Below are 72,089 nucleotides of genomic sequence, written 5' to 3' on the forward strand. Positions count from 1 at the left end.
GTTATTCCAAATTTTGAATATATATATATATATATATATATATATATATATATATATATATATATATATATATATATATATATATATATATATATATATATATATATATATACTGTGTATATATATATATATTCCCTTTTTACCTGCCAATGGAATTTACAGTTGTAATTGTTACTGCTGTCTATGTGCCTCCTAGTGCAAATGCTAGCCAAGCACTAGCTAAACTGTATGTTTTTATAAATGGGATTCAAACAGCATATCCGGAGGGTGTATTTATTATCGCAGGAGATTCTAATAACACAAATCTTAAGTCAACATTTCCAAAATGTTATCATTTGCAACATGTGAAAGAACACTTTAGATTTGGCTTATTTGAATATTAAAGATGCCTATAAAGCTGTTCCACAACCAAGCTTTGGGTCTTCAGATCATCTATCAATAGAACTAATCCCTGTATATAAGCCATTGCTTAAACGGAAAATACCATCTACGAAAGAAGTTACAGTGTGGCCTACGGGATCTGTGTTGGCATTACAGGACTGCTTTGAGTGCACAGATTGGAACATGTTTAAGGAAGCTGCCAGAGCGGAAACATTTAGAGGAATATACAGCATCTGTAATGGGTTATATTGTGAAGTGTATGGAAGATGTGACTATTACTAGTGTATCACTATCAGAAACCATGGTTTACAGGTGAAGTGAGGGCACCGTTGAGTTCCTGAAATGAAGCCTTTAGAGCTGAAAATGGTGAATTTTTAAAGGCTGCAAGGGCTAAACTACCAAAAGCCATTAAGGTAGCAAAATGAGTACATGCACAAAAAAATCAGAGCTATCTTTAGGATAGTGGTGATATTAGATGAATGTGTCAAGGAGTTAAAACCATAACTAGGGATGCACCGAATCCAGGATTTGATTCGGGATTCGGCCAGGATTCAGCCTTTTTTCAGCAGGATTCGGATTCGGCCGAATCCTTCTGCCTGGCCGAACCGAATCCTTCTGCCGAATCCAAAATAGTGGATTCGGTGCATCCCTAACCATAACATAGTATAAGGCTGCTGCCATAGAATATATTGAGGATAAGTCTCTTCCAGATAAACACTTTATGTAAGATTTGATGTTCAGAATGGAGTTCCTGTCAGGAAGATCCCCCTTTCCCTGGATAGCCAAGTGTTGTGCCTGACTGTTGCTGAGGTGCAGAGAATTTTTTTTAAAATCGATTCACAGAAAGCCATAGGCCCTGATCAGATTCCTGGTAGAGAATTGAAGGAATGTGCGTAAGAACTAGCAGGTGTTTTTACTGATATTTTTAATACATCTCTTGCCCAGTTTATACTCACAGAATGTTTTAAAGTCACTATTATTATTCCAGTGCCAAAAAAACAATCTGTGAATTGTTTAAACAATTACCGTCATATTGCACTTACACCGATTGTTAGTAAGTAATTATGTCACATACAGTATTAAGAACATGCTTCCCATTTTATTAAATCCTTTTCAGTTTGCTTACCGTCAGAATCGCTCTACTGATGATGCTATACAGCTCTCCACCTGTTCTTGTCACATTTAGAGGAAAGAAACACCTATGTAAGAATGCTATTTATTGAATTTAGTTCTGCTTTTAATACCATCATTCCACAGAAGTTGATAGGTAAGCTCTAGGATTTAGGACTAAGTGATCCACTTTGTAATTGGATTTTAGATTTCTTGACAGTATGGCTACAGCTGGTTAGGATTGTAAAAAGAGATTCAACCTCAAGTAAGTTGAGTACTGGTGAACCACAGGGTGCGTATTGTCCCCCCTGCCATTTACCCTATTGGCACATGATTATGTTGCACGGTTTGATTTTAATCATATCATCAAATTTGGTCATGATACAACTGTAATAGGCCTTATTAGAGGAAATAATGAAGTAGATTATAGGGTGTAGGTTGATCAGTTGGTGACCTGGTGTGATGAAATCAACCTCGCTCTTAATGTGGAAAAAAACAAAAAAATAGATTTTAAGGCTTTGTGCATAAATGGTTCTATTGTAGAGAATGTCAGTAACACTAAATTCCTAGGGGTCAATATTTCAGATAATCTTACAGTATGTGGAATCTCAGCTCCTCTGCTTTAGACAGTAAGGCACAGCAATGGCTCTTCTTTCTAAGTAGGCTGAAGAAAGAAAATCTTTCTAAGAAGGTACTGATGCCATTTTACAGAGGAGTTGTTGAAAGCGTACTGACAAACTCCATCATGGAGTGGTATGGAAACTGTAGCATGGCGGATCGCAATAGGTTGCAAAGGATTGTGAAAACAACAGGTGCGATTATTGGTGAGACTTTACCATTGATTCAAGATGTTTTTAAGAAACAGTGTGCTAGTAAAGCAATTAATTAATTAGTAGCAGAACCAACTCATCCTTTTTACAAATTCTTTGATCACCTGCCATCTGGCAGAAGGTATTGCAGTATTCGGGCTCGCACAGCCAGGTTTGGTAGTAGTTTTATACCCTGTGCTGTGAGATTTTTGAATGAACAAGCTTCTTTCCAAATTTTGCAGTGAGATAGCATATGGACTGTTATTTCCTTTTTAAACAGTATTTTGGTGGATACTTAGTGGTTGTACAGTATATGTCTGTAAGAGAGGAGCTTTTTTTTATAAAGTGGCTTATAAAAATTCCCAACCCTACCCTAGTCCCCATGTCAGTAAGGAGAATAAAGGGAAGATATATTAGTAGGGAACTGGTCCATTGCATGTGTTAGTTTAAGGCACAAGGTAAAAAAAAGAAAAAATGTATAAATAAGTACAATGCAGAAGATCCACTTTATTTTATAAATAAGTACAATGCACAAGATGCACATTTCCTTGATGAAAGGTATAAGGTTGGGGTATAATACATAATATAGCACAAAAATATATATTATGTGAATTGTTGTGGATATATAAATATATAAGTATAAATTTGCATAATTGAGTATTGCTGTGGGTATAGTAAAACAAGCACAAAAGCATTTTGTACAAAATGTGGTATGGGGGTTACCATACCTATCTATCTACTTTTCTTCTCAAGGTACAAGGAAAAATACAAGGAATAGACTTTATGAAGCTTAGTATTATTCAAAACGGAAAATACTTGCTCAGGTTACGATAAGCCATTTATTTTAAATTTAATATAAGATACATTGCCAAGGTATTGCTACAACATATTAAATGATTTGACTATGGTAGTCTCATTTTTATAGACTGCAAAACATTAGCATCATCTGTTGGATGTAAAAAGGTGGCATGGTTCTCCTGAGGAACATGTAATTGTCAAATTGAAAGCAACTGATATGATTAACATAAATTCATACATGCTAATATGGAATGTTGTGTATACTGAAATGCAATAATATTGTATGACATAATCAGTTAAAAGGAGTAAAGTGTAAATCCTACCTATATATGGGGTTTATTTCCCCCTTTGAAAACTGTGGATGGGTCCGATAATCTGGGAAAGAACAGTGGGATATTCTGTTCATATACTATGCAGGGAGGTAACCACAGAGGAAACAGACCATGCAGCTGCAGGGGGCCCAGCAGGTATAGGGGCCCCATGAGGCCCCAATCATAGACAATTTCAATAAATATTGGTAAAACAGGTCAACCTCTAGATATTTTGGGGGCCTGAAAAATAATTTGCTGCGGGACCCAGTAACATTTAGTTATGCCCTATGTATAAGCTAACGCAGTGTGGTAAAGCTCCTTTTTAACTGGATTCTAAGTTGAAAGGCATGGCTGTAAATTACTGATAAGGAGCAATCAATTTGTAGTGTCGGATCTTGATTAGCCCATGGCCTACTATGATTCTTTCAGACCTATATAACCTTTGAATACTGGTTCATCCCTATGCTATTTTCTATCTCTAATTAAGCAAGCACAAACATATATCATGTAACTGTAATCATTTATAAGATGCAGCTTTCAGAAAATGTAACAGTATACAAGCAGGACCTAATAGCCAAGGCTTAGCTAGCTGGTTATTATGAAATTGCATGTTAGGAAGTAGTAGTAGGCCTAAGAAGTCAGGTCAAGCTTAAAATATTCTTTCCTTCATTTTACTTTTAGCTTGGATATTTTGATTATGTATGTAGAAAGAATAATGATTGCACAGGAACATAACAAGTCTCAAGGCTAGCTATTAGATAAGGTGGAAGCTGGTTCTATAAATAATATGTTATGTTATGGTACAGTCTTGGGCTTCGAGGTTACTTAGAATAAGAACTAAAATCATTTTGAAAAAAAAATAATCACGCCTTTATGCTGAATGTAACCAATCATGTATGACTAATATTTTCTAGGCTGATGTAATATTATAAAAATATATGTAACAGTCAGTTTGTAGAGAATTCTCCCAAGCTATTGAATGCTTTTGTATTCTGTGCTTGAATACATTTCCTTCTTTGTACGGGAAATGGCTGTCTCTTTGGAAAAGACACTCACACTGAGGTCCAGACCCAACAGTAGTTTACTTGATATTCTGACTTCAGTATGTCAAAGTTTCCTGCCATTTGAAAAATTCTTAAAAAAAGCACCATGACACAGTGAAGATTCACTGTATGTAGTAAATTATATTAATCAGTAATGAAAAATAGAGGATTTTTTGCTGATTTTACATAGGAATGAATGGTAATATATTTTCTATATAATATAAGAAAATGGGTTAAAGTGTAAAGATATTATGAAAAATGATCCCATTTTACAAATTGATTCCAATATTGTACAAAATGTTAGTTTTCATTAAAAAATCAGCTGCTTTAAATTCTCTATACTCGACCCAACATTCTGGCAACCCACCAGTTGCATGGCATGATAATTCTACAGATCACACGCCCTGATCCATAGCAGTAAGGATAAGGGTAAAAGCCAAGTAGCGGCTCACACACACGTTGGCAATATCTTTGACCACGACGGCAGTGATTGCAGCAGAATCCTCTATGATCCCACATAGAGTGAAATTCCAGTCCAACTTCTCTCTAGGATACAAACAACAAGGCAAATGAATGGAAAAGGACTGTGGTTTTGTTCTTAATTTTTAGTGAACAGTTAATCAAGTTCATCATTTCTAAAGGCAAAGGATGACTGTAAGTACGTTTGTGAGAAACTCAGGTTGATGTTTTGAATGATTGCATTCTAGTCCATCTATCTAATTACAGTACATGGCCTCTCAAAATAAAGAAAATCTAATAGGATTGTTATCTCCATTAATACATGTATGGTGATGCTGTACTCTGCAGTGATGCTGTACTTTTGTAATAATCCAGAACAGCGTGGTCATCTATGTATTGTCATACAGCACAGTATCCAACCAAAGTGGCCATATGACAATTAGTCATACCCCTGAAAAACTGCCTGTACAGTATTTACAGTTTTTTATATAGTGTGTATATATCGAAGATGATAGTAATTTATCCAAGGCTAAATTGATCAATATAAGGCTACAGTGATGTCAAGATATGCAGTTTTATCAATAAATACATTTGGGCTACCTACTTTAGAGTTTGTGATGGGATAGTTTTACATTGGGTTTATATTCCCTCTAACACAGTTTATAACCTGGTGAGGATAGAACCCAAGACCCTAGAGCTACTAAGCTGCATTTTCTACTCCTCTGTCATCATCTTGCAAATTTGTACCAAGTTAGTATAGTCTTGCCTGTGGACCATTTAAGTCTCATTTTAGATGTCTTCACTTCTGCAAAATATATTGGAAACACTTGTCACTGTGAATTCAGCTGTGCCTGACCAATATAAGCATTCTAAAGTATAGCGCAGATAAAAATATTATGCATGGTGATATAATTACAAGGGGAACAGCTGTTTTGTCTATTAAATCTACATCAAGCTCAGGGAAACTAAGGTGATTTGAAGTCATAAAACCATTATCAACTGGGAAAGGAAGGTTAATATGAAACTGGTCTTTTTTTTTAAAATGAATGGAATTTTTTCAGGGATTTAGAAATTTAAAAGAAGGAAGAGTTGATATTGTTATAGGTTAAAAGCTAAGAAAAGTACTTTACAGAAAGCATGCAATTACTTGTCAATGGTTGCATTGACTCTCAGTCAATGCAACCAGTGGATATAAAAAGAAAAATGTATGTTAGACATTCTGATAGCTTATCTTTATCTTTTTTTACAGAAAGTAGAGTATGAGAGAGTAGATTCTTGCTTGTACAAAGAACTGTCTCTGCGTTCTAGTGAACTGCTACTGGAAACTCTGTCAGCCTTCTACCACATACACAGGTGTTATTTGCAGGGCAATGGCTACCTTTAATGTTAATCTCTGATGGGGACCACTAAAAGTTTCTATATCAGCCCCTTGAAATGCAAAAATAATTCACTCTGGACACCAGGGTAAACATGTTCCTTGTTGTTTTTATTCATAGAGCTAAAATTCTAATGAGATGGAAGCTTCCTAGGTTTTCTGAAGGAATGCATGGCTACTAATCCCTTTATCCTAATACAGAATAAATTCTCAAGATTGAGTAGACACATGCCTTTATGTACATATTCTTTTCAGATGGCTACTTTAGACTTGCTCTATGATCATTGCACATTTATCCACCTGCTACAAATCTTCCACTATATTTAATCGTTTTTACCACTATCTATGTCTGCTTATATTTTCAGACCCCTGGGCTGTTCTTAAGCATATGTATTTGCCAGAAAGGGCGTTTTATTCTGTGATAGTCCTACTTACAGGAATGATCATATAATAATCTTTGCAGAGCCTTGCGATGACTTTCTAGATAAAACCAATTAGCATCTCTATTACTGGTGCAACCTCCTAACTAGTACGTGTCATTTTCCCTTCTCTTCTATTTATAAATACAGTATTCCTGGAACGTGCCAAATTCAAAGGTTAGGTGTTTGCTACAAATATAGTTGGAAGTAATGTTCTTGAAGCACTCAAAGGTAGGTCCTTTCTTTGGTTACTGTATGGGGCCTGTTTACTAACAATCACATTTTTCCATAAATCTTGAAAATGTGTGTTTTTTTCTATATTTCTGCTCCAATATAGTTATGGCACAGACTCTTATTTACACTTTCTTACACACATTAATGATAGCAATCCTTTATAATATAGGATGACAAATAATAATGGAAATCATGAGCTTTTAAATATATATATTATTAAAGATATAATAACAGATACACTAATAGCTAAAGCAAACAATCAATCCCTAGATTTAGGAACCCAATACAATTTTCTAGCTAAACAACATTACACATCTTTATTATAAACATCATACATGTACTACTTGCATCCCTCCACCTGGTGGTCTAGCTTCTGACGGGGACACCTGCCGCTATCTTACATAGTTACATAGTTAAATTGGGTTGAAAAAAGACAAAGTCCATCAAGTTCAACCCCTCCAAAGGAAAACCCAGCATCCATACACACAACCCTCCCTACTTTTAATTAAATTATAAATACCCATATCTATACTAACTATAGAGCTTAGTATCACAATAGCCTTTGATATTATGTCTGTCCAAAAAATCATCCAAGACATTCTTAAAGGCATTAACTGAATCAGCCATCACAACATCAACCGGCAGTGCATTCCACAACCTCACTATCCTGACTGTGAAGAACCCCCTACATTGCTTCAAATGAAAGTTCTTTTCTTCTAGTCTAAAGGGGTGGCCTCTGGTACGGTGATCCACTTTATGGGTAAAAAGGTCCCCTGCTATTTGTCTATAATGTCCTCTAATGTACTTGTAAAGTATAATCATGTCCCCTCGCAAGAGCCTTTTTTCCAGAGAAAACAACCCCAACCCTCATAATTGAAGTCTTCCATCCCTCTAACCAATTTAGTTGCACGTCAAATGACACGTGCTTGCGCCACTTCCGGGTTCTGGCGCTAACGTTGTGTCTGACGTCATCGCGCTTGGTGAGAATTTCAAATATTTAAAGGGGCTTCATCCAATTTTCCTTGGCCAATGTAAGGTCTATTTTCAATAGTTCATTTCTAAGTATTCTGATCTGTTCCTGACCCTGCCTGTCCCCGACCTTGTCTAGTCCGCTGCCTGTCTTGACCTTTGCACGTGACTCTGTACTGCTTCTCCTGATTGGTATCAACCTGGCCTGTCTCTTGACCACGCTCTTTGTTCTCCGTTCCAGTTACAACATTTGGTTCCCTTGCCTGCCCAGAACCCTTTCATTGGTTAAGACCTGGTGGCACCTAAGTAGCGGAGGGCTCCCCACCTGAAGCGAAAGGTGGTTGTTATAGGCGGAAGAGTGATCCGCGATCAGGAATCTTGGTGCTAGGGTTTGGGGCTCTGTTCATAACAGTAATGTAAAGGTACCTGGTGGTGAAGTGGTGCAAGCGCACGCAGGAGTGCGAGAAGGAGCTGGAAGTGTCGGGCGTCCCCACCGGAAGCACGGTGGGCGTCCCGCACTGCTAGACCACCAGATACCCTCACAGGTCCCTTAATTATAACCCTCCCCAGTCTTGCTGCAATACCGCAATTCCTCAGACCCCCATATCAGTAATTCAGCAAGTACAGGCATCATATTAACTATAATGAGCAAGTATTAACAAGAAGATACAGTACTTCGGGTCATTTACTTTAGTTTGTTTATTCGGCAAGAATTCTAGTCCCATTCTAACTTAAGGCTATTAGGCATCTCATGGAATTGTAAATACCATCTGTTGTGGTCTGAAGCCTTTGTAATGACTTATAGACAGCATAATATATGTAACGTGTCCAAGCACTTAAATTAATTATTTGGGACTAATTATTTTCAACCATGCACATTTTCTTTGAATTGCTACTTTTTTTTTTTTATCAGCAAAGCTCTAGGTGGTTTACTGATTGGAATGGAAGAGAGAAAATTATTTAAATAAAAATGATTTATAATTTTCTGTTTTGAAACATGCAATGCAAGGAGTTTTTGCCTTCAGGTACAGCTGTAACCACCTCAGTGAAATTTCATATTTGCGTTTGTAATTGGCAGCCCATTAATGGCTCATTAGAAACAAAGAGTGAGGAACACAGGAGGCAGAAGTTGCAGCAGCCGGGACAGACTTGATATGAATTGCTCATATGAGAACACATCAGGATATGTACTAAAACTCTAGGAGGAACATCTACAAACAGAACGTTGTCATCCTAACATAAATAAGAAATGATATTGTAAGTGGTGGACATCACTCTTCCAATGCTTAATGATGCATGCGGAGATCTATGGTGAGCATGTTCCCTGTGCCTCTTAGTGGCAGGGAAACTAATATTCCAAGTCCTATTTTTCTTAAAGATGCTTGTAGGGGCTATTGTTTCTTTGCTGGTGTTTAGAAAATATAACATTGCTGTTCCAGCATTATTATCCTATTTTTGTTATGCTCAAGTAACCTTACGTTTCAGTCACAGCCTCGACGTACACTTATAATTTGTACTGAGAAATAGACGTATTAAAAGAAAAAGTTTAGCATGTATCTTTATTTACAAGTTGGTAAAAACAAAAGGTAAAACTAAAAGTAAAAGTAGTAAAGATGTGTTATTTAATCCTTGGCAAATATTCCCATCCCATTCATCAGCTTCCCAACAAACCCTGACCAGATTTCAATATAATTTATAATTTATTTACCTTCTCATTTAGAAGTTGCCGAGCTCAGCACAAGTTGGATAATTGATAAATGTTTAGTTAAGATATGCCAAGGATTAAACTGTGCACTTTGGAACTTTTTTCTTAGGATAAGGGTTGTCTCTGGTTTTTCAGGACTGTGTACTAAAACTGGATGAAATCTCTGCATTCATATAAGCACTTGTGATTGGAAATACTGCTTATCCTTTTTTTTCCAGCTTAGCCTCTTGATATTTTGCTTATGCTGGCGCTCAGAGGTTGAGAACAGTACATCTGAGTAATCTGCATTTTAAATCATTTAGAAACTTAAAATACCAGAGTAAGCTGTGAAGAAACAGGACTCAAGCACTCAGCTCTTTCCTTTTTCCATTAATGTCTAGGTATTCTGGGCAATAAAAATTGACTGAACCTAGTTATGTCTATAGCCTATTAAAGACTAGTCATAAATGTCTCAGACCAGACCAACTGGTGCCTGCTCTGCTTTTCTACACTTTTTTTCAGGTGTTCAGAGAAGCAAACAAACCTTTTTCTTACTGATAGACATATTCTATTTTCTGTAAGGATAAAAAAGGCATTACTCAAGTTCAATTGGTCTATTATGAAATTGCATTGATGTTGACTATTTTTATTAAATAGGTCAATAAACATGATACAAATAGTGTAGTTAAATCATATATTTAGCCAAATGTTGCTGAACTACAGTGGGCCACATAAAATATCCACATTCAATACATTTTTCAGTGAGAATCTGCATTTGTGTACAGCCAGCTTCTTGTTTTTTTTCCAGACAATTGGAATAGGAAGCATTAAAGACATCTATTTTCTCTACTGCGGCACCACTACCTTTCTGATATTTCATTACAGCATTATCCTGTCAAGCTAAAATGCCACTGAATTCATACAGTACATATTTGGATAGATATATTAGATAGTTACATAGCAGGATCACTGGAGCATTTTTCTTAAATCTGTAATTACATTTATGCAGCCTGTATGCACCTATGTACCTATTGATGCATGTACATGTAAATCATGACAGAATGGATGGCCAAAAGTATTCAGACACATTTGGATACTCATTATAAAATCACACATGCTCAGAACTATCTCTGACAATTCCTAATTGTCTGAGAAAGCAATATCAAAACAAACACTATTCATAGGGAAAGTATTTTTGTAGGCAATCAATAGCAAACAAGCCTAGCATCACCATGTGCAATGCATATCATCAGTGGAAGTGGTATAAAGGTCTCTGCTAATCCCCTGAAGTCATAAATGACATTTCACCTGCCAGTCTGACCAAACAGTCTGGGTTTGGCAGATGCCCATGGAATTATATGAGGCTGAATGCTTTATGTCAATGGTAACGTTTGGTTGGGAAGGAATACTGTTCTGGGACAGTTTTCCATGGTTCCATTGAATGGCTACAGTATACCATGACATACCAAATGGGCATGCTGAGATGCAACATGGAACTTAACTGCCTTCCTCAGAGCCCTGTCTTCAACCCAACTAAACACTGACCTCTGAGATGGACTGTGATGCCAATTGTGGGTCAGCCTGATCACTATCATCAACTTACCCAACTTCACTAATTCTTTTGTGGCTAAACGAAAGAAAATTCCACCAACAATGTTCCATTATCTAATCGAAAGCTTTCCCAAAGATAAAAGCATTGGAAATCTAGAACACAAATGCTTCTGAGTAAGGCGTGAGTCTGTTACGTTTCCTCTCAACAGTATTTATTCTGATTGAGTGGTGCATGAATTCGTTCTAAAGGAAGCTTATATAAATTCTTATTAGAACTAATGACCGTATTCAGCAGAAAATTGACCAAATTTGATTTGACTATTGCGGGTTTTATTCCCTTTTATGAGCATGTCTGCAATTATGAACAGATATATAAGAGAATGGTCAGATATTAAAATAAACAACATGCTGTTATATGGAAGTATTGTAAAATATATTTGGGTTTTAGCTGAACACAAGCTTGCAGACGATTTGGCAGAGTTTTTGGAATTCTCTGATTTTATCTCCATTAGCTCTCTTTCTAAAACATTTTGGAATGTCTATAGTACAGATTCACACCCGTTATCAAAACCTTCCACTAAATGGTCTGAATTTTTACATTGTCAAATAACTCCCTCAGATTTGGTAAAATCTATTAGGGATTATAATATATTAATTTTAGCAGAAAGTTGGAGGATACAATATTTTAAGATTACCCACCTATGCTATGGAAAATTGTTTTCGAAAAATTCCTCTAATAGCCCTATTTCATACTGTCCTAAATGCGACGAGACTAATGTGTCACTTTTCCATTATCTATGGTCCTGTCCAAAGATTGATTTATATTGGAGGGAAATCACTGTTTTTTGAATTATCAATTGAAGTTAAAGATTAAACTGTCTCTGTGCTTTGCTTTTTTGCATCTAGATAATATAGTGTTTTCTACAGTTCCTAACACAAATTTAATTTCCCATGATAATAAATTATTGACCGTTTTTTTCCTAGCTGCTTCCAAGAAAGCTTTATTTAATTCTTGGTTACAAAAAGAACCCCCCTCGTTAACGGATGCTATTTCTTTTATGAACTAGCTTAGTTGGCAAGAAGCCTTATTATCCAAAACCAAAGGAAATAATTCCATAGACTCTTTTAAACTGATTTGGTCTCCTTATCTTGAAGCTTGTAACTCTAAACAGGTGAACAAATAGGACAGTTTCTCCAAGTTCTTTCTTTCTTTCTTTCTTTCTTTCTTCTTTCTTTCTATATGTGTTCATCCACTGGCTTAGTTAATTTTAGTTAATTTCAGTTAGTTGTTGTCAGTCTCTTTAATTGGTATTAAGTTTTTAATTACACTATGCCATTGTATTGATTTCAACATGTCTTTCTTCATCTGCATAATATTTGCTGTCATACTGTTATTACTTGTTTAACATGAAAATCAAATAAATTATTTTCAAAGAAAGTAAAATATATTTGGCTTGATATCTCAAACTCAACATGTCCTTGAACCTAACATTGGACTTGTGATATATTGGTCCTTGCATCCATGTAGACATGTAGAGAAAGTATGGGAAAGTAGTGTGCAAAACTCAAGCCACAAACTTCTTCTCTCCTTGAATTATTGCAAGTTTTTGCACTCCATTCTGTAGCCCAGACTGTGGCTTTCCTCATGAATATAGCCCTGCCTCTTTTCCCCAGAGCTGTATTCATGAGGAGAGGGTCTGCAGAGGCATGTGAGTTAAGGAGTAGAGACATGCTCTTCTTCCCTGGATCTTTGTAAATCATCTCTATAATTGTCTTATTTTGTCTTTTTTGAAATTTGTTCTTCATGTGTAATTATTTTTGGTAAGGGCATGCTCCCATATAGGTAGCTGTATAGTAATACCTCAAGACATGTTTTTATGCATATACATCTCAGGGCTGACTTGGTCCAGCATGCAGCTTTCCAGTTGTTATTTAACTACAATGTGTAGGGCCCCGTAATCTCTAAGGGTGCTGAACTTGTAGTTCAGCAGCAAGCTACAGTAGATAGTTCCACAATGGAATTTTGAGAACAAACTTGGAAAGCACAACAATTCCAACAAAATGTCTCTATCTATATAACCCTTAAAGCGGAATTATTGCAAAAATGAAAGCTTCATCATACAGAAATAAGAAACTTTCTAAATGTAATCAAATATTCTGCATCATTTCGGAAATAATCAATTTTATCTTCAGTATCCCTCTCTCAGCATCTGTTTCTCTTCATTCTGTCTTCATACAGCAGTTGGGTGTCAGATATTAATTGACAGTTAGACCCAATATATCTTATAGGGCTTTTTTTCCTAGCAGATGAATTAGGGCTCACTCAAATAACTGATTCCAGTACAAACAAAATCTATCAAAATAACTGCCTTTTGCACAAATTCTGCTTGTAGAGAGACATGGGGCAAATTCACTAACCTGCGGAGTTGCGCTAGCGCAGGCTTCGCCGCACTTCGCCAGGGCGCCGCTAATTCACTAAAACCCGAAGTTGCGCTCAGGGAGGCGAACTGTAGCGAAATTGCGCTACCGTTAATTAATCAAGGAAAGCGAAGTTACGCTAGTGATGCCTAATTTGCATACGGCGCCAAGTTAAAGTACAATGGACGTATATGTAGCAGCAAATACATTACACTACACAAGCCTGGGAAAGCTTCACAAAATAAAATAGAGGTGTTATATTGCCCTACACATGTGCCCACTGTATAGTTGAGGTGCCATATGTTAGGAAATGTAGGGGGGAAGGAGGGTACCCCAGAAAAAATGTACGATCTTTTTCAGCCTATCACCCTTAAGAAAGGAAAAGACACCAGCGTTTTTTGGGACTTTTTTTGAAGTTAACGTTTTTGAGTTAACGTTCATGAAAATCCGCAAGTTAGTGAATTAGTGTAGTTCCGTCCTTTCGCCATAGCGCACTAGAGTAGGTCCACTTTGCTAGCGAATTTACGCCAGCGCCCGTTAGTAAATCAGCTAAGTAACGAAATGACGTTACGCTGGCGAATATGCGCTAGCGTTAGCCACTTCGCACTTTAATAAATTTGCCCCCAAATGTCTGGATTTTAACTGTCAATGAATATCTGACTAGAGAATGAAGAGAAACACTTGCTGAGAGAGGGATAGTGAGGATAAACTTGATTATTTCAGAAATGGTAAAGAATATTTAATTGACTATATTTAGAAAACGTCTTATTTCCATATGCTGAAGCTTATATTAAATTTCATTTTTGCGATATGTCACCTTTAAAAGTCCCTTCTCTGGGTGTGTGTGGGTTGTTTTTGAGGGTGAGAGTTGCCTGGTGTGTAACCAACGTGGTCAGTAAAAATGATACTTGGTGCCAGGTTATTAATAGGGAAGAAAGAACAAAAAAGTCTGTACAATTTCCACAAAAAGATGGCTAGCCTAAGTGGTGTCCATTGCTTTGCTACAAATAGTGCACCATTCAGCCAAGGGCCATCCTGCCCTGGTGCTTACATTGAGATTATGCGAGACTATAAACAGTACCCGGCTGATTTCTGCATATGTCTTTATTAAAAGAAACATCTGCAGAACGAAATCTGTATGCTGGCTCTGTGATGCAGATGATATACACTGTTGCTGCTTTTCAACATATCATATACAGTATGTGATGAATATTGATGACCCATCTGTTGTACACCATTGCTGCTTGATGTGCTGTACTGAGGAATCACTTGGAAGATGCACACTTGATTTTTGATTTATATATTTTTTGCACATTCTGTTTCATCATATAAAGAGATAAAGGCTTATCAAAGCCCATGCTTTGACAGTAACTTATAGTCACATTAAAGCTTTATCTTTTTCTAATCTATCTTTTAAAATGCACAGCCTGGCTACATCAATTCATTATTCACATTTTCCTTTCTAATACATTTAAAGCAGCTACTGTTCTCCTAATTATGCAGGTTTCAAATCAGCCCCGTTAGCAGTTTCAGTGATGTTTCAGCTCTGAAAGCCTATGTAAAATCTCTTCCATAAGACTATTGGGAGTTTTGAATTCATTATTTCCACTGATTAACAGAGAATGGATGTTTTTCACACCTGTGCTAAAGTCCTAGGCTTTGCTACTGTCCATATTAATGCACTTCTCACACATTTACATGATGTGAAATTAAATGTACCCCCTTTATATATAGTGTTTGTGCAGCCAATGTTCCAGAAAGGAGCACACAATGTCACTATGTGTGTGTCTATGTATATATAGTAGCTGGGAATTACATGTTAAAGTAATAAAATCATTTTTGAATGCATCTCATATAATTTGTGCTCTTGATTCATTCCCCAGTACTATGGAATCCTGCAATAAAAAAACAATACTCCATCTCAAACCTGCCATGGTCATGTAGAAGTTTCATATAAAAATCTGATTACTTGGTGGTTTTCAGGCAATAATCCAAAAAAGTTGTTTTCAGCCATCAAATCTGCAAAAATCTAACGATTCAGATTTTTTCACGATAGTATTGAGTCTTTTCCCACATCAGATTATTTCAAGTTAATTTATTGATAAATAAGGCAAAATTGTGGATGGAATTTTGGTCAAAGTGGTTTTAATAAAATCATGAGAAATATTCCGATTTTAGTAAATAACCCCCGCAGTGTCAAGAAAACAGGCGATGGAGGTCCCTGTCACTATAGAGTTTACAGACCCGTTGGGCTCCTCTCAGATGACATGTTTGTCCTTAGCTGTTGCATTCAGTGATCAGAGGAGTGTAATATGATTGATAAGCTTCCAAGATAGTATTATTACTGTCCTAGAAATAGAGTAGTCTCAAACGAATATGTTGATATCTGCCAGTAACTATGTCTTCAACATACCCTGAGGGTATGCCTCTGGGAATTTGACATTTGGCATATTCAAGGTCTGTATCAGAAAGTTGACTACCTTCTCCCAAAATTGAGTTGTTACAGACCAAAATACATGCATGAAAGTGCCTGGCTTTCCCCTCATTTAAAGTTATGTGGTTTAAGACCCATAAGGGAAAATTTCCACTAAAGGGCGAAAGCCTCGTAAAGGCTCCACCACACTTTGCGCCACTTTGTCAGATGTCAATTCGCAGTGCATACACTAATTCAAAGTTAATGCAAAGTTACGTCTCGGCAGGCGAACGCTGGCAAGGCTTTGCCATTGCAAATTCATCAGTGTGAGCATTTCATAGTGAACTTTCGCTAATGTTCATTTCTGCCTAGCGAAATTTCGCTAACACACTTACGCTTAGGTCAATAGGCCTGAGCAAAAATTTGCCTGGTGAAAGGGAGTGTCCTCTACACCTGTTAGTAAATTGGCAATGTCCCCTTGGATTGTATTTCTGGCAAATTTTCACTAGCGGATGGAGATGTACTAGGGGAGATGCATCTACTCGAGGTATGCCTACAGCCCATTTAGCGTTGCAGTGAATTAAAAGGATTTTGAGCACTGTTCTTTTAAAGGGGTCACCTAAACGCTATTATTATCTATGTCTGGGGTTTGAGTATTACATGCATTGTAAAAAAACATAAGAGATATAATAAAAGTAATAAATCTGGCATGGTCCTAACAATCTTTTGCATTTCATATAATGTATTTTTTTTTATTATTGTTATTTATGTGAAATTCCCGAATAAAAATGTAGAAAATGACAGCATCCTCTGTGCAACAGTAAATTTCTGTTTTCTATATGACTGAAGATATCCCTGTTAAATATGTATGAACCTGATAAGACTAATTTCTAATGAAATTGTTATTAAAGGGTTTTTTTTGTGCTCATAAATTGTTAGTGTTGCATTCATCTATTCTTACAAACAGCATATAAGTGAAAAAGTGTAAATATTATTTATTATGCTACACTACTCGGTTTTACCTGTAAAATTATACAGAATTCAACTTACGTAGTCATTAACAGGGAAATCCTCCTCAGTCAGGTCTCGAGTCTGACGCTTATTGCCTGTAAGATCCGCCTCTGGTTTCTTGTGTTTCGCTTCTTTGGATAATGCTGCCTTTTTTTCTAAAACCAAGTCACCATCTTCTGAGTCTTCAAAGTCTTTAAATTCAGGATCTTTAAAACAAATGTATATATATACATACATATCTATCTATTGATATATTTCTTTATTTCCAGCATGGTTGCGTAACAAGAAATAATGATGTAAGAATTGTGGTAGACTATAAAAATGTAGACCATTAAAAAGTAAGTGGCTTACACTCATGTATAAGCACCATAATTATTTGTTCTCCTGTTGGTGCAGAGGGGATGACATCACTTTGTGCCAGGATGCTGACACAGATCCATAGAGGACAGTTCAGCACAAAAGTTGGTGCACAGAGTATATGTCAGAACTTTGTATATTTATAACTCCCACTGAGGCTGATTCTCCTTTTAAAGTTTTGCAACAGGTCTACTCTACTTGTTCCCCATCCCAACTGCAGCAAGAAACCCCGCAGTATGGCGCAGTATTACTTCCCTCAGCTATATGAACACATACAGTAAATAGCACTATATTCTGGTTCTGAGTTTTGATTTTAGCAGAATGTTGGCAAATAAAAATTGTTACCCCGCTACTTTTGCTAACCTGCAAGAATGATCCTTCTTGTAAAATCCTTTTCTGTTTATAAGTTTGAAATGTTTACTTTGGAGAGGTAGAGGGTCCACAAGGGCTGGGGGCCCACTGGCCCAGTCCGACCCAGGTGATGTATTATATATGAGTAAATGGAAAATTACATCTGACGTAATGGGTGAAACCTGTGTTTCACTCCCTGTGTTAATAAAATATGTTGCAATAGCAATATAACAGTATTAACAGGATAAAGTAGATATTAAGCAAGATTGTGGCATAAGCAAGGCTAACATGGCAAAGTCTGTAACCCCTTCATATAAACCAAGTAAAACAAACGAAAGAGACATTGCATGAGTAAGATACATGAAAATATGGTTTTGGTACAACCCTCCTGATAAAATTCCATCCTTTGCATTTATCACCATAGAAGTACCAAGTATAAGAATTCTAGTTTCAGAGAGGATCATGTTTTTAAATGTATAGAGACCTGTTATCCAGAATGCTTGGGACCTGGAGCTTTCTGGATAAGGGACTGTTCCATAATTTGGACCTCCATATCTTAAGTCTACTAAAAAACTATTAGGATTACTAAAACTGAATAGGATTGTTTTGTCTACAATAAATATAATTATATATTAAGTGCAATGTATTGTTTTATTATTACAGAGAAAAGGAAATCATTTTTAAAAATTTGAATTATTTCATTAAAATTGAGTCTATGAAAGATGGTCTCCTTAAAGATTTCTGGATAACGGGTTTCAGGTAACAGATACCATACCTGTAGTACATTTGGACTGCATGGTTAAGTAACCTCTGCTTGGATGGACATTTTGGTTAAGGGCATTTCTGCTACAATCTTGGAATTATCATTAATAATAATTATTAATTTCCTGTTCTGGCTCTCTACTTCCTGTATAGCTGAGAGCAAGCATGAAGCAGGCCACTTCTATCTGCTATGGAGCTTACAATCTCAGGTCCATATTCACTCAACAGTGTGGCGTGTGGGATGAACCGGGAATACCTGAAAGAAACTCATGCGGGCATGACGAGATCATATACAGAATACCTTAAAATATACTGTATCACAAGGTATATTAAGAGCTGTTGGGGGTATCACAGGAGATACATCCTATATTAGAGAGCTATGCGTTTTGAGTTTATATCCCTATAGGGGGAATGTAAACATTGCTTGCTCAACAAACGTAAACCCAAATTGTGCTAGACTACATAGTCATGCATACATAAACATGTTATAAAGCATGATGAGAGCTGTAGTACAGCAGTATCTGGGTTGAATGTCTGAAGCAATATCTCTAACTTTCAAGGGTCATTGACCCAGTGAATGCAAGAGAACTTATATAATAGCAAGATGAATAAAAATAAAGAAAAATAAGAAAACAGTCTGTTTAAAGCTCTTTGTAACATTTTGAAAGAAAGCTGGCTGAGCATTCAATTTTTGTTAATTGTGTCGTACACTTTTGATTTCTTGCTGGTAATAATATAAAGTATTTAGCATAAAGGCTATTTGTTCTTTGTATGATCCAAACAGAGAATATACTTCTCCCTGGTTAGCAGTAGCAAATGGAAAAACATCTCAAAGCAATCCTATAAAAGAATGTAACTGCTGTACCAAGCTAACAACTAGCATGTAGAGTCCCAAAGCTTAAGGAGTCAAGAGGTCTGAATGTCAGCTATTGACTCTCAGTTGGTGACAGGGCTTATCAAGACTGGCTTTGTCACTATCAAAGATTCACAGTGACAGACTTTGGTATCTCTGTTTGGGCAAAAGTCCACAGTGTGAGTGCAGGGTCCAGCAAGTACTGCCAGTGATTCGAGCAAGAACAAAGTGTTCCAGCAGTAAATGTTACTAATTTGCAATTTTGATCCCAGATTGGCACCCAGATTGCTTGCTAACTGTTTCTGGATAATTATTAAAATAAAGCTGATTTATTATATTATTTATGTTCTTTGTGTCTAATACAGTCATCCACATGTCAGACTCATCACACACTTGGACTATACTTTAAATTCTTTTATATGCCACAAAGGTTTACAATATTGAATGGGACTTTTACCTTGTTTTACCCCTGGAACTATTTTTTTTTTTAAATAAAAAAAAAATCGTTCTCTCCTTCTCTGTCCTACATAAACTTTTTCCTGCGTATCTATAACATTTATAGAGATAAACTTTACATAATGCTTGATATTTCTTTGGAAGAAAAAGAGAAACTCACCAATAGGCAGGAGTCTGAACATACATCCAAGAGCAGCCCACTGCTGAGAGCATTTGGCAGGTAATATAATTTGTCATGCAAAAATGGGCACAAATGTTATTGATGCTATTTATTAAAGGGGAACTCGGCCTCCAAACCAAAATTTGATAAAGAGGCCCACATAACACAGAAACCTATAGTATACCCATCACAGTTGCCTGTTTCTTCAAAAAATATGAATAATTGCAATTTTCTATGCTGAAATCCAGCTGTTTAACAGTTCTTCTCTTTCTGCATCATTTGAAATCCTGGCAGGGAAGGAGGGACTTAAACACTGATTTTACAAATTGTAACAACTTCTCCGCAGTTTACAGACAGCATGCAGGAACTACATAACCCACAATGCATTGCACTGTGATGTTCCATTCCTTATTGAAATCACATGTGCAGGGAATTGTGGGATTTGGAGGATGCAGGCTAAGGACAGATGGCTGTTGATACAAAGTAGTCAGGCAAAGCAGCAGCAGAGTAGGGGGCTAGGCTTAGGGAACTGTTCCAAACCATTAAAAATCATGAAAATTCTACATATTTTTTAATTGATATATATTGTAAAGTTGCTTGAAATTATGTTTACTTTTCAAAAAGCTCAAGTTATGATTTTGTGGAGTTCCTCCTTTAAGGTGTTTTTTTGCACCCAAGCATGATCCTTTGACATATAGTTGTGCCAAGCACCATTGCATCTGTCCTGCTGCTTCTGCTGTACAAATATACACCTAGTGACACTGTGGAACCCTGGAGAAACTATCACCCTTAACGTCACATTAATTCAAAGGTTCCAATAGGTGCAGCAAATGTGCACCGAAAGAATAAAATGCTAATGTCATTTTAAAGGGCTACTCTCATGGAAAAACATGCTTTTTTTGAAAACATATCAGTTATTAGTGCTGCTCCAGTAGACTTCTACACTGAAATTCATTTTTCAAAATAGCAAACAGATTTTTTTTATATTGAATTTTGAAATCTGACATGGAGCTTGACATTGTCAGTTTCCCTGGTGCCCTCAGTCATGTGGCTGTGATAAACTTCATGTCACATATGGTTTTCCAAAACCCAGAACAGATGTCAAGGTTTCGAACACAGCTCACACTTCTGTTTTCAGGGAAAGGTAGGAGGCACTGAGGAGGCAGAGGTAGGAAAGGTGAGTCTTTAAGGCAGGGGCAAATGCTGTGCAGACAGGAACAGGGTGATGAGGGTGAAGAGTCAGGATGGTGACAGTGTGGGTGTAGAGACAGGGCTAGGCAAAGCAGAACAGAACAGGATGGTGTGCATAGAACAAGGCATTGAGACAGAGCTAGGCAGAGTAGGACGGTGTGGGCATAGAGACAGGGCTTGGCAGAGCAGGACAGGACTGGAACGGTATTAAAGCAGGCAAGGTAAACACAGGGGCCAAAGAAAGGGAACCAGAGCTAGGGACCATGCCTCAGTGCTCAGTGTAGGCCAATGCTCAGGCACTGGTGGTGAGGATGGCTGGCCTTTTATAGGGCAGTGTCCCACCAATTAATCTGCTGCTGGAATAAGCTGAAAAGGCCAGGTGATAGGCAACAGGCAAGCCTGCTTGCTGCTCACCTGGCCTAATGGTTAAATCATAGAGCCAGAAACCCAAAGGTCTTTGGTTTTAATCCCAGCAAAGCCTTATATCTGCCTTTAACAGCTGCCTTTTCGATTTGTGAGGATCAAGAGAACTTGATCCTCACAAATCGAGAACTTGATCTTCACAAATCGAGAACTGTAATGTGGAATGGGGTTAGAGCATAGCTAATAGGCAGTACTGAATCAGGAACCAAAAGCATAGTCAAGAACAAAAGCTGGGGTTAAACCAAAGAGTGAACGCAGTACAAAGTCAAGATCCTGAAGAATGGTCAGTAACAGGCTAAGGTCAATACAAGTTAGGGACAGACAAGGTAGAAGAACAAGGGAAAATGACTAGAAGTGCACCTAGGAACTATGTACAATAGACCTATGTTGGGCATTGAGTAATTGGCTGTGGTCCCTTGAAATGTTTCAATTTCACGCCAACCACGCCGACATCAGACGCGGTGAGCCGACCATAGAAAGACGCAATGCACATTTGACATGTGCATCAAGAAGAAGACACCGAGGGCTGCGGGTGTCCCTGCAGTGTGTATGGCTGGCACCCCTGTCTTCCCACTGGACCACCAGGTATCCTTACACTTCAGTCACTCTTTTCTGCTGTACTGCAAGTTGGAGTGATGTCTCCTCCCTACTTTTCCTCCCGGCAGACTATCAACAGAACAATGGGAAGGTGACAGGATAACAGCTCCCTGGTAGATATAAGAACTGCACTCAATAGTAAAAATCCACTGTGACTATTTCATATCTGTCATTTGTATATTAGTAGCCAGAAAAAAAATTCAGTTTGGTTACACTGAAAGATGTTGCGAAACAGCATTAACTAGTAGCTGTCATTGGATGAGTTGAAATTAGTTAATAGCCACACTTTCTAGACCACAAAACAGTAGTGCTTACTCCAAATTAAGTAGGATTTAGGGCAGCTCAGTGGTGTCTATGGGTGTAAGAAGTTAGACAGACAAGGATTAGCTGCCTGTTTTTCATGAGTAGGTGTAAACCCCTGCAAACACACAGAGGGCCTCCCAGACACCTTATATTTAGTCACTGAGTCAGAACTGAGCTCAATACCCAAGCAATAAAAGCCAGCAATGCTTATGTGGATTCACACATTGCTCGTAAAATAATTTTACACCAGGAAATTTCTGCCTCACTTTTGCTTGCATGCATGTACATACATGTGTTGCGCGTTTTTCATGGTATACAGATTTCACATGTGGAAAATATTATGACTGTAGTGAAATAAAGAGCTGAAAGACCAAAAAATGTGTGATGCCACTGGAAGTGATTACAGGTTATCACGGAAAGATAACAGCACAAGCATTTGTTACCTGTTAAGGAGGTTGGATAGATCCAGTGCACAGACACATTCTTGCATACATCAAATATTTTGGAATTCTTCATAAATTCTTTATCTTCTATGGGGTTCTCTCCAGGGATCCAAAGCATAGACTGCTCATAAATAGTTGTGGTGATCTCACTTCCCTATAACACAATAATATGTTAAACTTTAGTATCTATTCATTAGTGTTTCATTCACTATGTAACAAATGTATTGGTTTAATGAAAAAAAGATGCAATTATAAGATTTATAGACAAGCTTGTATTGGTAATGAAGACCTCCTAAAGAGGCACATGTGTGTAATTGCTGTAACATATTTGTGGCCATATGAATGGCAGATATGTATGTACAGATGGAGTGCACACCATTGCAATAAAATGCAATCTGGGATTTTGCAACATGGAAGTTTCATTAAGTGTGAATGGAGTTCCTGACCAAACATAGCAAACTGTTGTGTAAAACTGATGTTAATGCAGACTTATCAACAGATATTTACAGAGTGGGGGAGAGGGGTCCCAGAAAATCTCATTATCTTTTAGAAACATCACAGTACCATAGTTAGACATGAACGTGCCCCAGTTTGTTAGAGTAACATCAGCTCATATGTATTAATGATATGGTGTCAGTTCTTCTCTGACTTCTTAATTGCCTTCTTCCCCCTTCTGTATACAGTAAATGGGTCCACTAGTCCTTAAAAAGCTATATTTGATTTGAAGTCTGTCCTTTGTGTCTTCTAACTCCCCCTGAGCCATACTCTTTGTCATTGTCTTTGTCCCTCAATAGATGCCTTTGTAGTCTTTGTAGTCCAATTTGCAGTTATGTAACTACAACCCAGTCTTCTGCCCATACTTTCTCCTTGTGTATGCATCTTCAATGACAGCTGAGAATACTCAACAAGAAGGAGGATGGTATGGTGGCATCATTACAAACATGACCATGCCTAGATAAAGTTAGGTCAGAAATAAGGGAATCCCACCAAATTTACCAAGAGGTACAGTTTACTTTACTACAAAATTCAGGTCAAGATGCTGGAGGACGATACAAATCTTATAGACAACAGAAGTTTCCCCCCTCAGTCTGCTAGCCAAATTTCCTGAAGAAGAACCTTACATTTGTGAAAAGACAGCACCAAGGGGGTACAGAAACCAGCAAAGTGGGATAGAAATGATGTCGATAAGGGATGAAAAGAATGACCATAAGGCAACAACATCAAAAGCCAGAAATCTAATAAGCAACAGGCCAAAAACAGAATGAAATGAATACATCAACCAGGATAAAGAATCTGAATACCCAAGAACTTTGTTAAAGGCACTGAACTACTCTCAGTATTTATGTGACGGAATTCCTACACAAGTCTATCTGACGGCCCCTAGAGAACAATCCAGCAGGAAAATAAAATAAAGACCTTATTGTACAGTGCCAAGCTACAATTTCAGGCCCTGCCTGGGCCACAAGCTGGCAAAGAACCCAGACAGTCCTGTGGATAGTTTTCTAATTACCTACATTTGTGGGATGCCATTCAGTCTTCCTTCTTAGCTTCTCTGCTGCTTTTCCTATCATTTTGTGACTAACACCAGCAATAGAGTTTTGACTGTTTACTTTATCACTTATTAACTCTTGCTATATAATCAATATCATATTAAAAGGGTTTATATTTGTATACACAGCAACAAACAACTAAAATACTAAAATGCCTTAAGCCACAATTATATTTCTAATTTTTATTTAATTATACTATAGGATTTAGGCAAAGCAAGACACAGTATGGTGTGTCAGCATCAGATACCATATGTCCAGCTAAGTGATTCAGAGTACATTTACAGCATCCCACTCAAACCTTGCCAAAGAACGTTAAGTGTCACGGGCTGGTTCCAAGAGACATGGGAATACTTGAATTAATACCAGTTGGCATCCATTCTATTGCTTTAGCTCTAACTGGTTGTTAACGATTTTTAAAGAACAGCTTTACTGCATTGTCTGCTTCTATAGTGTATTAATTTATATATACATAATTCAAAATAATTACATGCCTGCCCCAACTCATTTATATAAAATATAAAAAAATATATACAATTGTGTTGATGTATTGAATGTTATATCATTTAAGCGGTTGGACTTAACAAGAGTGGGAATCCACCAATGCTTGGAGATCAAATGAAAAATCAAGCAAACTTCATATTTCTAGGCTTTACTAACTGTTTCCATTTATTAGTGTAAAGGAGGTAACTTTAAGGGGCCCATTCACTAAGTTCGAGTGAAGGAATAGAATAAAAAATACTTCGAATTTCGAAGTATTTTTTTGGCTACTTCGACCACCGAATTGGCTACTTCGACCTTCGACTACGACTTCGAATAGAACAATTCGAACTAAAAACTGTTCGACTATTCGACCATTTGATAGTCGTAGTACTGTCTCTTTAAGAAAAAACTGCGACCACCTAGTTTGCCACCTAAAAGATACCGAAGTAAATGTTAGCCTATGGGGAAGGTCCCCATAGGCTTTCCAATTTTTTTCTGATCGAAGGATAATACTTTGATTGATGGATTAAAATCCTTCGAATTGTTCGATTCAAAGGATTTAATCATTCAATCGAACGATTATTCCTTCGATCGTTCGATCGAACGAATTGCGCAAAATCCTTCGACTTCGATATTCGAAGTCAAAGGATTTTAATTCGCCAGGTGAATATCGAGGGTTAATTAACCCTCGATATTCGACCCTTAATACATCTGCCCCTTAACTGTTCCAGAATTGCAAGCAAGTCCTAAATGTAGGACTCATTTCACAACTTGAGAATCACTGCTTGAAGGGAAACGTTTTGGCCACATTTTACAGAAAGTTTAGTTTATGTATGAATGTCATTTAACTAAATGTGACAATTTATTTTAGAACTTAATTTTTTCAGAACTGTTGCATCTACAAATGTACAGACCTTTGGTTGCCCTGAAGCATTCACTGTTAAGCAGACATTCAGCAAACATGAGCATATGCTATCAATGGAAATTGGATAGTGAATACTATAGTTTTACATTTAATGGTAAGTATAATGCTGCCACCGATAACCAGTATGACGTCTTTAAAAAATTTCGTTAGTATACATTGAAAAAAAAGCACCAAGACAAATTAAGCTTTAAAATTGCAAAATCTTTATTAAGAATAATTTGTGAAGAGGAGCGCAAATGAAGTTTCGGTACGTTATTTCTTAATAAAGGCTTTGCGATTTTAAAGTTTAATTTGTCTTGGTGTTTTTTTTAATATACACTAATGATTTTTTTTGATGTTACTGGTCTTTTAAACATTTAAACCCCTGCCCATAATAAGGGTATATAATAGCACCCATACAATCATAGTGACATTTCATAGGGACGAGGTTGGGGTGCCCCAGAACTGTTCTGTTTTATCTCCAGTCCCATGGCAGGAAAGAATGAAGATAGGGCCCTCTGAGATATAAATCAAAACATTCTAATTCTGACTTTCAGCTCAGAGATCTCCCAGGAACTAAGGTATCAGGGAATACCATACCAGAATTTGATCTATAAACCCTGTTCCAGAAGAGGAAGGCATACCTTTAAAGGAATGTTTCAGTATAAAAATAAAAACTTGGTAAATAGGTTGTGCAAAATAAAAATGTTTATAATATTGTTAGTTAGCCAAAAGGTAATGCATAAAGGCTGGAGTGACTGGATGTCTAACATAAAAGCCAGAACACTACTTCCTGCTTTGCAGCTCTCTTGGTTTCCACTGATTGGTTACCAGGCAGGAACTAATCAGTGACTGAGGGGGGGGGGCACATGGGTCATAACTGTTTTTTTTTTTTAAATCTGAGCTGCATACTGAGGATCAATTGCAAACTCACTGTACTGTTATGTCTCAAGTGGCCCTCCTTCAAGTCGCTGACTAACTCAGAGTTAGAGAGCTGAAAACAGGTAGGGGCTGATTCACTATGGGTCGAATATTGAGGGTTAATTAACCCTCGTTATTCGACTAGGAATTGAAATCCTTCGACTTCGATATTCGGATTTAGCGCAGAAAATTCGATCGTGCGATCGAAGGATTATTCCTTCGATCGAACGATTAAATCCTTCGAATCGAACGATTCGAAGGATTTTAATCCAACGATCAAAGGAATATCCTTCGATCAAAAAAACTTAGGCAAGCCTATGGGGACCTTCCCCACAGGGTAACATTGACTTCGGTAGCTTTTATCTGCCACTCTAGGGGTCGAAGTTTTTTTTAAAGAGACAGTACTTCAACTATCGAATGGTCGAATAGTCGAACGATTTTTACTTCGAATCCTTAGATTCGAAGTCGTAGTCGTAGTCGAAGGTCGAAGTAGCCCATTCGATGGTCGAAGTGGCCCAAAAAATACTTCGAAATTCAAAGTTTTTTTACTTCGAATCCTTCACTCGAATTTAGTGAATCGGCCCCGTAGTGTTCTGTTATGTTAGACATCCAGTAACTCTAGCCTTTATAGATTACATTTTTGTATATGAACTATGTTTTTAGAATTTTTATTTTATTTTGCACAGCCTATATACCCAGTATTTATTTTTACACAGAACTGTTACTTTAATTAAGTGCAAAAAAAAGATTTTTTAAAATTTGATCTTAAAATGTAGTAGATGTCAGTTCAGTAAAAGCAGCTTGAGGGTTTACCTAATGCAACACATATTGGTCTAAACAAAAATGTCACACATTCAGTTTGATTCCTTTATTTATATTAAAATGAATAAAGAAATAAAGAAATGCACTGGGGAGAAATCAAATTGACCATGGCAACCAGTGACATTGTATGCGTGAGTTAACGCACACAACGTGAAAACTGTGCTCCTACTCCGTATATATATAAATACGGCCCTGCCTGCAGGGGGTGGGGGGAGAGCAGGAGCTACAAGTCCTGTGTATGCGCACCTTAAAGACTTCTTTAAGAAATCCTTTATTTATGCTTGAGTTGTAGCAGCTAGATGATAAGAATGAAATCCTGTGTATTGGGTAGAGCCAGACAGACTAGGATTTTATTCTCTGTATTTTGCTACAGTTCAACTATATCGCAATGAGTTGACTTTGTTTTGGATGTCTACAACAGTGTGTAACAGTATACCCCCAGGAGAATACAACCCTACTATCTGAAATCACTACACTAAGGGGCATATTTATTATGCTATGTTATATTAAATTCACAGAAAAAACAGTGTAAAAAGCTGTATTAAACAAACAGCAAATTTATCAAGAACACCAGATTTGCAGGCGTTATTTTATATTGCTTCCGGCAGAAGTCACTAAGAAGAAACGCATAAAAAATGTATGCCTTTGTTTACATGCCGAAGCCTGGCAAAGTGTTGTATATTATCCTGCTGTTTTTTACACAGCATAATAAATATGCCCCTAAAAACAGACACTTAACAGGTAATTCAGTGTATATCTACAGACGATCATTGGTTTTTGCTGGTCCTTGATACTGTTTGTATGATTTGGATGATACATTGAACCTAAATATTTTGCCTGATCACAGATGGTGTAATTTCCCAATCCAGCAAGGATTTTCTTTGACTGGGAAGGAAGAATGCACCTGTAGAGCACCTTCTGCATTTTACCCACTATATGAACACAACATTACACCATCTCCAGCAATATTTGCTAATACAGGTAGTTGGAAAACATACTGGCATAACCAAGTTGCACTGCTCTTGATTATGTACTATTTCTAATATATTATATATACTAATACATATCATGCGCCTGTTCTGTTTTCAGTTGTATTGCTAAGCTCAGCACATTATGAGCTGTCTGTCTTTATATTTCATGCCTCCTGCACTTTTTTCATTTAATGGGGTCTGACAAGGAACACATCTGCTACACTGGAATGGTGTTGTGTGTCATGATCCATCCCGAACTATAGGCAAAATTAGTTCAAGTTTATAAGATTCTTCCTTACACCCAATGTTACCAGAGGTTCGGACATGCTTTACTCTGTCAGTCACACCAGGCTGGGGGAAGCATAATCCTCCAATAGCCTACAGTACAACTGTCAGAGTGACTGACAGAAGCAGGTTTCCATTGGTGATTGATTTAAACATGAAAGAGTGTCAAAGCCCTCTGGGGGGGGGGTTGTTGAGAAAATAATAATGCATTCCTCCTTTGTGTGTATATATATATATATATATATATATATATATATATATATATTTATTGTTTTTCATGCTAATCAGAAGCTATTTTCAGGCATCAGTGTTACTTTAAAGTTTATCTTTAAAGTCGTAATTCTTTTGGGTTCCAAGGGCATAATAAAAACACTTACGCACATGTCTAATGTACCTTAAGAACAAACATAAAGTGCACTTATAATGTACAACATACTTTGCGTGTAAGATAAATATATGTTTTGTATGCTTTATGGTTCTTTTTAATTCAACGTATTTATAGCAGAACAATTGTGTTTGGTTTCAAATGGAATGTCTTAAAATGGACGTAAAGTCACATTTTACAAATGTTTGACAATGGAATAAACCTTTTCTTTAAAGAAAATCAGCTTGTACTTTAAATATTACATTCTGTATTTTTCTCAATTCAACAAGGAAGATATTACTTAGGGGGACATGTATGGCGTTCTCTGTTGCCTTGGTTTCTAAGAATGTGTAATTGCCTTCAGATGTGAGAATATAAAACATTTTGATGCAATAATATTATTTATTTTTTATACTTTCCAGATGGCATAGAGACTCCAACACCAGTCTGCTGGGATCCCCAGTACCCTGCTTATTCCTCTAATGGGATTCATACAAAGCTGTGAGTGGCACACATTTTGGGCCAACCATCTCTGGGCATTTTACAGCGCATACAATTTTTATTTAAAAAATGTCTCTATAATCAAAAAACATATATACATACCTCAAGCTCTACAAACTCTGTTTCAGCAATTTCTGGGATGTCTTTAATCTGTGTCTTGATGAAGCACTTTTGCAGACCAGCAAAGAAGATTCCTGTAATGCCCTGTATAAAAAGTATTGTTTAATGATAATATAGTAGGAGAATGTTATGTATTGTTCATGAGGATGAGGGAATGTGTCTATGGGAAGTATATTGTATATGGTGTGAAGTATATTTAAAGTGAAGGCTATTTGTGTGCTGCAAAACAGCTATATATTTGTAATACCTTTGGGAAACCATTCATAACCAGTGTTGTCTACAATGTAGATTATTGTCTTTATTGGTTATTGTCTTTATTAGGAATATCCATAGAACCTTTGGGATACACATTTTCAATCAAGTGATACTGTATCTTAGAGTACTACCCACATACACAAAATTAAACACACATTGTTGCTGTTCACAAAGGTCCATTCATTCTCCTTTGAACCCTTGCAACAACAACTTGCTCCCATTCTATTCTGAAGGGTTTTTTTTTAGTCTATGTTGGAATTCTGGGGGAAACACTCTGTTTTGGGTAAAGTATATGAAGATTTGCATCTGCTTAAAGTAATTTGCACTTAGGGGGTTATTTATCAAAATCCGAATTATCCGAATTTTTTAAAATAAAAATGTCTGACCTTATTTATTATTAAAAAAGCACAATTTAATCAGATTGGGGAAAACTTGATAAAATTGAGAGAAAACCCAAATCATACGATTTTTTGGATTTTTTCCCTGAATCGCTTGATTTTTTTTGGCTAATTCCAACGCAGACCACAGAAACTTCCAAATAGGATAGGGACCTCTCACATTGACTTATATACAACCTCTGCAGGTCTGATATAGCGGATTTTCAGATTCTGACTTTTTGCAGCCTCAGGGTATAATACATCTCGAAGCATTTTAGTTTTTTTAACTGAAAATTGGGTTTTTATAGTAAAAAAATATATTTTTTTGAGTTTTTAGCATTCGGACCCCCTTAGGTTATAAACAAACCCAAGACTCATATTAGGTTTTAAGTTGCTCAACATAACACTTTTTTTCTAGTTGTGACCCACATTCTTGTGTGAGATATTTCACCTATTGCGACTGGCTGATTTCGGCATGAGTTACATTGCAATGCACTACTGATACATATTGTGTTGTTTGCAGCAGGAATAAATATTGGGTTGAGGACACACACTAATAAACAATTTAAATTCCACAAACAAACATATAAAACTTCTATGTGAAAAGTTGTTGCATCTACTACTACTACTTAAGAAATAAATCTGTTTATCTGTTTATCTTAGTTTTATGCAGTAGTGGGGCAATGTTTTGCACAGATTTGTAGTAACCAAGCAATTAACTATTACTGATCAACAGCATTTAGAGTACAAAAAGCAAGCACCTGTCTATAGGTTACTAGACCTAGTCAGACATTTCTAAGTAACACATGGTAAATAATATAAATACAGTGAAATTCTGTCAAAAAAAATTAGGGTAAAGTTGCTAAAAATGTGTAATTCTAATGGAAATGGAAATTGTGCAGCAAAGCATGTTATCAATTCCCTGTATGTTTTTTTTTTTGCAATGAATCAAAGCAATTTTCCAAAAACAAATCAAATAGCTTGCAATATCTCAAACTGTTTTCAATCAAACTCATATTTCAATATTTGAACCAACATGCTATTGAGAAGCTCAAATACTGATGATTCATCTTGTTGTGGTGCCATATAAATATCATTTATAACTTTTATTCAATTTGGTAGCCTGATATAGTGCAGCTTCTTGTATAATTTGCTGATATATAAAAGCAAACTGTTCCCTGCGGCCCTGACAGTTACAGAGCAGATTGCAGGGGCCTAACAGCCACACAGGGAACATTTTAGAGACCCACACCTGAAACACTTCAATGTCAAAATGTGTTTTTCCTTGTTCTGAAGTACAGAAAAACAGGTACAGGATCCATTATCCAGAAAGCTTAAAATCATGGGAAGGCTACCTCCATAGACTTTGACATTTTAATGAAATAATCATATTTTCTTTAAAAAATCATATCCTTTTTCCATGTAATAGCGACACAGTACAGGTGTGGGACCTTATATCCAGAATGCTCAGGACCTGGGGTTTATCGGATAATGTATCTTTCTGTAATTTGGATCTCCATACCTTAAGTCTACTAGAAAATCATGTAAACAAAAAAAAAAAAAACCCCATAAGATGGGTTTGCTTCCAATAAGGATTAATTATATCTTAGTTTTGAACAAGTACAAGGTACTTTATTATTACAGAGAAAAAGGAGAAAGCCCTTCCATAATTCAGAGCTTTTTGATAATGGGTTTCTGGATAACGGATCCCATACCTACCTTGTACTTGATCCCAACTAAAATATAATTAATCCTTATTGGAGGCAAAACCAACCCGTTTGTTTAATTGAATGTTTAAATTATTTTTCAGCAAACTTAAATAGGGAGATCTAAATTACAGAGAGATCCGTTATCCAGAAAACCCTAGGTCCTGAGTATTCTGGATAACAGATCCCACACTTGTGATAATGCTGGCTTGGTTAATCCTCGCTCTTAGACATACAGTAAGCATATCTGTTTATATGATTCTCTGTGAGCCACAAATCACATCTATGTTACAAGTATAGGATCTAATCTATTTTGAGTTTTCCAGATAAAGGATCTGTCTGTAATTTAGATCACCATACCTTAATTCTGCTAAAAATAATTTAACCATTAAATAAAAATATTGATTTTTGTTAGCTTAGTTACCACCAAATACAAAATACTGTTTTATTATTACAGATAAAAAGGAAATACAGGTATAGGACCTGTTATCCCGAATGCTCTGGACCTGGGGCTTTCTGGATAATGGATCTTTTCATAATCTAGTTCTTAATACCTTAAGTCTAAAAGAAAATCACGTAAACATTAAATAACCCCAATAGGTTGTTTTATTATTACAGAGAAAAATTAACTGTTTTATTATTACAGAGAAAAATGAAAATCATTTTCAAAAATGGATTATTTATAAAATGGAGTCTATGAGAGACAGCCTATCTGTAATTTGGATCATTCTGGATAATGGTTTTCCAGATAACTGATCCAATACCTGTACCATTTTCAAAAGTTGGATTATGGTACAATATTGGCAAAGCAAATGTACGCCATCATACATCATATGAGAACAACATGAGTGCTAAAAATAGAGGATTCTTAGTGGAGAATTGTGTTTCATCTATAATTATGCTTGAGATGCCTTCTCAAAAATATAGGGGGCACCCAAGAGTCAATGTTAGGGAATGTATTTGTCCTTTAAATCCATTTATAAAAGGTTAATTTTGGTATAAAAAATATGTTTTTCTATTGATTTTTACATATCTTGAAAGTCACTGATAAAAGTAATATATCAAGCTGACAAATCGATAATGTCCCCATAGAAAAATAAACATATTAAGTTCTCAGAATACTAACATGTTTGAAGTCATGGATTTCAATAGCTTCATCTGTGCCATTTTCTGTTCGAAAAGTTTCAGTTTGTTTAACTGGATCAATTTCCATCAGTAGAGTTGTCTTTTCCCCATTACCAAAGAATTTGTATTCAACATCGTAGACCTATTGGAACAAAAAAGGAGAGAAACAAAAAGTAATGGAGAATAGTAATGTTTTATGGCACCCAGTCTGAAATGCAGTTTCAGATGAGGCAGTAATGGCATATGAGTAGTGATGGGCGAATTTGCGCCGTTTCGCTTCGCCGAAAAATTCGCGAATTTTTGACGCCGGCGTCCGTTTTTTCGGAAAAATTTTTTTTGACGCCGGCGAATTTTTGCCACGAATTTTCGCGGAAGTTTCGCGAATTTATTCGCTGGCGGCGAATCGCGCAAATTCGCCGCGAATTCGCGCCTGGCGAATAAATTCGCCCATCGCTACATATGAGGTTTGATTCTCTTTTTATATTCCAGATTCTGGCTCTCAGCAAGTCATTAGAAAAATGGTGTATAAATTAATGAATGTGTGAAATGTATTCCAAATTAACTGCATTATCAGCTGTAAATTATCTCACAGCTAAATCTGTATGTTATCTCACTAGGTATGCATTACAGGAATTTATGTATATATTCAGTACCTTTATAGGTTGTTAAGGGGGACACTTTAAGGGGGAGAGATAATACACGTATAGGACCTGTTATCTAGAATACTCAGGAATTGGTGCTTTCTGGATAATGGATCTTTCTGTAATTTGGATCTTCCTACTTAAGTCTACTAGAAAATCACGAGGATTAATTATAGCTTAGTTTGGATCAAGTACAAGATTGTACTGTTTTATTATTACAGGGATAAAGGAAATAATAAAAAATTGGATTATTTGGATAAAATGAAGTCTACGGGAGATGGCCATTCCATCATTTGGAGCTTTCCAGATAACGTATCCCATACATGTATAAGAATCTTTTTTTTCAATTTATAAAAACAGAACTATTGGACCTATAATTCCAAACCCATTATCCAGAAAGCTCTATGACGGGAAGACCATCTCTCATAGACTCCATTCCTTTTTCTCTGTAATAACAAAACAGTGCCTTGTACATGACCCTAACTAAGATGTTTAAATGTTTTTTTTTACCAGTTATGGTTATCCAAATTACAGAAATATCCCTTATCCAAAGGTCCCGAGCATTTTCCATAAAGATCCTGTACCTGTACTTGTCAGGAGAAATCTACTCTATATCAAAGATGGTGGTGCCCATGTCTGCAATACTGTGACATCATTGCATGTGACGTCATTGTGCTTAGAGCAAAATTCAAAGTTAAAGAGAAACCAGTAACCCAGATTCCATGCCTGACTATTGGTTCATCTCTTGAGAGTTCCTGAGTGCTCTATAATTGCTTTTTTACTGATTTTTGACTTCTGACTCTTCTGCCCCTGACTTTTGCCTAGATACCGATCTGTTTAACCCTTTGTGCACTGCAGATTGGACTATTGCTGTCAGTCAGCACAATGACTTTCTACCTGGTCCTGACTCCAACCTACTTAAGCCACTAGGCCTTGACAGTGAGTTGTCAATTGCAGGCTAATTGTTTTGCACAGGATTATCATCTTGCTGAAATAGGAAAAGACCCTCCCCCCAAACTGTTGCCACAAAGCAGGAAGCACAAAATTTCAAAAACTTAATTTTACAACCCTTATACTTATACAACCCCCGCATGCTCCTATTGTTGGCATCTTAGGTCCTCCTTTTTCTTTCATCTGGTCCTGAATTATTATTATTAATTGGTTTCAAACAAGCACAGCAATTCTCAAAGTTGGAACAGCTTCGGCCATCATTTGTGCACAGATCTCATAAACAAACCATAGAATCACTTGGTGTTTTGTACATATTGCATTATGCTACATCAATATTCAACCTTTCCTTCCTTTCTTAGTGTTTCAGAGCAGCAGGGAGCATTTTTCTTACAGAATCTTCTCCAGCATCAGTAATGCACCAACACAGCAAAATCCAAACTAGGCTCAAGTTCATGTCACTATCTAGAAATCTCAGAAGTCTCTGAAAAAGTGTAATTATAAAATAGTACTCCTAGCAGATGTTCAATAAGTGTTCTCCTGCCAGGAACATACTGTAATGACAACAAAGTATTCATCTAAAAAGACTTACAGTATACCTAACTGAGTTAAAAAAAACTATTTTCAAAGAATAGTTCAGAAGAAACATGAATAGGGATGTAGGAAATGTGCTGCTTAATTCTGTTTTCTAGCAATGACTTGTGCTATGCAACGACTGCTGAATCTGCACTATTATCCTCCAGTTCTCTGATGGCAGTGTTAGCATTGAGTAGGTAAAGGTGCTATTTACATGCTCTCATTCATTCTCTAATCAGCTAAGCCATATGCATGAAAAGAGACAGGCACACACACACTGTAACCAAGTTAATTATTGGAACTTGCACCCGGCACAACTGCTTGATTTTGTTGAGTTGTTTCTGTGACAATATAATTCTGAAATAAGCATGAGAAGTGGTGTTTTAGGAAGAAAACCTGGGCTAATTGCCTTGCTTGACTTAAACTGGGATTTGCTCTAGGTAGGAGCAAGCTACATAAACATACAGTGAAACTTCAATTTTATATCCCTCGATTTTAAGTTTTCTCTCTTTTTTTGTATTTCCACCTAAATATAATGCGTAATACATTTCCCTGATTTAACATTTTCCTGGATTTTACACCATTTTTTCTGGTTCCCTGAAAAATATAAAATGGGGGTTCTACTGTATATTTATCTAGCTAAAGGTAGCTAGTTGTATGGCCCATTAATAACCCCTAGCAGAGCACGAAGAACTGCTGGCCTCTTAGCAAAAGTCCCTTTTGGGAGACATCTTGTTTATTAATGACCTAGAGGTGGGCATTGAAAGTACTGTTTCTATTTTTGCAGATGATACTAAATTGTGCAGAACTATAGGTTCCATGCAGGATGCTGCCACTTTGCAGAGTGATTTGTCTAAATTGGAAAACTGGGCAGCAAACTGGAAAATGATGTTCAATGTTGATAAATGCAAGGTTATGCACTTTGGCAAAAATAATATAAATGCAAGTTATATACTAAATGGCAGTGTGTTGGGAGTTTCCTTAAGTATTGGTATGGGTGTATAGAATTTAAAAGTAGAGAGAGGTGTGTGTATGGATGATGGGTTTTCATTTGGAGGGGTTGAACTAGATGGACTTTGTCTTTTTTCATCCCAATTTAACTATGTAACTATGTAAGAGTAATGATACAGTAGAGGACATTCACCATTCTGGAGTCTTGACATCTCACACTGGTGAAGTGTAAGCTACAAGTACTAACTGATGTACAAATTTCTAAATAAATTAAGCACTAAATTAAACAGCATCTAAACATTGTTAATCCATCATACTTTACTCAAATTCTGATGGATTATATGTTCCAACATATTTAAAAAATAAAAATTTAAGATTAAAGCATGATGTGAGAGCAAGGATCAAATTGGGAATATTTTACAGAGGGTTTAGATACTCAATAATTGTTCAGTCTCCCTGTGTGTTTGTGATTCAGAATGTAATAGATAAACACGAAGGGCTCAATTGGAAGCTGTGGAAATTGAGAAAATGTTTCAAATGTGTTTAAATCTTTCTATATTGTTGCCAGTGTTTCAATTCCAACACTTTAATGCAGGTTTGATTCATTATTTTGGATATTTTGGCTGATTTCAGTCCATTTATAAAGGCTTTGAAAAGAATGTTATATACAAATGCCGATTACATTTGTGATCTATTCCAGACAATGTGCCAAGGTCACATAAATACTATAAATGTGTAAATGTGTTATTCATTCTATGGTAGCAATTTTTCCTCAGTTTCAACAATTTGTAAACAAGTAAATCTATCTTGTAAAAAAATGTAGGAAGCTATTGAAATAGAATTCAATTCCAGGGTCACTGGGAAAAATCTTGGTGTGCCTCGGCCACCATGGGCTCCTCAGCCCCTGCCAACCCAGGCTTCCACTGGAAACTGCATCCACCCCCTCCCGCATAATTGTATCTGCAAGGAGGGAGGATTTTTCAGTGGGGGGGGGAATCAGATTGAAAGACTGGATCAGGTGCTTCCAGCTGGGGTGTGGGACCCCAAGGTGGCAGTCCTGGTGTTTGAGGCTGCTCATCTGAGTCGTCAACCACAGGCTTGCTCCCGTCTCCAGGTTGCGTCCCTGTTGGCACTGGTGTGACAGGCGTCCATGTGTTAATGTTTGAATGCAAGGATGTGTTGACACGCACAATGGTGTCAGATACAAGTGACAGAGAGCTGTGTCGTTACGCACTCTTAAATTTTGAAGATGCATTTCTGGCCATAAATGTCACAGTAAAAATTGCCATAATAACCGGCATAAAACAAGACGATTTTATAGCATAAATATTTGCAAAAACTTAATTTGTCGCCAGAAAATTTGCAACTTGGTAAAATTACCGCTAATGTAAGCAGGTTCATTAATGTAGCTACCGCAAGTGATCACAATGACTTCTGAGCACTTTGCTGTTTAGTAAACTTAGTCGCTGCGAAAATACTGGCAGAGAAATATTTGCAGTGATAACATGTGGAAACTTAGGGGCACATTTACTAAGTTCGAGTGAATGATTAGAATAAAAAATACTTTGAATTTTGAAGTTTTATTTTGGCTACTTCGACCATCGAATTGGCTACTTCGACCTTAGACTTCGAATCGAACGATTCGAACTAAAAATCGTTCAACTATTCGATAGTCGAAGTACTGTCTCTTTAAAAAAAAACTTCGACCACCTACTTCGCCACCTAAAACCTACCGAGGTACAATGTTAGCCTGTGGGGAAGGTCCCCATAGGCTTTCCTAGCAATTTGGGATCTAAGGAAAATCGTTTGATCGATGAATTAAAGTCCTTTGAATCGAAGGATTTAATCGTTCGATCAAACGATTTTTCCTTTGATCGTTTGATCGAAGTATTTGCGGTAAATCCTTAGACTTCGATATTGAAGTCGAAGGATTTAACTTCGAGGTTCGAATATCGAGGGTTAATTAACCCTCGATATTCGACCAATAGTAAATGTGCCCCTTAAAGTCAAATTTACCGCACTTTAGTAAACTGACCCCTTAGTCCTGAACCAGTAGTAGAGAATAATAAATGCAAGTTCCAGGGGATGGGGCTGCTTTGCATAAGTAATGGTTAGTATCTTCAATACTATTTTTTACACAGCATTGTAAATGTGTCCCATACTGAAATGTTCAGTGTCTCACATTACATAGGAATATAATCCTTTTGTAAAACTGTCTTTCTGAGCCCCCATCTCTGGTGAGAATTACTCAGCATATCAAGCGTTAAAGTGTGATGAATAGAGCCATTGAGATTAATTCCTACACATCACTGCATAATAAATATTTTCTAAGTAAAACATTTTATACAAAAAATATCCTCCAATTAGAATCCAGTCTGCGCTGTTAGTTTTGTAAGATCTTTGATGAAAATTATTTATAGCTCTGAACACCTAAAAATTCTTATATCTGCCCTTCAATGATTGTAGGGTTATATCTGCAAGCAAAAATTGCATGATACTCCCACTGTGCCATATAACAAGGAGTTGAAAGCTCTGGTAGGGATCGTTTTCATTTTCTTTAATAGGGGTTGGACACATTTCCTAAAACTGACGCCTGCGCTCCTCTTCATTCTTCAAAGTTTAGAGCCACAAAATAATTGTTCAATAATCACATAGCACCAAGAGAGATTTTAAATGTAAACAATACAGGAAGAATTCTAATTGGAGAATACTCTTCAGTTCCATGGGCAATGGTTGGGAAGTGTCCCTTTAGGGATCCCTATGGTTGCTGGACCATAATATTCATCATGCTTTACTGAATTACAGCTCTTAGCATAATGAAAACCTTCATAATATGTTCAAGAATGCTGGGAATCATTGTGGTTGAGCAACAGTGATGTAATTCCATTTAACCCTAGATAATATGCTGGAAATTGCTGGGAAAAGCAAAAGACAAAAAGGAAAAACTTACATGTATGGTCTTTAATTTTCATTCATAATGTAAAAAAAGGCAGCTAGATAATGTTTTTAAATGCCGTCATGTGAAAACAGTGGAGGTGCTCTCGAAATGAAAGCACTTTTGCTCATTATAAATGTGATTATCTTGAGACTGCTGCTACCTGAACACAAATCCTGTTCCAAATGGAATAACTGCATGGTAGGCTCTTGTGTCATTATTGCTCAAGATAATGCATTACAGGAGACTTATTGCCATTACGACTGTAAGTGCACCAGACATTACAGCAAATTTCATGTTGAATCAATACCATTGGCAACATGTATGGAGACAAGAGAAAAGGCAGAATCTTATCCATAAAATTATTCAGTGGGCTAATCTGAAATTCATTGTTACTGGGCCTGTTGAAAAGCCACATTTATATTCAAAGCCACTGCTCATCGCATTTGAATTTATTGGAAAATGAATCTATCTACCTCAAGTCTTAAAAAAAGACTCTATTGCATGTGCTTGCTTAATGAAGACCTCAAAGAAAATTCATGACTTACTTATTTCTGAGGAGTGACAGTCTCATTAAAAATATCATAATATGAAGATTTAAATCCAACCGGACATTTATTTATTACTGCTAGATCTTTTCCATTTAATATATTTATTCTTTTAATTTTGTGAACAATATATATATATGTATATATAAGTGTATGTTATTGTTACCACAAAAAATCCATTTCCTGACCTTTTGCTAGAGAGAAGGTTAATCAATCTATATAAATACGCATTCAATAACCAAATCATTTATTTTTTTCAGAGCTGAAATATTCATTTGTAGAATTAGATCATTTATATGCACAGTAATGCTGTCTTCAAGATAAATAGGAATTCTAGACACATAGCCAAAAGTGAAGACAACATTTGGGACTTGTTGAAATGATGTTCCCAGGTTCCTAAATCATCCAGGTTGGGTTTGTGCAGTAATTCCTGTCCTTATGATTTGCATTATGATATCAAATACACACATCAATGTATGGAGCTGTGCAGGTGCATGTAAGTTGGGTGGATGTTTCAGACTAATATCTTTGTTTCATGGATATTGTTTAGGCATGTGTGAAAATGTTGTCTGACAGTGAACCATGATGGCCAGTGCTGATGGCTGGGCTGACAGTTTGAATGAAAGGAACAATAGGAAGTTGGCCATACACATACTTGGCCAATTATCTGTGAAATCGGCCCTCAGGCCAACTGGTGAGATACAGAAGAGTATAAGTCAGTGTATAGTCACCCTTAGCTGTATATCATAATATACCAGCAATTTCTTTAATTGGGCAATGAGGAACAGGGAGTTTTGACCTATCAAATATAAAACCAGACAACAGTGATAAAAAAGAAACACATTTAACTATGGGCCATAAGAAAAACCAGTACCGCTCCTAAATTGGCTTGTAAGACTTTGGGTTCGATTTGCTAAAATTCGGCTCTCTATTTTTTTTTACAAATCATATTTTTTCTCTAAAATTTTTATTTTTTTATTTCTTTGAAACTCTAAAATATTGAGATATATGAAGTGTAAAAACCATGAAAGCCTCAAAAACAAAAAGTAATCAAGGTCCTATAGAAGTCAATGGAAGCTGCCCTGTTCCTATTAGACCATTTTTAATTAATTCTAAGTTTTAGAGGATTTCTCATTTTTTTGATGCAAAAATCATCCAAAAACCTCATATTTTTAGAGGTTTGTAAAAGATTTTCGTGCATCTTTCAGCATTTATTTCCATGTGTACTTTTTATATTTGGATATTTTAATAACTGTCGTGGCATTCCTGGTTTTAGAGATATAGATTTTAATTGTGATTTCAAAAACCACTAAAATACCACCTTTAATAAATAGGCCTCTATGTCTAGTATGTGCCTTTCATTGCAGTAGACACAAAAATGCAAGGTATTGCTGCAAACTAAGGTGCTGTATATGCTCCTATAAAGTTCTACTCTCTAATAAACATTTAATCTGTGTATAAATGTATTCATGTGTGAAAACTGCCCTACTGTCTGTATTACCTAAAACCTGTCCAAATTTTACCTCCATTTTTCTTCCCAGTCCTCCAGATCATTCAATCTTTTTTTTTCATTTAACTACTTCATATAATAATGTCCCTTACACCATACATCATTATTGAAAATGCCAAACAGGGCTAAGCCCAGTACCTTAATGAATCCCACATAGAACTGGAAATGGGACAGTTTTATAATCACTTTCCTACCTATATTTAAGCCATTATAAAGACATTGGATCCATTATCCAGAAATCCATTATTCAGAAAGCTCAGATTTACATGAAGGACATCTCCCATAGACACCATTTTAAGGAAATGATTCAAATTGTTAAAAATTATTTACTTTTTCTCTGTAATAATAAAACTGTACCCTCTACTTGATCTTAAATACGATGTAATGAATTCTTATATAATGTTTAAATTATTTTTAGTAGGCTTAAGGCATGGAGATCCAAGTTACGAAAAGATCCCTTGTTTGGAAAGCACCAGTTCGCGAGCATTCAGGATAACAGGTCCCATACCTGTACATTAGTTTGAGGCACCATTCTGTAAGTGGGAGTATCTGAAGCTTTAGTGATTCCAGATTCATCAACTGCTTTTTCATGGTCACAGGTATGTTTCCAAGATTTTAATGCTATGGGTAATGCTATATGTTGCTCAGAAGTATGATAAATCCAAGGGCTGATCCTTGTATTCTCATTTGCAACCCATCAATAGCTTGTAAATATGCTTCTTTTGAAATATTTCCCGACCATCAAGTGGAATTGAAGCCTATGGGAAGCTTACAGGAGATTTAATAGAGGGCATCATTTCACCTAGAAATGATGCCCTCTATTAGACTTGGAATACATGGTAATAATATATGAGTATGACTTTAATGCACTGAAATTGTCTAAAGTAAATAATCTGTTCTCAAGGATCATCTTTAAAATTAAAAAGAAATATTTGCTCCAAGTTAACTACCGTTAATATAAAGGTTCCACATCGGCTGTAAATCTCAGATGTTATTACAATTAAATCCAAGCTTGTATCCAACTGGTAAGGTGTGTTGACATCCTAAAGATATACTAATTAGCTTTGTTTACCACTACACACAGATTCTTTGCAGCAGGTGAACCAATTGTAAGAGCATAATCCAATGTGTGACAATGCTGAAGCACATCTGGATGTAATTATTTCCTTTGTACCTACTTATATCCTTTCACCGTCTCATAGCAGAATGCCAGAGTGGGCAGAAATTGGTTTGGGAACATCTCTCATGGCCTGGCCTGTGGATCCTAATGTGATTATAGTCTCTAAACAGGTTTTTATTTTGCAATATGCTTTAATGGAACTTGATAATAGATTAACTGTACAAATAAAAACAGCTTGTTCTGAGCATTGGGTGATAGTCACAGGATGTAAATCAGACATGTGCTTGTTTAACAATCCATTTAGCAAAGCCCAGCAATGGAAAGTATTCTGCAAAATTCAAACAGAGGTCTAAAAACCATGTATTGAAGCAGATTTAGTTATAGTGACCGTCTAAGATAATTGGTGACTAAATCATAGGCCATTAAGCTGAATAAACAGAAAAAGGAGTGGGATATAAATTAATTGTGACCATTAACATAATGTGAAATAACAAGAACTGGAAAAAGATTGACAATAAGAATCTTACGGTATGTCATTACTTGTGCTAGTGCTATACCCACTCTATGTATTGTGATTGTATTCTGAATGTACAGACTATGGCCAGTTGCTGCAATATGCAAGGGTCCTTCCTAAAGGAGATAGAGGAAATGTCCTGCTGCCAGCTACACTGGGTTTTAAGAAGTACAGACTATTGCCTAACCTTCAGGGCACCCAAGGCAAGTGCCCACCCCAATGCAACCCCCCCCCGCGACACACACAGGGACTGCAAATTCAGAAGGGCAAAAACTAAGGGAAGGCAAGCAGAAGATGTATCTGGCGCCACCTACTGTCATGCTCTTGGCACCTGCCTCTTCTGCCTGTTCCTGGTTCCATTGTGGTGTCACCTATTTGTGTTAAATGTAAAAAAAGTCTCCTCTCTAGTGCTCAAGAATGCACCCTGAGTATTGTGCACCTTGGATAAAAAAAAATCCAGCACAAGGAGCACAGCCCAGTCCTTAGCATCTGCCAAGTCGAACTGAACCATTCTGTCCTGCGGTTCCCTAAGGTGTTGGGCCAGCCCATATATCACTATTGCCTTCCTGTTGCCCTCTACAGTTTCTTGGCTAATAGTGCAACGCAACAGGTGTTTAATTCCTGGTTAGTGTGCCTAAATAGCTTTATAACAGAATGCATACCTCCCAATATTTTGGAAATAGAAAGATTTGCTGCATAGCAAAATTTTTGACCACACCTTTTTTGAGTCCACACTCCCTAATTACCATGTTCATTTTACAAAATTTGCCACGTTATAAAAGTTTGAACACATTTTTGTGGTTTTTATGTGTTATTACAGTTTTGCTAATGAAGGTGAATTAAGCTGCAAGTCTGGTTCCTCAAGAGCTGCTTATCTTAAATTGTTACAATTGTTTCTTTGCTTAACCTAAATTGTTACTAAAGTATCTAAGTGTACCTGCCACGTATTCTGTGCTCTTTGCCAAAAGCCAATTAAGTTTTAGCAACTCTGTATCTTTTTTGGCTTTTCAGTGCAGGAGATCAAAGAGAAAGTCGGGACATTTCAGTGACAATCCGGGACTGCTGCTGAGCTGTCAAATTTGGGAATGTCCCTCGAAAAACGGCACAGTTGAGAGGTATACAGAATATAGTTTCGTTTTATACTCTAAATAACTAATATAAACAAAACAAGTTTAAGAGATGCCTGTCTATAGTGTGTTTGTATAAAAAAAACTTTACTTCTCTGCACCACAGGAGCATGTGTGCTGCTTTTTGAAAGAATACAAGGCTTTCAAGATATTGTTTTCCTTATCGTACTGAAAAAGTGCTATTCTTTTGAGTTAATAAATCTTTCATATCTCTCTATGAATGAGAACAAATCTTTACACACAACTTGTTTTTAATCATTTCTGCTCCCTAAAAGGCTAGAAAGTCTTTATTGTCCCTCGGTTGAAGGGTCTTAATAAATAAAAAGCTCCCTCCATAGCAGATTGTATTCCAGGTTATCCCTTTGTATGCTAAGATGAAGATTTCAGTAGTATCTTGTGATAAACAAAGATGAGACAATACATTTTATAAATAACATCTGTACTATATGATGGAAATTGACTGCTATTATTTTTCTTCTTCATATCCAGCAAGAGTTTAAAACGGAGTTGTTGGCAAGGCAAGAAGAGGAGGAAAACTAAACCCAAGGTATTTAAATCATTCAGCATGTGAGGCTAAAATATGTGTTTCAGGGTTTCTCCAGAGATCCTTAGAATATTTCATCAGCCGCTAGAACTGTGGCTGAAGCTGCTTTTGTCAAAAGAGGCCGAGCTGGAACAGACTGCAGTCTCTAGCCACATTCTTCTCAAGGCTGGGTAATACATCAGTATTTCTATTAGGATGCATGGAACAGACCCTTATTATAGCCTTCTCAATTTCTCATGCATTATTTGCATTTGAGATCCCATTGTCCATTAGTTGATGGTTGTGGTTCTTTAGCCTCTAATTTCATGTGTACAGCATGAGGCTTTGCCTCTTTTAAAGACAAAAAGTATATTCATCGAAAAGATTTGTGGATCTGCGGTTATCTGTACATACAATACAGAGAGAAACATTTTAAAAGGACCCCAGAGTGAACATCAAGGGCCCAAAAGATGCTGATTCCCACATCCTACACAGTTAGAAACATTTTAAAAACAAGATGTTTGCACACTGAATATGTGTTCATAACTAGCAATTTAACACATTAAAACAGAAGACAGGATTTTAACTGGCAAATAGAGACTGTGGCTTGTGGTATTCAAAAAGAATTCTTCGGCCTTTGGGCTGATTGTTCTGTCCCAGCTGATCCGCATCTAGAAAAGCCTAGGTGGAAGTTGCAGAGCCGTTATATCAACTTGTAAACAGCATATATCAGTTATATAATATCATTAGATGTTTTCAACACTGGATTTTTCTTCAGCATCTGCAGTGTTTGCATTAGAAAACGTCTTCAGTGGAGCAACTGGTCCTTTAAGTGGGCTAATGCATGCGAAATTAATCTACTTTTCCCAAGTTAGTGTTTACTGTTTTATGTTAGGCTTTTTGTTCATTTTTTTAAGATAGATTATCTTTTTGTTTTTAAAATAAATTCACCATTCATTTTGATTAGTTTGCCGTTTTCTGGTGTCTGGTAACTATTGCAAAAGCCAACATTGCAATAATGAAATGATTAAATCATCAAATAGTTTATTATGATTTTCAATAATTTTTACTATAAATATTACCAGTGTATCAAGAAATCAATTACGGCCAACAAATTAACACATCGTTTATTTTGATTCACTATTCATTATTATATTACTGTATATATTATATATCATTTGTTGGTGATATTTCAGGCACTCTCCAGATCGCATCAGAAATTGACAACAATTTTGGCATCGTAAGGGGGTGATATTGGGCAAAAACTTGTTTTTGCCCTAGAAATTATGCTGTCAGGTGAGTAATCACAGTTTATTAAACTGAAATGGATGTACTACTACAGCATAGCTGCCTAACACTTTAGATTAAAGGAGAGGCCACCCCTTCAGACTAGAGGAAAAGAACTTTCATTTGAAGCAGTGTAGGGGGTTCTTCACAGTCAGGACATGGGGTTGTGGAATGCACTGCCAGGTGATGTTGTGATGGCGGATTATTTTAATGCCAAGAGTGGCTTGTAGATTTCTTGGACATTATATCCAGGGCTATTGTGATCTAAAATCTATAGTTAGTGTATGAGTATATATAGTTTATGTGGGTGTTTGGAGGGGTCAGTGTGTGTATGTATGGATGCTGGGTTCCATTCGGAGGTATAGAATGTGATGGACTTTGGCCTATTTTTAACCCAACTTAATTATGAAAGTAAAGGTGCTTTTTCTGAATTTCTTTAAAACTCCAAAAATTTGAGAAAAAAAACACAAAAGCCTCAGTAATAGCTGTCGCCGTCCTATAGAAGTCAGTGGGAGCTGCGCTGACCCTGTTCATTTTTTAAAAACTTTTTAGAGGTTTTTGATGTATTAGTATTAAGAAGCACATCATTTAGCCTTTCTTTTTTATTCATGCTGTTTATATTTGGATATTATTTTTAATAACTTTGTGTCATTTGTGGTTTTAGTAAAAATGGGTTTAATTGTGGTTTCAAAAACCTCAAATGGGCCTCTTAGACTATGTGATTAATCCCTATGTTATGACCAATCATTTGTATTGTATTAGTTGAGGCATAACTACGAATTCTGCACTTTTTGCTTATAAAGTATATCTGTTATTGTTTCTGTATTATCCAGTTTTTATGAGCGTAAAAGCTATTCATCCCAATAATTCATTATTCACCTCATAACTTTCCTTTAATTTTTCACTTCACCCATGCATATTTTCCAATCAAGCCAAGTAAATTTCTATAATGCACCATGGGCCTATCTGTCTTGTGTTATTGGTATCATTTGGCAGCAAGAAACAATTTCGCAATAGCCTGAAAATTAGGTGGAAAATCCAGTTTAATAAAAGAAATAAACCCAGTGATATCCGCTAGGCATCACAACATGACTACATTTAGGTAGAAATAATGGGATCATCATCATGCATGTTTGATTTTTTTTGCCATTATAAAAGGAGTTGCAAAAGTACAGTCATCACATAAATACCTCATTGTATTATAATGTAATTCAATGCCTTGTACAAGCAAATGGTATTATGTTATTTTCAGATAAATCAGCAGTTCATATTTAATTTACAGTTTATAAGGTTGCCACGTCCATTTATTTTGTCTTTGCTAAACCTATGTGTCTCCACTCTGTTAAATCAGCCACAGGAATTCCAAACAGCAGTGCAGTAAATGTTAATGATCCATTCAGATAAAGAGTCATTTGATTCTGCATTGTCTTGTGGGATAGTGGAACTGATCTAGAATCCCTGCCATAAAACAAGACTGGGCTTCTGTTTGCCACAAATGAAGTACAAGTCACAAGAGTACCAGGAAATGGTTCTTCTGCAAAAACATAAAAAGCGCCAATAGCTTTTCCAGCAGTTAAGTAAAACTACACTACATTACTAAGACTTAACACAATGTTTTCAGGCAAAAGTAGACTTTTTTTTATTGGTATTAAATACTAAAACTGCACAGAGTTTGTCTCCGTGTTTGATATTTCAATTGAAATTCCAGAATCATCTATTACTCTAAAGTCACTCTATCACTGTTTATTTCTATTTATAATTTGTGTTTCATACTGTACTTTAACATTTCACACTGAGCATGTGAATGCTCCCTCATACTCAGTACATCTATTGGGTTCTAATGGTTTGGTGTTTTATGGCCAAAATACAGTTGATAACCCATAGGCAGTGACAGACTGACACACTGGCATACCAGGAAAACTCCCGGTGGGCCCAGGTGTCAGTGCTTCTAGCCATTTAGCCTATTTTATGGTCATTCCCTATTTCTTGAGGGGCTTAATAATGAAAGAATAGAGTAATAGTATGTAGATATGAAAGCCTAGGAGAACAAAGAGGTTGAGTGAAGTGAGGAGGAATAATAGTTTGGAAAGTGGGCCATTAGTCTAAGGTTTTCTGGTAGGCCCCAGTCCAAAACTGCCCCTAGGAATATCACTGGGAATACTCCTAATGCCATAGCTCTAGGGCACAAAAGAATAGCATCTGATAATGCAGTGATCACTCTCTAAGGGTGTATGGGAACCATGCATAGATATGCTATTACCAAGAGCATGTATTCGTAATACAGGCACTGGCCTTGGCTGGCTTTCTAACTAAGCTGTTGAAAAACTGGCCAGGTGGTAATGCAGCTCTTACATCCCCATTTCACTTTCTCTGCCTTACTCTCATGTCTGTTTTCCATCCTCGGTTCATCCTCTCCCTCTTCTTCTCCCCTTTGGCTCCCCTTTGGCAATTTTTAATTCTTCATCCCTTTTGAACTACTTTTCTATTAGGCTCCCCACATCAAAACAGTGAATACCCTTGTAGATAATTCTTATGGCTAATACAAACAAAAGCTGAATAAAAAACTGACACATGCACTATCCAAACACAGTATGTAGGGCTGCTAAACTCTTCATCTACTGCTCCCTTTCTGCATTCACATAAAATCAATTGCTCAATATTTGGCCATGTTTAGGATTCTTTAAGCAGATGTGTCACCCACGTAGAAGATTAGTCTCTACATCTCTACCGTTTCCTGCTCTAGTATCTAACCTGCTTGAGGATAAGAAAGGAAATATATTTCTTAAAGCTCCTAATAAAACTAACAATCCAATATTATCCGCCTTTACTGCATGGTACAGTAGCTATCCATTGCGTTTGCTTAATAATTCCCCATTGGCAAATAAGCTAAGAGTTAAAGGTAGCTTTAAAATGTGTTCTTGTTTTTTTTTTTTTTTCTTTACTGCAGCAGTGGCCAAATATGGACCTCTATCTACTGTATCTATCTATCTATCTATCTATCTATCTATCTATCTATCTATCTATCTATCTATTATCTATCTATCTATCTATCTATCTATTATCTATCATCTATCTATCTATTTATCTTTTGTGATGTAACTACTGCATACAATCAGCTTTAATTAATCCATATTAGTGGCAAAACAATCCTACTAGGTTTATTAATGTTTAATGATTTTTAGAAGACTTTAAGGGGCCGATTCACATAGGGTCGAATATCGAGGGTTAATTAACATTGAGTTCAATAGCTTTTAGATGGCGAACCAGGGGGTCGAATTTTTTCTTAAAGAGACAGTACTTCGACTATCGAATGGTCGAATAGGCGAACGATTTTTAGTTTGAATCCTTCGATTCGAAGTCGAAGGTCGAAGTAGCCCATTCGATGGTCGAAGTAGCCAAAAAAACACTTCGAAATTCGAAGTTTTTTTACTTCGAATCCTTCACTCGAAGTTAGTGAATCGGCCCCTAAGTATGATGATTAAAATATCCCTTATCAGGAAAACTCCTATACGTCATATATATCCTATATCTGAATCTGTAAATGGTTAATACAATATTTAGTTTGTCCAGCAGGTGGAGAGGTATGGTATGGAATTCTCTTAAAGGGAATATCAACCCAAAAAAATATATTTTTTTGCCTAATTGAAAAAAAATTTCTAATCAACGTTACAATATACAGTAGGATGTGACTGTGTGCCAGTTATGTATAAAAGTGGTTAAGGTTACTGAGAGCCTACTGCAACTGCAGTTAAGTGCTGGACATGAGAGTTTGGTGATAAACACCGCCTTTTCTATATATTTATATTTTTGCCCTAATATTCACATTAACAGGTGGCAACCCTAAGCGAGGGGGGGGGGGGTTGGGTGGTGACTCAAACAGTTCTGATTGTGCACAATCCAGGCTGCAGCTAGGCACTGTGTGTGAACTCCCTGTATATTTAAGGGAACGTTTAAAGGAAAACTATACCCCCCAAACAATGTAGGTCTCTATAAAAAGATATTGCATAAAACAGCTCATATGTAAAACCCTGCTTCATGTAAATAAACCATTTTCATAATAATATACTTTTCTAGTAGTATGTGCCATTGGGTAATCATAAATAGAAAATTGCCATTTTAAAAAATAAGGGCCGCCCCCTGGGATCGTAGGATTCACTGTACTCACAAACATACCAACAAACCATACATGTTAGGTCACATGAGCCAATTAATAGACAAGAGTTCTGCCTTTTGCTTCCATACTTCTTCCTGTTACAGTTAGAGTTGTAGTATTTCTGGTCAGGTGATCTCTGAGGCAGCACACAGACCATCACAAAATGGTGGCTCAAGGCAAGAGATGTAAAAGGGCAAGATTTACTTAAATATATATTCCAGTTTGGTAAGATTCTTTAATATTCCACTTAATATGATATGAACTATCTGTTGCTTAAGTGTTCATTTTGGGGGTATAGTTTTCCTTTAAGGCTGTAAGTGCTGGGAGGCTTTACTATTTTTATATAGGGAGATGAGAGGTGGTACCTAGTGCAGCAGCTTTAGGCATTGGCCCTCAGGTGTCTTTATATATATATGTACTAAAAAACACTTATTAAAAAAATCCCCCATCCCCAACAAATGGCACATGTGGCTAAATCTGTTGGGGCACAAACTGTACTGTGTTCCTAGACCAGAACTGTACCCAAATAAAGTTCTGCTCCTGGGAGTGTTGTAAACATTTACTAGTAGATGCACCAGTAAAGTAACTAACCTCATACAGCCCCAGTGTAGGATGTGAATTGACATCTACATGACCACAACAGCTTTTAGATGGCAACGTTTTGTATTAGTATTTTTTGATTTTTTTTCTTGGTTTAGAGCATTTGGTATAATCCATGATTTTTAGTGCTACAAAATACACAAAAATGAACAAAATAAAATGTTGACAAAAACCTTCCCTATGTGTAATTTCTATAGTAAAGTCATGTTGCAAGTTTTTCCTGTGAGGGAGGTTTAGGAGCCACAAGTGACCATATTATGCGTTTGTTCTATTTTGTTATGTAGGTGCAGTGCTAGGTGCTACAATGTGGCTAGGATGGCAACCATGAAAACGGTGCCTATATGGCAGTTGCATCTTCTATTGTACAAGATGCAAGGGAACTGTATTCTTAACTCTTGCCATTGGCCAGGTCATAAGTACAATATTTAAAATTGTGTTGAGAGGACATATGCCTTCCACAGCAGTAGAACACCACCAAAATCTTGCTGCTCAAGTTTTACAGTGAATTATGTGTGGCTTATCACCTTCCCCGGCTTAATGCTCTAGTCTACAGCAGTATCATGAAATTTTGGAGCATGTATCACTCTTACCAACTATTTTCTATCTTTGTGTGCCTCTATACAGTTAAAGAACACTATCTCTGCCTATCTGTAGTCTTATTCCAGTGTAATACTGGCAAACAAGTTTACTACTTATAAGTTAGATAACAGCAAAATGACATTGTTGTCAGGGTGATTCTCAGTGGAGAGGCCTACTTTGGAGAGCTAGGGGAAGGAAGAGGGTCACTGAAAGACTGCACGGTAAAACTATTTTCCAAGTCCTATGAGGCCAACAGTGAGAATCCTGTCTGCACACTTGCCTTTCTCCTCTTGGCTCTATGCAATCCAGTCCAAGACATTAAAAACATTTCTTCTACCTAAGAAGAGGATGTTGGGGTAAGGTATACACCCCCTAAAAAATACAGCACATTTTGCTGACTTTGCACATAGAGATAATTACCATTTTGCCATACATATTACTGTTTACAAGTTGTACTCTTTAGTTATTCAGCTGTGTTGAAAGTAATTAAAAAAATGTTCCCTTAGTGCTATCCAACTGATTACACGTATTGGACTGATTATTATTAATGCAGCAGGTTCATGGGCTAGATTATATTAAACTGATGATGTAATTCACTGAAGTCTATGGATCCCTTGAGTAGACCATAAACATTCTTTAGAGAGCCACATACAGCCCATGCGCCTCCAGTTGGACAGCTCTGCTTTAGAGGGCCAAGTGAATTGGGCACTAATTTAATTATTAAGACCAAATGCAGGAAAAAAAACACCACTCTAGATTTTGGAGATATAGTATGGGCTGCAACTTGCATGCAAATGACTGAATATTGGTGCATTGAGTACAAGTCAAGGTGGATGCAACTTAGAGTGCATCCACTGCATTTGTAAACGAGCCCCTATATCTAGAATGTACTTATACTGTATAGGCCATTATACATGAGACATGATTCCCTTTTGTTTATACAGAATTGCATAAAGCTTCCTGCTATTATCTTGCACTGCATATAATAATTTCTCCAACAAAACAAATTTCTCCAACAAAATAAATTCCCAAAAATAATCAAAGGGCGTAAATGTGCTGGATCTCTAGTATTAAAAGGCTAACATCGGAGTGAAGCAGGTTTATATTTACTCTTTTCTTTTATCATTGCTAAGGCTCCAAAGCTACTTTTTCCCATCACCAAGCATCACATTGTACTAGAAATTCATGTAGTGTTAACAGAATTGCAGTGACTTTCCTTCCCCTGAAACGTGTTCACCTGCCAGACCATAATGGAAAAAAACAGAGGAGTTTTCAGCAGGGGTTGAAATGAGAGCTTTGCGTTCAGCATAGTAGCAATAATTTCCTAAAAGGGATACTTAAGATGTCTAAAGAAAATTTTGAAAAGCCAGAAGATTAATAGATGCCAGACAAACGCTATATAATACATTCCACAATCGGAGGGGCCAATATTGCACCATTGCAGCTTTTATGGGGATAATTTTAACCATCTGCAAAACAGTTTTTAAGCAGATTTTTATGTTTAGTCCCCAGACTGTTTTTTTTAAAAAAAAGAATTTGTTATTGTACTGCCATAAAGCTATCCCTTCCAACGCTCCAAAAAATCATTAGTGCCAATCGTGCCTTATGTGTGTAAAACTATATGAATGTCATTTAGTGTGACAGAGACAGATGAGGCTGTTTTCTACAGTAAGAAAATAGTCTCAGTGGCATTACCAGAAGAATTTATAGCAGGGGGATTGGGTTGAGTGTCATTGATTGGGAAACCATGCATTGCCAGTAATTTTTCCTGAAAATATATATAGCACCAGTGCGATTTTATTTAACCATTTGCTATATTTAAAAAAACATAATAACAGCTGATTGGATATTTACAGAAATTATTTTTCAAAGTATTTGTATACAAATATAAAATAAATTCCAGCATGACCAAAAGGTTCCAGTGTACCCCACCCAGTCTAGTGGCTTGTATGTATATTTATTACAAATGTTTTGTAGCATGCATCAGGAAAAAGGCTGCCTCCACCCAGGGGATGAACAGCAAGCAACCAATAAGATAGCCTAGTTACTCCAAATACATTGGTAAAATAATAGTTACTGGCTGATTAGTTGCTTACCCTATAGCAGTGGTTCCAAAACTGAAGGGTTGTTCCATAAGGGTTGGCAAGGGGCAGTACCAGGGGCCTCAACCTGATGACATGCAATTAGGGTAACATTTGAGGTGAACACTTATTTATAGCCTTAGATATTCTTGAAACTATTGGTGAATGGTTATTATAGATTTTTTTCATATGTTACACCCAACATGTAACGTTGCTAAGGGGATGTCCTGATCAAATGCTAGGCATAAAAGGGTGACTTCAATGAAAATAGCCTGTAAACTTCTCTGATGACCCACCGCACTGTGGAGCCCCTCCAACTTAGACCTTTTTACTAACTTTTCAGGAATGTGTTAATAATGCTTCTCAAATGATTATGTGATATCTATTATTATTATCTATTGTATTCCCACTATGATCTGGACGGAACTTTTCTGTTTACTTGTATTGTTTGTTACATAAAAGCAAAATAAAAACAAAAAAGTCTTTAAACTACTTCCCTATGGGCTGAAGCTCACCTGCTGTTTTTTAAAGCATTGTCATGGTAGCTGCTGATTTTGCATTAACCGAGGTTATGGGACATTTTTTAAAGGAGCCTTTGAACGCTGATGCCTGAATCTGCACCGAGGGTTATGTAAAATTTTAGGGGCATTTGCCCAGGGTGACACTTAGGCTGGGGGAAGTAGGGAGGGGGTCTATGTAGGGTAGTGGGATAGGGGTTTTTTAACTTTAGAATTGAATTCTTTAATTGAATTAAAGTATTTTAAAGTAATAAAAATATAATGTACTGTTGTGCTGCACTATGATCTGGATGGCACTTTTCTGTTTACTTGTATTGTTTGTTACATAAAAGCAAAATAAACAACTCTTTAAAAACAAAAAAGTCTTTAAACTACTTCCCTATGGGCTGAAGCTCACCTGCTGTTTTTTAAAGCATTGTCATGGTAGCTGCTGATTTTGCATTAACCGAGGTTATGGGACATTTTTTAAAGGAGCCTTTGAACGCTGATGCCAGAATCTGCACCGAGGGGTAAGTAAAATTTTAGGGGCATTTGCCCAGGGTGACACTTAGGCTGGGGGAAGTAGGGAGGGGGTCTATGTAGGGTAGTGGGATAGGGGTTTTTTAACTTTAGAATTGAATTCTTTAATTGAATTAAAGTATTTTAAAGTAATGAAAATATAATGTACTGTTGTGCTGCACTATGATCTGGATGGCACTTTTCTGTTTACTTGTATTGTTTGTTACATAAAAGCAAAATAAACAACTCTTTAAAAACAAAAAAGTCTTTAAACTACTTCCCTATGGGCTGAAGCTCACCTGCTGTTTTTTAAAGCATTGTCATGGTAGCTGCTGATTTTGCATTAACTGAGGTTATGGGACATTTTTTAATGGAGCCTTTGAACACTGATGCTTGAATCTGCACCAAGGGGTAAGTAAAATTTTAGGGGCACTTGCCCAGGGTGACACTTAGGCTGGGGGAAGTAGGGAGGGGGTCTATGTAGGGTAGTGGGATAGGGTTTTTTTAACTTTAGAATTGAATTCTTTAATTGAATTAAAGTATTTTAAAGTAATGAAAATATAATGTACTGTTGTGCTGCACTGTTAAAACTGACATGTTCAGAAACTCCACAATAGTTTATATAAACAAGCTGCTGTGTAGCCATATGGCAGCAATTCAAAGCTGAAAAAGGACAAAGGGCAAAGGATAAACAGCAGATTACATATATTATCTGTAGTATACAGTGGGATTCTTCAGAATTTATCTGTTATCCATTGTGTATTCTGTGCTTGAATGGCTGCCCCCATGGCTACACAGCAGCTTGTTTATATAAACTATAGTTGTGTTTCTAAAGAAAACACACCCATTTTACCAGTGCAGGGCAACAGTACATTATATTGTCATTCCTTTGAGACACTTTCAGTTTTTGGTGTTACTGTTCCTTGAAAAGACACACAAAACACTGTTGCTCAGTGATACTTTACTCAAATTTTGGTGAACTACAAGCTCAAGCATACATCAGCATATTCTCAAGAGCAAAGGAGATCTCTAATAAAACTGCATTACTGCACCTTGCAGTATTGCAGTTTTTGGTCAAGACCTTGACACTGCAATACAGATGCAAGAAACATGCAGGTGTAGCGCTATAGTAAATTGAGTGCACCGTTCTCTTTCTATGAGCTTCACTCCCAAAACTGTGCTCCGGATGAGACCTTAAATCTTAGGGAGTAAACCCTCGCAAAAGGTGTGGAGGCAGGGTGTAGTGTAAATGTAACTCGATGCAGAGTAACTGTAACTTGGGCGCCAGTGGTTCTTATAACTTAACCAATGAACCTATTTATTGAACAAGAATTGAAAGAATCCTCAGTGGAGTGTACATAATAGCAGAGCAGGATCATACAGAACAGTGTATAGGCATATACTCGTAGCACCTTTGGTCAGTATTAGTCCCCACAGGGAAGAGAACATATACAGCAGCAATGAAGGTACACACGACTTTCAGCCTTTTCCCTAAGTGGAACCCAGGGGAATTCTACATCCCTAAGTCTACACAACTTGTCCCTACTTCTGGGCAATTAGTACCCGGGATCTTAATCCCTCTGATTTTTCTCGGAGCCTTAAGCTGCTCAGCTAAATAGCCTGTCTATCTGTCACTCCTAGAGTGACCTCTTAAGGTGAGTAGCCTATCCTTTCTAGACCTGACCTGTCTAGGTTCCACTCAAGCTCTGTCTGCCTGCTCAGGCTAGAGCCAGCACAAGATGGACCATGAGAGCATGGCTACAAAGGGTTTTATACTTTAGCACAGTGCCATCTACTGGTCACTATTGAGAATCTCAGGGGCATAGCATAAAGCAGAGCATTGACACAAGTCCCCATTAGGACCCATTTAGGTTACTAGAACAGTAAGGATTTGCCTGCCTGCTTAACTAGGGGTGGCTATTTTACACATCCCTACATATGCAAATAGAGCCCCCACTGGGGTAAAATAGTATATTTTGCAAGTATCCCCCCCAAGTGTATACTTTGTTCCCTTCACTTATGCTTGCCACCTGTTCAGTTGCAGAGGTTGTTACTATATGCTCTATTATAGTGCAACTAATACAAAATAGGATAATAGGTCCCATACCTATACTGGTTATTCCCCTCTCCTCCCAAAGTGACTCACCAATGTGAGTGTTTGTGTGTAGTAAAAATCTGTAGACAGTATCTCTCTTCATCACTTAAACATTTGCAAAATGTACTATATACTAGCCTACTACCTTCAGAAAAATGTACAAAACAATTTATTTAGCACTGTCCATGGCTGTGCTTAGTAAAACAGAAATCGAATGCTTATTAAAACAGCATGTAGAACAATTTCTTTTAAAGATAATCCCTGTTTAGTGGATTTGTGTTAAATTGTGTCCGTGTAGAAGGTAGCTGGCATATAACTAGTGACAATGTGTACTCAAAAATTGAAAACTGAAGCAAATGATCAGAAATTAAATAAAAAAAAGTTATTACATCAAGATTATTTGGTTTATTTCTAATGTGGCATAAGTGAGCAGTTTTCACATGATTCTGGCAGAATTATTAAAGATCTGGAAAAACACTTTCCAGACAGACACATGTCTGTCAGTAGGTAATATGAACTGCCCCCAGAAATATTAAAGTGGTATATAAAGAAGCAGGATGGATATAACAATTTTTTAGAACAAAAATAAATTCATTTTGCTTCAAGTGTTACCACATCATTGTTTGAATTTTTAATTGTTCAGTAATTTGAACAAAACTAAATTTGATGAACTTTGCTTAAAAGTGGTAGCAACACTATTTTATTAGTTTTATTTAAAATTATCACCAAAAAATAATTTGTATTATTGTATTATTATATTATTATATTTATTTTTTTCTGAATTGCTCAATTTTCCAGATTTTTGGCCAAAAAGTCCAAAATAGTTGAATTTTCGGGCTAATTCCAACACAGATCACAGAAACTTCCAAATAGGATAGGGACCTCTCCCATACAACCTCGGCAGGTCTAAGATAGCGGATTTTCAGATTTAGAAGTTTTGCAGCATCAGGGGATTATAACTCTTGAAAAATTCTATTTTTTTTTCCACAAAAAAAATCGGATTTTATAGTAAAAAAAGACCTCACATTTTTTAAGTTTTTAGCATTCGGACTTTAATAAATAATCCCCTTCATGTGCTGATGAAATATATGAGTGCACCAACTTGCAACATTGCAAATTATTGTTTGAATTTGTACCTTTACACTTCTATTCAAGGGAAAAAAATTGTGGTTAACTTAGCACCTGAAGTGAGGTGAACTGGCTAACTCTTCTATCTCAAGTATCTCCAAGGTGCTACTAGGGTGCAAAACTTTTTTCATTCACCCTGTCTACAAATAAAAGTTACACAGTCAGTCTGTATCTTATTTATAAACTAAACATACAACTAATGTTCCAAAATTCTTATAAATATTTCATAACAAGCCTTTTGCCTTATACATTAGTGCTTATTAATAATATTTTTGTTTTGTTGTAATTGTTGTGTTCTCAAAAACACATTTTAATTGGAATTATACATTTGAGGATAAACAACCAAATGAACAAAGTATAAGAAATTGCAGAATGATCCTTACCTTTTTAGGAACATGGTGCCAAATATTCTTTACAGCAAATAACAGCAGGACCAAAGAAATAATAATTAGCATGCAAATGCTCGCTGCCAAAATTTGACATCTTTTGAAATTCACCTTTTTTAGCTTGGATATTTCCACCTATATAAACGAAATAAAAAGGGAGATTTTTTTAGAATGTTATCAGGGATAAAAATGATTGGCAGTTAAAATTGCAATTATTATCAAGCTTACATCAGAAACACCAAGATCATCCAAACTGTGTCCCTTTTTCATAGCTTCTGAAGTGACAGTTCAGGATCAGCAGTGCAAGATGAGAGAGAAGCAATAGCTGCAGTTGTATAATTCAGAGTGAGCTGGCTCTTTCTTCCTGTACAACTGAAGGGGAATTGTATTTCAGTGACTTAATGATATGTCGTTCCAGTCCTTCCTTTACTATAGGAGGCTTCTGCAAAATAATATTTCTCACTCTTCCAAAAGAGGGTCAGCCTACAAAGTGGAAAGCATTTTTTCTATAGATTTGTCTTTGTCTTCTTTTATTTTCTCAATAAATAGTTTCTTAAATTTGATTGTACACTTTAAATAGGGTTTTCACATTCCAAAAAAAGTAGAGTAAATATTTCATTGTATTGAGGTCCAAATATCCCTGTTTTAACCATTACTGTCACATAAACACATACTCTACATCTGGTTAAACAGGAGCTGTGGTCTCAACTTGTATGATTCATCTGTTCAGATGGTATTCTCCTTTCAAGTATCTAGCAATTGAATTCCAAAGTTTTAACTATGTCATCTTTGCCAGAATTAGATCTAACCTTGAGAAAAATATTAACCTTAAACTTGCGACTACTTAAGTAGTCGGCCAGTCACAGCCACCTGCATTGTAATAATTATTGTAGGCGCGTTCAATCCTAAAAGGTTTCTTTCAGATTCCTTGTTGATTTTTCTTTCATTTGATAAAAATCTATTAAGACTGCAGTAAATTGAAGATTTTGTCCTATCGAGGAATCATGTGTAGTTGCCTAGCAGAAATCTTTCAGCTCTTCCTTCTCCAGGGGCGCAGTTGCATCTAGTTTCTTAAAGCTTTTGCACTTCATAACCAGGTAGAGCTGCCAAAGGAAATATAATCCAACATTTGACAGCAAGTTTCCATGAGGGGTGGTATTCTTTTTTAAAAGTTATAGTAGCTGAAATGCCTCAGTAAATGATTTCACTCCGAATATCTTTTATGGCAAGTACCATGGTACAATAGCATCCTAGGTATCAATTTTTATTTGTGCTACAGTAAATGGGGGGGGGCACTAATTTGTATTTGTTACTATTTGTCTCTGCCCAAATTCTACCAAGGGCACTGATTAAATTCGCCAGACAGAAATTTGCAGCAAATTTCTGTGTTTCACCGCAAGCAAATTAATTAGTGAAACTGTAGTGATAATTCGCCAGTGAAAAATTTGCTGTGTAAAAAAAAATGACTTGCATCAAAATCGTCGTGTGCATAGAAATTGCCGTGCATCGAAATTATTCAGACGCTCATTGACTTTAATGCATTTGGACCAGATAATATAAAAATTAATGATGGGGTCAAAATTGATTTATTTGACACCCATTGACAATGCGTTTCACAAATTTTTCTTCCTTTTCGTCATTTCACAATTTCGCAGTACATATTCGCCCATCATTACTTAGTAATGCTATAGCCTTTGCAGACTACATTCTTTAGCCATTACATACAGTACCAAGTCATAGTGGTTTGCCATAAATGCCTTCTATTAATGCTGTAACTACAGTAAATTACTTTTTCTGGCTAACTTAGGTTTACAGGGGAAACTTTTTCTCTATAGCATTTCTTGCCAAATTACTCCATACCCCTGGAACCTGTGGACTTCACCCAGCTTCACAAGTTTATTGCAATAACAACTGTAATTCACCTTTTTCAATGGTAAACATTTTCCCATCATGTGTGCACTGAACACACAAGTGCTCTGCCTTCAAGGGGACCTAATACTGAAACATCTGCTTTTTCTGGGGTAGAAAGATCAGTCATAGTGCCCTTTTTTTCTAACTGCTTGACTAATACAAGGTCCTGCTGAATAGGCATTATTGCAGTAGATTTATAAAAACATATATGATGATATAGTTTTAGTGCTGCTCTGACATTTCTATCCTACAATGGCAATGAGAGGGTCATTACAGCTACCGTATATTCATCTCTCAAAGAGTCTTTGATGAAATTCTACCACCAAGGCTCCATTATTCATGCTATCTTTGACGAAGTAATGTACAAATGGTTGGCATTTTGGCAAAAACCTAGAAAGAGCTGTTGGCTATTAGACATCCATTATTAGTGCAAGCTGCTGTAACTGGATTAAGTGAAAAAGGAGACAATGTAAACTAGATTGGTTGAAGAGGTTTTAAAAGTAAAAAATGCATGCCAAATATCATGCTAAAGATCTAATGAAAGGTCGTGATTGATTCTAGATATAGCTGGTTTGGAAATGGTTCCAAATACTGTACTATTCAGCTGGGGAATCAAAATAATGGATCCTCTTCAACTCCTGAGAAAAAATGTTTTGTTGAAGGGAATCCAGCTTATGAAAGTTATCAAACTTCCTTGATTTGGTTCTAGTGGATCCATACTGGTCCATATCAAAACATGACAACCCATCCAGAACCTTAAAGCATTCAAAGTTCAGGATTTTTATGTCAGCATCACTAAGATTAACATTTTATAAGCTACGAGGAGAAATAAGGATATTCCATGATTTCTGAGGGGTAGACCTGAGGGAAACCCAGCTCAAAGAAAAACATTGAAGGGCAAATTGGACTGCAAGCTCATTGGCCAGGTGGCATGGAAGGGCAGCCAATGACTAGGCAAAACTTTATCCAGGCATCAGGCAGACATTGTCATTGATAAGGCAAAACAGTTGTCAGCTACGAATGCCACGTATATATTGAAACTGGAGGTTAAGATCATGTCTTTGTGCTTCTCCTTTAGGTGTTTCTTAAATTTTCCTTTTGTACAAAGATTCATGAATAAGTACACAGATATTGGACTCTTTGATCATTAAAAAAGAATGCTCTAGGAAACGTTCAAATATTTACCTTGCCCAGGAAAGCAGGTAGCTTCTGTCACTGCCCCACTTTTTTTAGCATAATTTCTCTTAACTGAAAAATTGGTACACTTGGTACATAGCTTTTATGGCCTAATTTTTATGAGCACTAGCACCATTCAATGTGTTTTTTTTTCATAGGTCACAATGTAACCTGAAAAAGTAGACTCTAGTTGGCATGCTGTTATTTATGTGTTATAGATTCTACCTGTGACACATAAAGGCACATTTATCAAGGGTCAAATTTTCAAATTCATGTTGGTTTTTTTTAACTCACATGAATTAGATTTTACTCGAAATTCAAATATTCAACTATTTATTAAGAAAATCGAATATGTAGAACTCAGATGAATTTTACAGACTCGAAAACTTGAATCGAATTCAACCAAACTAGATTCAAGGTTTTTTCCCAAAAAAACTCAAATGTCAGGCTTCAAGCAACTCCAACTTGGTCACTGCACCTCTCCCATTGACTTATACAGTAATTCGACAGGATTTAGGAGGCGAATAGTCGAATTTGACTTCTTATAGGGCCAGAGTATGATAAATCTAGAAAATCAAATTAGCATTTTTGTAAAAACTGGAATCGTGTTTGGATAATTCCCTAGTCGAATATGACAGTTTTGACCATATAAAAATTTGAAAATTCGAATTTTCAATTCGATCCTTAATAAATCTGCCCCTTAAAGAGGTAAACCTGTGATCAAATTTTAGGGATGAGTTGGTCATCTTTACGACTCATTAGCAGGAAGAAAGAATGGGAGAGTATTGGTACTGTCCTTACTCAAACCTTTAGGAAAAATCCCAGATAAATGAGAGACTAATTAGAAAACTTTACCTGACATCTGTATTTGTAACCTTATTTTCTGTGCTTTCCATCATCCTCTGAGATTAGCTTTTTTGTCTATTCCATACTATATCTTGTTTAGGTAACATGCCAAAGATTGCCATTATTTCTATTCCCATGGCAGTAGTATGACAGTTTTCCAGTCTTTTTTAATGATGATTAGTATGAACCTAGGCATTAGTTCTCAACTGTTTTCCCTCCTGGCCTTTTCATTAACACAGTAAACCCCTGAGTCTCACCACTCATCTGTAAAATATATATAGTCATGTCTGTCTGCAAACTTTCATATATATATGATTATATATTTATAAAAATACAGGAGCGGCATATGCAGAGGGTTGTGACAATGGTTACAGACAACCCACAGATCACTTCCAAAGACCTGCTGCAGATGGTGTATCTGTATGTCATTCTACAATTCAGCTCAATTTGCACAAAGAACATCTGTATGGCAGGGTGATGAGAAAGAAGCCCTTTCTGCAATCACGCCACAAACAGAGTCGCTTGTAAAAAAGCATGTAGACAAGCCACAGTCATTTTGCTACCACCTGATACCTACTGTCAAATTTGGTGGAGGTTCCATCATGCTGTGGGGTTGTGTGGCTAGTTCAGGGACTGGGGCCCTTAAAGTCAAGGTTCGGATGTATTCATCCCAATATCAACAAATTCTTCAGGATAATGTTGAAGCATCAGTCACAAAGTTGAAGTTACGCAAGGGTTGGATATTCCAAAAAGACAATGACCCTAAACACACTTCAAATCTACAAAGGCATTTATGCAGAGGGAGAAGGACAATATTCTGGAATGGCCATCACAGTCCCCCGACTTGAATATCATTCAAAATCTATGGGATGATTTGAAGCAGGCTGTCCATGCTCGGTAGCCATCAAATTTAACTGAAACTGAGAGATTTTGTATGGATGAATGGTCAAAAATACCGCCATCAAGAATCCAGACACTTATCAAAGGCTATGGGAGGCGTCTATTTGCAAAAAGAGGCTCAACTAAGTATTGATATAATATCTCTGTTGGGGTGCCAAAATGTATGCACCTGTCTAATTTTGTTATGATGCATATTGCATATTTCTGTTAATCCAATAAATGTTATGTCACTGCTGAAATACTACTGTTTCCATAAGGCATGTTGTATATTAAAAGGAAGTTGGTACTTTGAAAGCTCAGCTAATGATAAACAAAACTCCAAAGAATTTAATAAATATATATATATGTATATATATATATATATATAATCCTCCTCCAAAGAAGCCGCACGACTCAGGACTTATATTGAAGTGATGAATTTATTAGGACACACTAACGTTTCGGCTGTCACACCAGCCTTTGTCAAAGTAATACAATGTTAAAACATTTCCCCATAAATACCCTACCAATGGCGCAAAAAAATCTCCAACCCTCCCACTCTGACGTATATACATGTGATTATATTGACAGACTGCTACCCCCATCTAAAATCTCAATACAAATTCAATCAACAATTATAAATCGTTTAAGATAGTGAAAACAACCCTGTAAAGTAAAAAAAGTATCAAAAATGCACATCGCTACAGTATCTCCTACAGGGACCATCCGATCCATTGTTGTAGTCAGGACAAGTATCAGCGCCCTGATGATCCATAGTGCCCATCGTGGATAGTGTTACAAATCATTAATAAAACACAGTTAAAATGAATATAAGTGGAAATCTAATGGTCAGCTTGAATCGCTGAATCAGTGCAGGCTTACCGTTATTGAGTGATAAGAACTGCCGTGTCAAAGTGTCAAGCCGTCACCGTGTCAGCGTCATATTTACCCTGCTTAATACCGCTAAGTGCAAAGAGATCTCTCCGATCCTACGGTCCCAATGGGTCCGTGATTAGCTCGATGTCCCAGTGTCTACATATCTCACCCCGTGCGTCCTTTAAACAGCCCACACGCAGAATCATTGTGCGCATTGTTAGTGCGTCAACCACAAGCTAGCGTTCAATAGGGTGTCAAGTTCATTCACCCCTCTGGGTCTGTGTCAGCATAATTTACATATTAGATGCAGTAGTCGATCTGTCAATTTGACATCCACAGTCTGTCAGGCGCATTCATATGTTAATCCACACGGGTCATACGGACCTCCCGTCTCACAATTGTCGTATCATCAGGCACGGAGATGGGGTTAGCAGTCTGTCAATATAATCACATGTATATACGTCAGAGTGGGAGGGTTGGAGATTTTTTCGCGCCATTGGTAGGGTATTTATGGGGAAATGTTTTAACATTGTATTACTTTGACAAAGGCTGGTGTGACAGCCGAAACGTTAGTGTGTCCTAATATATTCATCACTTCAATATAAGTCCTGAGTCGTGCGGCTTCTTTGGAGGAGGATTGTTTGCAGCATTGTGAGGCATGCACCCAGGCCCTGAGTGAACATTTTGTCGTGAGTGCTGGGATTTCGGGGGAGTATATATATATATATATATATATATATATATATATATATATATATATATATATATATATATATATATATATATATATATATATATATATATATATATATATATATATATACAGTATATATATATACTGTATATATCCATAGTAATAACTCAGCACTCACAGAACTTGCTTAAAAAAAAAAAAGTCATATTGTGCAACATTTTGGTCACATAGCTTTGTTGGTTCGAGATGTCAAAATTCCACTGCTTGTATCTGTTATTAGCAGTTGGTTCAGGGCATTAGGGTATTTGTCTCTGGAGCCAAAGCTGTTTTGTTTGTCTACTGAGGATACTGGCTTCAAATTTTGGTATTTTTATGCATGTTTGCAGAGTTTCTTCTCCCAGTTCTTTCAAATATATGTTCGGGGAGATCTCCTTCGGGGCGACTAATCTTGACGAACTGCCTCTCCTGCCTTCCCGCCGGCTAGAATGAAATTCGTCGGCGGGATGGCACTCGGAGTGATTCGTTTTCCAAAGTCGTCCGAAGTTTCCTTGTGATGCAACTTCGAGCAACTTCAGAAAATGACTCACGCCGAGTGCCATCCCGCTGGATATTTTCGTTCTAGCCGGCGGGAAGGCAGGGGAGGCAGTTTGGGGAGATTAGTCATCCCGAAGAAGAGGAGATTTGTCGCTGGGCCACTAATCTCAAAGAATTGCAGCATATGTCTCTGCCCTAAATCAAATAAAAAGTTGCTTAGAATTAGCCATTCTATAACATACTAAAGGTTAACTTAAAGGTGGACCACCCCTTTCATTTGAAAATAATTTGAAATTAAACCCACCATAGGAAAACTGTTTGGTGTGTGATTAAAGGAAAGGGGTCATGATATGTGATGCTTTAAACCAGGGGTGTCCAAACTACGGCCCGCGGGCCAAATGCGGCCCGCGATCCATTTTTAATTGGCCCGCAGCAGATTCCAAAAATATACCAGAATAAGGCCCGCACATGAAACTGGAGGTATTGCATCTTTTGGTATGCTGTATGCGCCCCAGCACCTCTGGGTGCTACAGGCAGATTCAGTCCAGTGAAAGATTAGAAGAGGCAAATAAACACGATTGGTAATGTTCGGCCCTGACTTATCCTTTATCGGCAGCTCTGGGTGATTCAGTGCTATTTGCTCAATGACAGCGACTGCCACTGCTGATCGTGGGGGGAGTGTTTTGCTTTTAAGAGGAGCCTACATCGTACGGGGCCCCGTCGGGACATTTGGTTTGGTTGGTGAGCAAGCATTTCACTCCCAGAAGCTGCATTCCACCCAGCACCGGCCCAGACACTACGGGACTGACTGAAGAGTCTCGATGGGAGTGGTTTGTAGGTAGGCTTGGATATTGCAGGCAAGGGGTGGGGGTCGGAGCGAGAGGCCTGTGTGAGGGAGAGGACGGACAGGGAATGTCTCACTACTAAACACTGTGTTTGCTGGGAGGTGCCCGGCTCTGGCAATGGCCTCGTTATTCTCCTGCCACTGGGCTTAGGCTGTTCTGGAGCTGACCCTCAGTCTGTCATGGGTTCATTCTGCACTGGACAGTGCTCGGCTTCCTATACAGACACTGTCATACTGACAAACCTATGTCACTATCAATAAGATCTGGGACACGGGTTGTGTTGGTGGCACTGGGCTGGCAGTTTGGTGGCTTGTGGGTTGTACACAGAGCAGTGCTGATGTGGGTTAAGGTACTCTGTGCTTTCATGGTGAATATTGAAACTGATTGAGAAGTTTTCTGGGATTGCAGTTGGTCACTTTGGGCAGTGATACTTGGCACCTTTACAGCAGCATGTATTTTTTTTTTTAACTTGGGCTTTATTGATTTATAGAGGAGATCCTGAAATAAGAGGGATGCTGGGAGTTGCAGAATGATCCTGATCACAAGCTAGCTACGAATTGATGTCAGGTTGAATGGTCGGCCCTCACACATTTTCACTTCACTAAATCTGGCCCTTGTTGCAAAAAGTTTGGACACCCCTGCTTTAAACTTTGTGGGTAATGTCTGTTTAATAAGCATGGTAGAACCCCATATCCATCTATAACAGTGCACAAGTTTTGTTCATCTGTGCTTGAGCTATTTCCTCTTGAGCTTAAGAGTACCAGAGACCATATGTGTCTGCAGACTGGACACAACCAGAACAATTAGTAAGAGAAGAGAGAACTAAGACACACACAACTTTTTATTAAAAAATCTTTATCTCTATATGACACATGTAAGATGTCTAACATCAGTATACCCCAGTACTTAAAACCATAAATCACATATATTGCTGATACAAGCATGATTTTAACATTTCCTTGTAGTTGTTTTTGAATGTAATCATCAAAGTGGAAATTACCTGAAACAGCCCCAGCACAGGTCCTCAGCTTCAGGCAGAAATCAAAAAGTTCCTGCACCACTAATTCCCTCATTCCCTCATTCCCTCATTCCCTAATACCTGAAGGTGTTGGGGAAAAAAACATAACAGCATTTGTAAAAAGGCAAGTCACTTTATCTTTCATCTCATAAATACAGAAGCATGTAGCAATGTGTTCTCTATCGCTAATTATAGACTAAAGGAAGAAATTATGAGAGGAAGAGAAGGTGTCTGATGCTTTAAAACTACTGCACTAATAATACACCAGTCAAAACCCCATGATAATTGTAGTTATTATTACAAGAAAATTGTTGAGAATATTAATATAAATGAAACTTACTAAAAATGAAAAGAGAGTTTTTCAGACTGTGTGGTTAAATTGAGATACACCTGGACTGGTCTGGCTCTCAACTCGAGATTTTATAGTGAATAGTTCATGGACTCATAGACTATTTTGTATTTGTCTGCCCATCATAAGTTTGTTGGTTGTTTCTTTGTAGGCAATGTGAAAATGTACATAGCAGCAGTAATGTTTGTAGACACTTGGAATGGATGAGACCTTGGTGTTGACAGTAACATGTCAGTCCTGGGAATAGAAATCAGTGGGCCCCATACTACTTTTTTCTACCTTTTTCTACCTTGCATGGTGGGCCCTACCAACTAAGTTGCGTGGGGAGACTCACCTAGACAAATGAGTCTGGTCCTCTAATAAATGTAATACAGGTATGGGACCTGTTATCCAGAATGCTCGGGACCTGGGGTTTTCCGAATAATAAATCTTTCTGTAATTTGGATCTCTGTGTCTTAAGTCTACTAGAAAATCATGTAAATAGGCAATAGGTTGGTTGTGTTTTAAATAATTCATTATATCTAAGTTGGGATCAAGTACAAGGTAGTGTTCTATTATTACAGAGAAAAAGGAAATCATTTTGAAAAATGTGGATTATTTGAATAAAATGGAGTCTATGGAGGACAGCCTTTCTGTAATTCACAGCTTTCTGGATATTCGACCGTCGAAGTAAAATTCTTCGACTTCGAATATCGAAGTCGAAGGATTTACCGCATCGATGATTGAATCTAATCAAATTGATGATGCGATCGTATGATCAAAGGAAAAATCGAACAATTAAGTCCTTCGAATTGAACGATTTGAAGGATTTTAATCGATCGAACGATTTTTTTTAAAGAGACAGTACTTCGACTATAGAATGGTCGAATAGTCGAATGATTTTTACTTCGAATTGTTCGATTCGAAGTCGTAGCCGAAGGTTGAAGTAGCCAATTCGATGGTTGAAGTAACCAAAAAAATACTTCGAATTTCGAAGTATTTTTTATTCTAATCCTTCACTCGAGCTAAGTAAATGTGCCCCTTTATGTATTAATGATAATTTTTCCATTACCTCTCTTTGTTCTGCACAGTGGCATTAAATAGTATTTTCATAAATATTTCCTCAAATGACGTGAACATTACAGTATTATTTGTGAATACACTGTATGAGTTGTTCCTATTGGTAGTGTGGATGGTCGTTTGTTATACCCTTCACTATTTATATTATTTTCGTTTACAAAACAGAAGAAAAGTTTCAAAAGTAGATTTCTTTTCATTGAATCTAAACAGTAGCTGTTCATCATGCTGGAAAAAACAAAATAAATGTATTAGTGGACTTTAGCTAAGCATTTCAGGAGTGAGCCCATTTTTTGCTTGCTCCTAAGATATCGGGAACCCTTTAATTTCAAATTCAGTGATCCCTTTTCCAAATAATCTGACCCTAATGTTGCATCATTTTTAACCTTTACTGTGCCAGCTAACCCTGCAGCAGATACATATCTACAACACACATTGGAAGACATAGACACCACATGTCCTTAACTAGAAAAGGGCATTAAGTTGTTCTTACAATTGGTTTATTCTATACTTAAGCATGACTGATGGACTTTACATAATACGTTTTCAAGACTGTTAAACATGCTGGACATATTGTATTAATAACTATGAAACTCTTAGGGGCAAATTCACTAAGCCGCGAAGCGCCGAACGCTAGCGTTAATTCGCTAGCGTTTGGCATTTTCGCTACTGCGCAAATTCACTAACGAACGCTGGCGTAGTTTCGCTAGTGTTACTACGCAACCTTACGCCAGGCGAATCTTCGCTAGCGACGAAACTACGCAAATTCACTAACTTGCGCAGTGTACTGAACGCTACCTTTTACGCTAGACTTCCTTCGCCACCTCAGACCTGGCGAAGCGCAATAGAGTAGATAAAAACGCTGGCATGTTTTCTACATGATGGGTGATAGGCTGAAAAAGATCGAAAAATTTTTGGGGCTCCCCTTCCTCCCCCCTACATTTCCTGACTCATGGCAACTTACCTAGACAGTGGGCACATGTGTAGGGCAAAATAAAATTTTTATTTGCTGATTTGAAGGTTTTCTAGGCATTTGTAGTGCAGATACGTGTTCCTCCATTGAAATTTGAATTACACGCCGTATGCAAATTAGCCTTCGCTAGCGTAACTTCGCTTTATATAGCGAATCAATGCTAGCGCAACTTCACAACCTTACGCTACCCCTGTGCGCAACTTCGGATTTAGTGAATTTGCGGAGCCCTGGCGAAACTACGCCTGGCGAAGTGCGGCGAAGTGCGGCGAAGTTGCGCCTGGCGCAACTTCGCATCGTAGTGAATTTGCCCCTTAATGTCTGTGTAAGGTTGCATTTGAAGACTTGTGTACAGGACTGGAACTAGGAGTAGGCAGAGAAGGCAAGTGCTAAAGCTCATATCACTAGTCTGGTCCCCATTCACTGCTCTGGCCAGCGAGTGCGCCCTTTTTGCACACACGCGCCCTTTTTGATGTGCATCTGCATATACTTACCTATTAGCATTAATGTGCCTTTAAGCAGTTCTTTCCCAGAGCATGGCAAATCTCTCTGACAATTTTCTTTATTTCAGTGTCATCTGCTTTGCAAATTTCTCAACAGATTAAGGTCTGATGTTTATAATGCTCCATTCTAATTACCAAACCTGTTTGAACTAAAAAAAAAAGGAATCTCTAGTAAAACCTTTTTTTAAAGGTTTCTTGGTATTTAACTACATTAACTTTGCACAAGCATGAAAGCCTCATAAAATCAGCTCGCGGTCAACTTTCTCAGAATGCTTTTAACAGAAAGAGAATTCATTTTTTAGAAAAACAAGCAAAACTTTCTGTATTTAAAGATATGACAGTAATCTTGCTCACCAGTACCCACCAGTTCAGAACTTTCAGCACAGATACACAATCAATTATGTATATTTGGGGGAGGAAACCGATTTTTCAGAATTTTGGTTAAAAATGCTCAAACTTTTCCATAAAAAAATATTGCATGATGGCATTATGAATGCAGTTGTTTGCAAGAATAATCACAAATCCCAACATAGCATAAGTACAGCTGATATACATTTTTCAACCTTGTTTTTATTCTCACTCTGTTTAGTTTCTGGCCTAACAAGTTTAGCAGGTATGTTCTAGAGAGTGATATTCTGATTCAATTTGCAATTGGTTTTGATTTTTTATTATTTGCGGTTTTTAACTTACATAGCTTTTTATTCAGCTCTCCAGTTTGCAGTTTCAGCAATCTGGTTGCTAGGGTCTAAATTACTCTAGCAACCATGTATTGATTTGAATAAGAGACTGGGATATGAATACAAGAGGAGAAATACAAAGTAGCAATAACAATACATTTGTAGCCCTATAGAGCATTTGCTTTTTAGATGGGGTCAGTGACCCCCATTTGAAATCTGTAAAGAGTCAGAAAAAAGGCAAATAATTAGGAAAACTGTAAAAAATAAGTATGTTGAAGTTGCTTATAATTGGCAATTCTATAACATAGTAAAAGGTATCTTAAAGGTGAAATTCCCCTTTAAGAAAGGATATTTTGTACCAGGCACTCTTCCTTCTGTTTTATTAAGACCCCTGGTCCCTGCTAAGGAAAAACAGTGCTGCAGTATGATGCTGCCATCACTGTACTATATATAATTCACTATACTAGGACTTTGGGGCAAAGGGATATTGCTAAAAACAGGGCAATAATGCAAAATAACCAGTTTCATGGTGCAAAAAAAACAGTGCTTGTGTGAAAGCTTCTAGCAGATTGATGAGCGAAACTGTGATGTTTCACCCTAAAATTTCCAAAACCCTGACATTTCGGCAAAAAAATGTAGACAATGGGAAGGTGCATTTACTTTATGTTTAAGGTCTATTTGTCGGCCAGTCCAGATGGTGCACTAGGTTTTAGTCTTGACGCAGGGATGTGATGGCCAGGTGAATCTTGATGCTACAATCAAGTCAGTGACTAAAGGATGTGTCAGGGGACTCAGTCTTGACACAGGGCTCCCTTTTTTCCCCTATAAAACAGAAATGTTGAAATTATTCGAGAAAACCACAAAATTTGCTGAAAATCTGAACCAGATAAAAAAAAATTACCTCTAAATTTAACAAATCAAAGCCCTTAATCCAACTGAGAATGTGTGTCACTGTTGTAGGAGATGCACAAGTATTATCTGACTAACCTGATCAGCCTGGAGCAAATTTGATTCTAGGAGTGGACCAAATTCACTCTTGAACAGTGTCCAATGCTGGTCCATACTTTCCCTAAAAGATGTAAAGCTGAAGATGATCACATAGAACAACATTTCAGCATAGGAATTGTTTGTTCAGAAAATTAAAGGATTGGTCCAGGGTTGGAATACTTTTCTGAATACCACTCTGTTGATAAGATTAGATGGAAATTTCCTGTAACAGAAGAAATTCCATCAGGCCATGTATGTGTGAATAGTGCATGGGCCTGCAGGAGGCCTGAAGTTCAAATCAGTGGAATTTTTTGGCCTGACCAAAAGAGCCATGTGACGTAAAGATGTGTATAGATACAGATTATTGTCCAGGCATCCTGGCCATCCACGTCGTGCGCCCCCCCAACAGCCGTGCTCAAACGAGTATGTGTGTGCCGAAACGAACGTCTCTTCTGCTGACCCCTAGTTCCGGCCCTGCAAACATGGCATTCAATAATCCAGAAAACAAGATCTGGCAAAGTTAATGGGGGAGAAGAGAAAGCACATTTTCAAAATAATGAATGTACTGAACATTTAGGTGATTTAATAACATTTCAGAAATAGATTAAAATACATGTATAAATCTATGAGACTGGAATCTACAGAAATGTGCATTGCATCTGATATCCCAGTTGCAGCCATCATTATATATGTGTTGGGGAGCAATATAAACAAACACAGTATTGTCCAAGGGGAATATTTTTACTTTACTGTTAGGAGAATATGAATTATTCAGCATCTTATGGTTG

The 72,089-nt window shown here is 37.0% G+C and overlaps 1 protein-coding gene across 1 annotated transcript; it reads right to left on the bottom strand.

Moving 5' to 3' along the window:
- Window positions 1–3,619: 3,619 nt before the first annotated feature.
- tnmd.S (tenomodulin S homeolog) lies at window positions 3,620–58,813 on the bottom strand. Its single transcript, XM_018232993.2, has 7 exons — window positions 58,209–58,813; window positions 57,978–58,115; window positions 33,264–33,404; window positions 29,782–29,883; window positions 22,882–23,035; window positions 17,025–17,191; window positions 3,620–4,998 (listed from the first exon to the last, which is right to left on the bottom strand). Exons 1-7 carry the CDS (start codon window positions 58,248–58,250, stop codon window positions 4,789–4,791), a joined length of 954 nt encoding a protein of 317 aa, XP_018088482.1. The 5' UTR covers window positions 58,251–58,813; the 3' UTR covers window positions 3,620–4,788.
- Window positions 58,814–72,089: the final 13,276 nt, after the last annotated feature.

The sequence above is a fragment of the Xenopus laevis genome, chromosome 8S, assembly GCF_017654675.1.
Source record: "Xenopus laevis strain J_2021 chromosome 8S, Xenopus_laevis_v10.1, whole genome shotgun sequence".
Lineage (NCBI taxonomy): Eukaryota > Metazoa > Chordata > Amphibia > Anura > Pipidae > Xenopus > Xenopus laevis.

Excerpts from the sequence above, each read along its gene's own strand:
- tnmd.S (XM_018232993.2), bottom strand. The coding sequence starts at position 58,250 with ATGAAAAAGGGACACAGTTTGGATGATCTTGGTGTTTCTGAT. Across the intron at positions 58,116-58,208 it reads ATGATCTTGGTGTTTCTGAT|GTGGAAATATCCAAGCTAAA; the intron begins GTAAGCTTGATA and ends TCGTTTATATAG. Across the intron at positions 4,999-17,024 it reads ATTTCCCTGTTAATGACTAC|AGAGAAGTTGGACTGGAATT; the intron begins GTAAGTTGAATT and ends TTTGTATCCTAG.